The sequence below is a fragment of the Rutilus rutilus genome (genome assembly GCF_951802725.1).
Source record: "Rutilus rutilus genome assembly, chromosome: 21".
NCBI lineage: Eukaryota > Metazoa > Chordata > Actinopteri > Cypriniformes > Leuciscidae > Rutilus > Rutilus rutilus.
Window position 1 is genome coordinate 34,122,117 of NC_140226.1, and position 71,745 is coordinate 34,193,861.

Here is a 71,745-nt window from a genome sequence, read left to right on the forward strand (position 1 = left end):
CAAAAACTTTACTCCAATCTTGGTTAATCAGATCCTTCCTAAATGAGCTTATTTCCTTCTCTGTCCGAATCGAGTGTATTTAACTTTATCAACATCACTAATTTTCTTACCAGTTTTTAGGCCACAGACAATGAAAACTGGTAAGTGATCGCTGCTATCACATAATAGCAGACCACTATGGAAGGTAATGTCAATATTATTGATACAAATATTATCAATCAATGTTGAAGTTGTCCGTGTCACTCTACTGGGTTGTGATATCACTGGAAACAAACCTTTGCTGTACATTTCATTTAAAAAATCATGGGTTACTGTTTGGCCTTGTGGGTTCATTAAATCAACATTAACATCACCACATAACCACATGGTCTTGTTTAACATTGTACAATCTACAAGTTCAGTGAGTTTATCTTTAAATACTTCTACATTCGAGCCTTGTGCTCTGTACACACAAGCTATAATTATTTTTTGCTTTGTTTCCAACTCAATCTCCACCGCCACACATTCTAGAAGACCTTCAATAGCCACAGACATCCTTTCAACAATGTATGTTTCTTTGACACACAATGCCACACCTCCTCCTCGTTTTCCCGGTCTGTCAACATGATACAAACTATATCCATCAATTCCCAAATCATAACCTTTGACCGCATTTAACCATGTTTCAGAAAAAGATAATATCAAATTGACTTTTTAATGTAATTAAGTAATCTATAATTGTATTAAGGTTTGTATAAAGACTTCTACAGTTAAAATGGACAAGTGAAAAATTGTCTAATTTAACATTTCAGTTGAATTCGTCCTCACATTTCCCGTAATTCTCAGCCTAATTAATATACAAATGTGTAATTTCTTCCTATAAGTTTTAGAATATTTTATCTGACACTTAATGCTAACAAATTTGGCAAAACATTAACAGTAGTTAGTGAAAGGACACAACTGTATTTTAGTTTCCACTGTCTTTATATTTAAATAAATAGTTTTCCACGAATTCCTGAATTTAGCCATTCAATAATAGATAAATCAATATAATATGTAATTCAAGTTTATGTCCATATATCAATTCCCCACTCCTCGAGATGTATGTCAGGCAGTTCTCAATTCAGTTCAATTCATCATACCTGCATCTGATGCACTTGTTTCTGGTGCGAAGTCCAATCATTAGATTACTTAATTGCCAGGCAGCGTCGGTCCAATCACTTGATTGTAGTAGATGTCTCCCGATTTCTGATCTTGGAAGTATTTTGTGTCTCCATTAAATGTTATAATCAGTGTCGCCGGATAAATCAAACCATGTTTTATTCCTGCCTGATGTAGTTTCATTCTCAGATCTTTAAACTGCGCTCTTCTCTTGGACACTTCTGCTGTTAAATCCGGAAAGATTTTGACATTCATCACTTTGAAATGTAGGACTTTTTCTTGCTTTGCAATTTGTAAAATAGCCTCTTTCGCCGCATACCTCTGCATCCTGACAATCATCGGTCTCGAACCATGTTTTGTAACAGGCCCCACTCTGTGCGCAATTTCCACTTCAGGTTTATAAAGCAGTTTATCTTTAAATACCTCATTGAAAAGGGACTCCATGAATTCGGTGGGTTTTCCTTTTTCCATATCCTTGTCGAGGCCAAATACTCTGAGGTTAAATCGTACTCGGTTACTAACGTAACCTCGGTTCTCTCTAGAAGAGGGAACGAGTACTGCATAAGTATCTTACGCTAGGGGAAAATCCCTTTTCCGCAAGATATTGAAGCCAAAAAATTATCGTTAATTTTGTATTATTGTAAAACGCGTTGCGGCAGCATACAGACATAGGCAAGACGGCTCGTGTGCCTATTGGCTGTTCTGCGGCAACTGCAGCAACCTATCGAGCGAGGCCTAGCGTGATGTCAGACCCAATGAGGGTGCTTCACGCCCACTGCGTCACGTCCCGCCCAAACGGGCATGGCTTAGGCCTATAAATCCGGCTCGCAGGCAGCTGATATCTGGTTTTTCATCGCCGAAGCTAACCAGAGCGTGTGCATGCACGGCAAGATACGCAGTACTCGTTCCCTCTTCTAGAGAGAACCGAGGTTACGTTAGTAACCGAGTACGTTCTCTTACGAGAGGTCTCTCGTACTGCGTAAGTATCTTACGCTAGGGGACCCAATGTAAAACGCCGTGCGTGCTGAGATCTGACACCAAAGACCCAAGGGCGAAAGCCCGGGGTTCATATAGTGCATAATCACCAGGGGGAACTCACAGGGAGTCCGGGAAGAGGGAGGGGCGGAGCCGCGCTCTTCCACATATAGCAGCGTCCCTCAGATGCAAATTACATCATACAGACAGGGCGGAGTACGGCCTGAACTGATGGAAAATTGTGGGTCTTATTCATTTGCCCATAAGCATTTTGTGGTCGATCAGCGAGCAGTGCTCATCGAGCAGTGGCTTTGAGAGTGGATATCTCTCTACTTTACTAAGTGGAAGTAAGACGTCTCATTCATTCTGAGGCCTTGTCCACACTCATACGTTTTTGTTTGAATACACATCTTTTCCTCTGCGTTTTGGCCTTCCGTCCACATTGAGACAGCATTTTTTTTGTTAATGAAAACAAACCCTTTTGAAAATGCTGTTTTCGTGTTGTAGTGTGGACTGTGAAACCAGAGGTATTTAAAAACGATGACGTAAGTTTAGTCATGTGACGCATATTGTACCAATAGATATTCATGTTTATTCCAGTATTGCGTAGGGCTGCACGATTAATTGCAATTTACATGTAATCAGACTTAAATCGATTAGGCGGTGGATTTTTTTTAATTTTTTTTTTATGCGCAGCTTGTCAGTGACGTACGGCTCAGTAAACGCTGCTTCATCTGAAAGCACTGTGAGTTTGAGTCACTTATAACGTGCATTTGAAAAAGCAACACGTGTCAAACATCTTTCCAAAACATGAGAAACATTTATGAACCTCTTGTCCAACAACAGTCAACATTTAATAACATGCATTTACTCCAAACTCACTTCATAATGACAGCTGAGCTCCTCCTTCTGTGAGATGATGTGATTCTGACACAGAAAAAGGCAGTCGTGTATTTATAAGTCATGTTTAAAGGACAAGTTCGGTATTTTACACTTAAAGCCCTGTTTTCAGATCGTTTCTGATGAAATAGAATGGTTAAGATTGAAATTTGGACACATGCTGCTGGCCCAAGAATTTTCGGTTTCTGTGGTAGCACCCCCCCACCCCCACAATGGCTGCATAGGTGCACTGGAACAATCCTTCCTAAAACGCATTAAACTTTAGTTTACAAAGACGTGAAACTCGCCGAGTGGTCAGGGGTGTTCACTGATATGCTCACACAAAAATCGCTGCAAAAGATGCTTTCCAACAGGTGTTTTACCATTCGTTGTAAAACTGTGGACATATTTAGCGTGTTTGCGTGAGAGCGCCCTCTGGCGCTCAGATGGAGCAGTATTTACTACCGATCAGCCGCACTCCACTGACAAGCTGCGCATAAAATAATCGCAGCCTTTGCCAAATCGCATGCGGTTTTATTGCGATTAATCGTGCAGCCCTAGTATTGTGCCTGTTATGTGCTGTTCACTTTCACACTGTTGCTCAAATATTCTACTTTGCACACTCTTCATATCACAGTGCTGCAAAGATGACAGAATTGACTCACATTTGCTAAACATGAGAGCAGTTTTAGCGTTTTAGACCAAACATATAATGGTGACTGAGTGGGTCCTGGACGCATCAGTGAATGAGGAGATATTTTGCTAAATAAAATCCTGTCAGAAGAGTTGCGCGATAACTTTATTATTTATTTTTTCTGTTTGTATCATCTCAGTGAGCTTTTGTGAGGTTTTACGCATGTGCTGTAAGGTGAATTTAGCGTTTTCAGGCGTTTTTTCAAAAGTTTCTCATCCACACTGAAACGTTGGAAATTCAAATGCATTAATGTAGATGTAGCCGGACTTCACATGTTTCCCCTCATGGTTTATGCTGAAATTGTATGATTTGCACTGTCCTGAAATTTGCAAGTAAAATTATTGGTATCCCTACCCCTAATTTATCAGAAAGTGCCTCTACAGAAAACATTTTACATTTGTTGAAAAAATACTCTTAAAAGAGTTTTTTTTTTTTTTTTTGTTGAACTCAAGAATGGTTTATAAATAATATATACACAGGTTTTACCTGATAGAGATGTCGGATTTACAGCTGGAAGAAAAACAGAAATGACCTCAATGAGTTTTTCAGTCGTCACAAGTGCTTTAAGACAATAAATATGTAATATTTACACAGTCTAATTGGATTTGTTGATGTCAAACGGACTTGAGATTGGAGTCGTCTGAGCTGGCTGCACAAATACAACATATAAGGCCACTATGTAATGATGTTGACATATTCATTTTTTAAAGCAACATACTTATCTGGCATGAAGCACAACAGACGATCATCAGCCACAGCAAATTCTGCTTTTGTCGAGACATAATTCTCCAAAACAGCCTGAGAGAGACACAAGAGTTGGATTTTCCTTTTCTGCCGATATTAGTAATAAATCTTAAAGTATTTTCTTATTAAATCTTGAGATGAAACGTCCACAGTCCAAGAGGAAAGAGAGTTTCATCCGTTCACATATGAAGCCGTATGATTATGATCCGCAGCTCAGAGCCGCTGGAACAGTTAATTGGAAAACATGCAAATCATGTTATTTTGGGCTTTAACTGTGAATTTCAGTATTTGTTTATATTCAGGTTCAATTTATCAAGTCACATTTGCTCACAGAGAACAATGTAAGGACAATTATATTTAATAATAGTAGAAAGAAGATTCCAATAAAAGCATACACTTTATTAGTGGTTATTAGACAATATTTAGATTATTTTGCTATATAATGTGACAGATTCAGAGTCCCATACATAAAATGTCAAGTTTTAACAGTAAAACAACTAAATCTTATATGTTGTTTATAAAGTTTGTGTCTTTCTTTCCTTTCAATAAATGGCACTTGCTGTAATATTTTGTCACTTAATGAATGAAATTCACATATTTACACGTTTGACTGATTTGAATAAATGTTTTTGGAGCCACTGAAAGTCCATCATGATTAATGAATTTTATTTACACATTGCATTATCTTCATTACAATCACATGAGAGGCTCAGAGATATAACACATTAAAACCACATTAAATAATGCAGAAGTCATTAGCTGATTTTGACAGAGTCTGCGTGGCAACATATTCAATAACCAAATATGTTTCACATCCGAGTATGTGAACAAGCAAATATCTGAATCCATAGGCGTGTGACTTTAGTTTCATCCTGAAGATGTAAATTTGTTTTGTAAAAGAGGTTCAGTAGTTTGTGTCTCTCTGACACGCATATGCTCAAACATGGATTATAACTCTCAATAAACCTAACATCACTAATATTCAGCACAATTCAATCCTCCCACAAATAACAGACGGTTTCAGTAACGATCATCACAGATATTTGACATTTGTTTTGAGTGATTTCAGTAAAGTTGCCCTTTTTAGGGTCATAATTTAATGTAGATACATCATTTTAAACAGTTCTCACTCATTACAGATTATAAACATATAACATCATATGAACATTTGTCTTTGGTGAGAATTTTATTTAAATTTAATTGTTTAGATTTTGGTTAAAATACAGTTTCACCTTAAACAGCAGCTCAGTTTAAGAAATTAGTCTAAGAGAGAAAGACTTAAACCTTAATTATGCTAATATTAAATATTTTCCACGACATTAATTCTGGATTGAACGATGGTTATGGTGGAGCTGGAGCTTTCTGGATCATCAGAGAAATTTCCCGCAACATCATTATGAATGTGGTAGTAATACAGGAAGAGGAAAAACCCTGTAAAAAACAAACACAAAAAACGGTAAGAGAAACATGGTATTTGGTATATGAAGTTTTATTGCATTTATTTCTGCAAAACAAAAGGCTGATTTGATAGGAAGATGGAGCTGATGTGCAAATAGTTCGGACTATGTGCCAATATGTAGTTCATGCAGTGATATTTGTGCATATTTTAAATGACAGACCTATAGGTTTGGATGTTTTGTCAATGGCATTTAATCCTGCAAAATAAAACGCTAATAACTTGCTCTTTTGTGATTAAGAAGATTGAGTGAATATAGATAATAGTTCCAGTGGATGAAGGGCCTCTCAAGGGCTAAAGCCCAGGGGCCCCTTATAGTCTTAATGTGGCTCTGAACACAAGTACTGTCTGAATGTTGAATTTACTTAGAATATTAATTCCTGCTAATAGCCTGGAGACATTAGCAAACTAACTATAGCAAATTACTTGCCTATCAAGGAGAAAATTAGCAAACTCAGCTTAAAACCCAGAAAGGTTTCAAAATGAAGTCTGTGTCCATCTCTCAAGCGCATCTCCAATATTTATACAGCTTTTATTATACTTGTGATCATGCAGCTTTTTAGATGGATGCCGAGGCTTTTTAGGACGGGTAGAAGGTTCGATTTCGGACCCTCAGCGTTTGCCGGCTTCCATGACTGAAATACGCTGTTTTCCGCGGTGCCGAAATATAATTGGGTAAACTGGCAGTGGCCGGAGTCACACAGACCAAAACAAAGACAGACAATGTATAGCATTGTTTTTCAGAGAAACAAGTATGTGAACTGATGTGAATGCATATTTCTTAAATATCTCCAAACATATTATGGTATTTTTAAGCTTTAGTACAGTCAAAAACTTACATACAGTACCTTTAAAGTCAAGTTGCATAATTTTTTTAATGTAACCAAAAATACACTTTAGGCCAAATTCTTATGGTCAAATTGATTGTTACAATATCTGCCACTATAAACCCTTATAATCAATAAAAATAATAAAATAAAATGAATAAATAAATACATAATTATATATAAAATAAACAATTATGTACGGATAAATAGAAGCATTCTATTAAACCAGATGTAATGATGTACGTGATTGTTTCTTACCCTGAAACGAGTTCAACACGGTGAAGATGTAATATAAGGGAATGAGCATCGGTCCATAACTGAAGAACGCCACAGCCCACGTCAGGCCGAAGAGCAGGAACAAACTCAACACCATCATGAGCTGCTTTCTGAATGTGTTTCTCTTGCCGTCAGGCGCTCTTACGTGTTGGGTTTGGACAATCTTAGTGACGATCATGATGAAGATTCCAGTCGTGAAGATGAAGACTAAAGCGTAGTAGCCAATGTTTAATTTGTATTGAATGAAAGGATCTGTAATCCAGCACCTATAATTAGAAGAGAAGAGAAAATGTTGATTTAAAAGCTTCATTATTATTTCATGCATTTGTGACATCAGAACAACTTACATTCGTGTGTTTTTTCTAGATGTTGCGTTTACAATCACTTCTTTATATCCTCCTAATGAAACAACAGCTACGACTATTGGAGCCGAAAAAGCTGAAAGCACACGGAGACCAGGGTTATTATAGGTAACTAAAAAAATATTAATAAAATACTAAAATAACACTGATGGAGACAAATAATTTAGTTGAGTGCTCAGATGCTCTTTAAAGGAACGGCTCAAGAAAAGGACAAAAACACCATAAAAGTATCATGACAGTAGTTCATATGTCTCGGGCACAATAGATTTTCTTAAAGGATTAGTTCACCTCAGAATGAAAATTTCCTGATAATTTACTCACCCCAATGCCATCCAAGATGTTCATGTCTTTCTTTTTTCAGTGGAAAATAAATTAAGTATTTTGAGGAAAACATTTCAGGATTTTTCTCCACACAATGGACTTCAATGGCAACCAGAATGTTGAAGTTCAAATCAATGCCGTTTCAAAGGGCTCTGCACAATCCCAGCTGAGGAATAGGGTCTTATCTGGCAAAACGATCGGCCATTTTCTAAAAAATAAATAAAAATGTATATACTTTTTAACCACAATTGTTTGTCTTGTCCTGGTCTGCAACGTGCCATGTATTACGTCATCACGTTGGAGAGGTCATAAAAAAAAAAGAAAATAATAATAATAAATGAAAACAAAGATGTCGGACGATTTTGAAGTTGGAAGAGAAAATGAGATGTTTTTTTCGCCCTTCCCTACCTTTTTGAACCGGAGTACACAGACAAATAACTTAGAAAGATGACGTGACTCGTGACCTTTCCAACGTGATGACGCAATGCATGGTGCGTCGCAGACCAACACAAGACGAACAATTGTGGTTAAAAAGTATATACATTTTAATTTTTTTTGAAAATGACCGATCGTTTCGCCAGATAAGACCCCATTCCTCAGCTGGGATCGTGCAGAGCCCTTTGAAACAGCATTGATTTGAACTTCAACATTCTGGTTGCCATTGAAGTCCATTGTGTGGAGAAAAATCCTGAAATATTTTCCTCAAAAAAATTAATTTCTTTTCCACTGAAGAAAGAAAGACATGGACATCTTGGATGGCAAATTATCAGGAAACTTTCATTTTGAGGTGAACTAATCCTTTAAGTGAGCACTATAACAGGTGTTTTGTTCATAAAACTCACTCCAGCCGAACACTGTGATCTTCCTCATGTAGTTTGTGATGGTGACGTTCTGTCTGATGAGCCATAAGTACATATGAAGAGCTTGAATGAAGAACCAGGTGAATGTAGTCAGCATGGAGTAATGCATGAGCAGCGCTATGAAGACACACGCAGCCTTGTCTTCTGTGTTGGCGACGCTCTCGTTTGACAAAAAGGATAAATTCAGGAGAAACAAAGCCACAAACATGTTCATCAAGATCTTCGTGGCGTGGTTTGATTTGGCTTTCCTGTTCAAATATAAAAATAACCTGTATTTCTAACATGCATTTATGCATTTTGCAGACGCTTTAATCCAAAAGAGGAGCAAAAGCAATTGGTCAAAGAACTTAAAGTAGCTATATGTTATATTTTAGAGACTCTACCGTAATAGGAAATGCATTAAAAGAGCGACGGACAGAAAAAACATGGAGATGCCGCAGCCGATAGAAGAGATGAAGCTCAATGAATCCACATATTGTGCTCTGATGTTTGCATTTACATCTGGAGGAGACTGAGAGATCAGAGAAATATATTTGAACTAAAAGACTCTGATATTGATTTCATGGGGTCTTTAAATGAAACACTGAGAAGCTTCTCACCATCAGCACTGCAAAGAACGTCAGATGTGAACACGAGCACTTTATGGTGTTACTGTTGACTTTTACTGTCTCACAGCCGGACGTCGACCATGTAAGATTTCCTTCAAAGAAAAGAGAGCGAGGAATGAAATATTTAAAATAAATTAGTTTTTTGATTTTACCTGATCAGAACAGCCATAAATAGATTTACCTTTGCCATCCCAAGAACTGCAGGACGCCTCACCGACCTGTAAGAACATTTTTATTTTGCTTTTACGGTGTCTGGTCATTATATAAAAAAATGTTTGACAACAAAACCTTCATTACCAGATCTTTCTGTGTAAAGAACATTTCTATGTTGTTGGTGAGGTCGGAGATATTGGCCTTCATTGTTATTCCATAAACCTCATTGTTCAAAACAGTGTAATTTTTTGTTTCATCCTAAATAAGAAATAGAGCAAATCACATATGAATGAACATGTATGAACACAATAGATCAAGAAACATTTGTCAAAAGAAAAGTACACCCAAAAATGTCTCTTATGCTGTTATATTTTCACTAGAACACAATTTAGAATTTTTATCTCTTTTCAAACAACAATTAAAAAATTGCAAAAAGGATTTAAAAAAAAAAAAACACCACAGAAGCATTATAACAGTAGTGAACATGACAGTGTACTAATATCCAGCTCTTCTGAAGTCAAGAGATTTGTGTCATGATGGAGCAGAGATGAGTGACAATTTATTTGGTGAATTATTCCATAAACTCCATAAATTCCAAAAAAAGTAAAAAAAATTATTCCATAAATTCCATAAAAACATGGACAAACATGTTAAAACGTGGATTTTTAAAATGTTTTAATTGTGAGTACCTTTCCCATGTTTTTGAACCGTAGAACTCCAAGTAACGCACATCCATGGTTTTCCAGTCGTGATTTATTAAAGGCCTCAGTGGGAATCTTTACAGACCAGGGGATGTCTGTCTTAATGTCACTTTGACAATCAGCAACCTGTAAAAAAAGAATTAGGTAACACTTTATTTTAGTGTCCTTGTTACATATGTTACATGTACCTACCATAGTAATAACAGTAAATGATGCATAATTACATGCAACTAACCCTAAACCAAATCCTAATCTTACCCTAACCCAATAGTAAGTACATGTATTTGCTTAATGTTACTCAGTACTTAAATATATAATTACACTGCAACAATGACACCTTAAAATAAAGTGTAACCAAGAATTATAATAAGTAAGGAATTGAAAGACTTGAGAACTTAGAAAATGCCGGGCAGTCTGGTTGAGGAACGACCACTCCCCGAGAAGTAAAAGGACCTTTCTGGAAATTAACATTTGAACTCTCTCTTGTGAAGTTAGCATCACCATTTGAGACGCAAGTCTCATCTCAGAATACATCTCTTTCCCCCTTCCCCCCCTCCCTTTCTCTCTCATGCTGAGATCACCTGAAATTCACCCAAAAATGTATATGGTTTAAATCTGAATAATTATTATACAGTTTTATACATGTTTGGTATCATTTGAAATGTCTCAGTGTGACTGGTACAAATGTCTCAATCCCAAAGATAAGGAAAAACCATAAGGCAAATAAAGTTTTTAAAAGTTAGGGATAACCTGCACACCAGGTCTGTGTATATAATGAATTGCAACAAGAGGCTCAGGGCGATTCTGTAACTCAGATCAGCCCATAATGTTAAAGGATCTCAAAGACTTCAGCATTATGTATTTTTCAAAATGTTGGGTTTCACCTATCTTTTAATCTTTATCTCTGAGCATTTGGTGTTATTGTATTGATTATCTTTGAACTGATTATGAAATTGTCATGATTGGCGGAAACCCCCATTTGGACCGATTAATGGGCTTACAGAATCATACCATGTTTTATTGTTTCTCAAGTCTTACTTTTATCCTGTTCGGATATGAAGAGTAACATATGTCTCTGGTTTCTGTGTTCTCATCTTGTATGTGAAGAAGACCAAAAACATCCCCCGTCACAATGTCTGCATTGCTTATATTTTTGTGTTCCATTTCTTCCATCTTAGACTCCAGATTGTCCAAGGCGTCTCTGCAAAATTGAATAATCACTCTGTATTCTGTGATAAAAATGTAAATTTTACAAAACACTGGTAACCACACACTTACGCTGCTTTTGAGGGATTAATAAATCCATCCTTGCCTTTTAGATCATCTGTAGTTAGATTGTAAGTTATCTTTGTTGTTGGATTGTTAGTTGTCTCAGATGGTTTAAAAATGGTAGCTGGCTTGTTAATGGATTTGTATGACATTGATGTGAAAGTAGTTGATCTTTCATCAACACAGATGACACACATCCATTCACTCCCATTAAAATTCAGAACATATGTACATCCTTCATTCCCTTAAATACAAAGTAATATATAAGAGATGGATTTTAATGATATAGGCTATCTGTGCTTTTGGATCTCAAATATTAAAGTGATTAGGCTAAATATATTGTGTTGTTTATTTATAAACCTATACATGTATTGTAATTTAAGCATGCATATTCAGTTGACATAAGCCCTTTCAAGGGAACTAGCGCTGCGTCAAAAACGCTGCGGGAGCGCCCCTGCATGATTGCATCGTGAAGCACATATGGAATCAGTCTAATGGTGTGGCGGAACTTTCCTGAAATGTTGTTTGCTCGCCATAAAAATGTTTTTTATTTTATTTACTGTATATAGATGAAAACTCCCGCCTTGCAACTTGTAATGACAGACAAAAAACACCAGGGACACAGATTCACACACAGAGCGCTTGCTAAAGACACAGAAGCTGACATTGATTTGTCTCTCGCCCGGAGTGGCCCGCACTGAGGGACCCGCATTAATGAGACGGCCAAGTCAGTGAGCCGTTTTATGGCAGCCCTGGTGGCCACGAAGAAGCATCTCTGCCTGAACCTCGCAGGAATGAAGGAGAATGAGAAAAGCTTCCCTCTGGACGCCCGCTCTCTCCTGCTGGCCTCTTCGGTGACGCAGTTAATTCTGTCACCAAGAGGTTTCAGGAAGAAGCAGTCTGCGGCGTTCCAGAAATTCCTGCCTCGCCGAGCTTATGTCTCGGGGGCTGCTGGGCGGGAAAGCAGCCCCAGCCGTCATCCAGCTCCTCACATAAGTGCAACAAAACAGTTGCGTCTCGCGCTCAAACCACAAAAAGACTGGAAGGCGGTGCAACTCTCTCAGGCTAAGTCCTTGAAGGGCAAGGCAGATCTGAGGACCGTTATTGTGTCTAAGAGAGCTTCATCTTAGAAGTCCAGACTGCACCAGCGCCAGGCTACTGAGGGTGCACCCCTCCGGGGAAAGACTGATTCCACCTCATATGGTGCCCATCTCCCCTCAGTGCCCTCAGGGAGCCGTTCTGCCCAACCCCGCCTTCATGCCGGGACACAGAGGTACCCAGTGAGCGTTTACCTGAGGGTCGCTCGCTTACTCCTTCCGAGGATGGTTCTATAGCGCCACTTCAGGTTGCTTGCTGTTCGAGATACACCAGAGGCCAGTCTCGAGAGACTGGTACACTTAGTAGATTTTCTGGCAGAGTGGATACGTCAATCAGATGATTGAAAAAGGCTATACCATTCAGTTCAGGTCTTGCAGGCTGAGCAGGCTCTGTTTATGAAACCAAAAATAAAAGCTCTTCTGTAAGAAGAGTCCAATTTTTGTGTCCAATTTTAGATCTGCACCTGTTGCTCAAATTCAAAATGCTTACTCTGAAGCTTTCGGGGGCGAAGTGTACCAAAATTGAGTTCTTCCTGTCACCTCGCACTTTCATAAAGTGTTTGGATACAGCTATGGCTTCACTGGGAGTCCAGGGCATCCGCATACTAAACTATATCGACAATTGGTTGATTCTAGCTCAATCTGAGCATCTGACTTTTCGACATTAAGATGTTGTTCTTGCCCACATGAGAAAGTTGGGGTTGAGGTTGAATGCCAAGAAGAGTGTGCTTTCTCCACAGAGGACCATTATTCTGGGCATGGTTTGGAACCCAAAAAACCTTGGTTTCTTTTCCGAGGGCCTTTGTTGGGAGCTCCTTGTTGTCGCATCACGCTAACGACGGACGCATCCCTCACGGTTTGGGGAGTGACCATGAGTGGTCGCTCAGCTCGAGGCCTGTGGCGGGACCATCATCTCTCGTGGCACATAAACTGCCGGGAAATGCTGGCCGTGTTTCAAGCTTTGAAATACTTCCTCCCAGACCTGAGGGATCAACATTGCTTGTTTGTACCGACAAACCATCAGGGATGTGCAGTCGTGTCCCTTATTTAAGCTGGCTCACCAGATCCTCCTATGGGCCCAAGGGAAACTGCTCTCTCTGAGGGCAGCATATATTTAAAATCAGGGAGCATTTAAATCAGTGAGTAGACATCCTGTTGAGGAAGGGGCCGAGGCCCGGGGAATAGAGACTCTTATGAAAGAACTTGATGTAGATCTGTACGCATCCCAAGAGACGACACACTGTCCACTTTGGCTCTCCCTTACTCAGCTATGGTACAAATGTGGCCGAGGCTACGTCGGTACGCTTTTCTTCCGATCGCTCTGCTCCGGAGAGTTCTGGAGAGAGTTCACCAGGACGAGGCCCATCTTCTGTTAGTAGCCCCGTTCTGGCCTGACAGAGTATGGTTCTCGGACCTAGTGTCTCTTCTCGACGGCTCTCCTCTGGAGATTCCTTCTCTCTCAGGCGAGCGGGTTGACCCTTCACCCCCGGCCAGAATTGTGGAAACTGTGGGCTTGGCCTCAGAGGGGTCCCAGCTCATAAGTTCAGGTCTCTCATCTGAGGTTTTTGAGATGATCCTCCACTCCACGAGGAAACTCTACGCCTTGAAGTGGAGACTATTCACTTCCTGGTGCGGAGAGCACCAGCCTGACCCAGTTAACTGCCCAGTGGGTGCAGTGCTGGAGTTCCTGCTGGAGCGTTTCTCCCGAGGGTTATCCCCCTCCACACTAAAGCTGTACGTGGCTCTCAAAAGAATCTGAGACATTCACTCCCTTTCGGTATCTCATCTCCCTCATGCCTGGAATTTGCGCCCGCGATGGTAAAGTCTTTTCTTCACCCTAGACCGGGTTCTACTAATATTGTAAGACTTATAGCTCTGCAGGCCTTCTGTCCTCCGCCCTTGGATGTCAGATCAGGAGAAACTAAATCTGATCTGCCCAGTTAGGGTCCAAGATGCTAATGTCCACAGAGCTGCCCTGTGGAGGAAATCTGAACAGTTGTTAATTTGCTTTGGGTCACCCAGAAAGTGGTGCCCAGCATCTAAGCATAGGATAAGCAAGTGGGTGGCGAGGCTCTCTCACTTGTTTATGAGTCGGCCGGTCAGCCTTCACCTTTGATTGTGCGGGCCAACTCTAATAGGAGTATGGTTGCTTCCCAAGCATTACTGTCAGGAGTTTCTCTTCTAGATGTTTGTGATGCAGCAGGCTGGTCCTCACCACACAGATTTGTGAGGTTCTACGACCTTGGGTGCAGGTGCTTTTGTCTGAATGTGTGCACTGACTTCACACAGGACAGACACTTGCTCTTATGACGGCATGGGTAATTTGTTCCTGCAAATTCCCTTGAAAGGGAACGTCTCGGTTACGTATGTAACCTTAGTTCCCTGAAGAGGGAACGAGACGCTGCATCACCCTGCCATACTCCCGGCATGCCAATGATCGACTTTGCTTCAGCCTATCAGAAGCTTACATTGTTGGTTCAGGTAGCTTAAGTTGTGGAGATCATACATTCTAATTTATTTTAATTCTAATTTAACAAAACATAATTAAATTCGAATATAACATCTTGACTGTTACTGGTTAATGACGGGCGTCGGTTAGGGAAAAAACTAAATGAACATTACTAACGTTTGTTTGACCAAGTATAGTGTAAATGCAGATATCGGATATAGGTCCCCTAAAAGAAGATGCAAGCTGGTCGTCAAGAAAATCGGATATAGAAACCGGAAATGCCTGAGCTGTAATAAGTAGAACGCGGAAGTCATTGTGCAAGTAGTCCATTATGCGATGTACACCTCTCTCAAGCTCTGAATATGAATATGATTGTGGAAAGTAAATGTATTTGTGTATGAATGCAGTTGTTCTAATTTATATACTGTTTGGGAAGATCTGGTGTACTTCCAACAACAGATACCTAATATAATATAACAAATACCAGTTTGCAGTACCAAGCAGCTTTACAGGCTGTTTTTGTACAGCTAAAAGAACTGGAAGCAGATGATGCAAATCTTGCGTGAAAAATATGGTAGTTAGTTTAGCTGTTTAGCTTAAAAATCTGAGACAAAGAGCAGTGGCATGAAAAAATAAAAGCAATATGAAACTATCTGGTCTAGTTGTCATAGTTGTTACAATTTTCAGCTCGCCTTGTCTTGAATCTTTAGTGAAAACTTGCAATCTTATATTGAAGTGTTCGGTATTAAAGCTGCACATTCATCAATGCAACCTTCGTTCTTCCCTTTCTTATTTACTGTGAGGAGTACAGAAATATAAAGAATGCAAGCAAGCACAGGCTCATTCCCATAGTGGCCTGTTACACCTGTCATTTTAAATAACCAACTGTTCTGCCATAATTAAACACAAACTAAAATTAAAGACAAAATAATGTGGATAAAATCATACCTGATGGTGATTTAGTCTGGCAGCTTACATTATTAAAAATTCCTGTAAAAGGGAAGAGATGGAATTATTACAAGTCTCACTAAATATAAATAATCCAAAATAGCCTGTGGTTGAACCATGATCTGCTCTTTCTCAGAAACACATTGCAGCGTAGGTACAATTAATATTCAGACTTCATTTAAACAGCTTCTTTGGTTGAGTATGTTAGCCTTAAGTGTGTTTGGATCTGTTTATGGTTTGCATCGACAACAGTGATCAATCATAGTGGACAGTGAAAACTTCTGTGGAAAGTACATTTAAATGGAAAAAGAACAATAACACCAAAAACTCACAACCTTCAACACTGTCACTGTGTCTATTGTAGGACGACACGCACCTGTGAAATTCAAGGTTAGTGGGGGACAGACAGCAGAATGAACATCTGGCAATAACCACAGCTTTATGCCTTCAAACGTCTCATTCATTCTGACTTCACACTGCCCCTCATGGTTTATGCTGAAACTATATGATTTGCACTGTCCTAAAACCAGAGAGAATATTTTACATTTGTTGCAAAAAAATGTTTTAAGATCTTTGAACTCAAGAATGGTCTATAAATAAAATATACACAGGTTTTACCTAGAGAAGAGATGTTTAGTGTGACATTGGTTCTGTGAAAATTCCCTTGATTTATCTCCTGGCTGGGATTTACAGCTGGAAGAAAAACAGAAACGACCTCAATGAGTTTTGTCAGTCGTCACAAGTGCTTTTAGACATTAAATATGTAACATTTAGGCTACACAGTATACCTGGATTTGTTGATGTCAAACAGACTTGGAGTTTTGGGTCTTCTGAGCTGGCTGCACAAATACAACATATAAGGCCACTGTGTAATGATGTTTACATTTAAAAAAAAATTATTAACATACTTATCTGGCATGAAGCACAACAGACGGTCATCAGCCACAGCAAATTCTGCTTTTGTCGAGACATAATTCCCCAAAAAAGTCTGATAGAGACACAAGAGTTGAATTTTCTTTTCAACAGATATTAATAATTAATCTTAAAGCATTTCCTTCTTTCATTCTTGAGATGAAACGTCCACAGTCCAAGAGGAGAGAGAGTTTCATCCGTTCACAAATGAAGCCGTATTATTATGACCCGCAGCTCAGAGCCGCTGTAACAATGACATAGTTAATTTGCAAACATGAAAATTTGGGTTTCAACTGAATTTCAGTATTTTCGGTGTCTTGCATTTTCCATAACCAAATATGTTATCCATGTGTTTGATCATGCAAATATCTGAATCCACAGGCGTGTGACTTTAGTTTCATCCTGAAGATGTAAATTTGTTTTCTAAAAGAGGTTCAGTAGTTTGTGTCTCTGACACGCATATGCATAAACATGGATTATAACACTCAATAAATCTAACATCAGTAATATTCAGCACAATTCAATCCTCCCACAAATAACAGACGGTTTCAGTAACGATCATCACAGATATCTTTTATTTTGAGTGATTTCATTTACATTACATTTACATTTATTCATTTAGCAGATGCTGTTATCCAAAGCAACTTACAAATGAGAACAATTGATGCAGTTAAACTACAGTAGGAAAACAATATGCAAGTGCTATGACCCTTCCCAGTTTAATCTAACTCAGTACGTGCATGTTTTTTTTTTTTTTTTTGAATAGAATAGAATAGAATAGAAATTTCAGTAAAGTTGCCCTTTTTCGGGTCATAATTTAATGTATACATCATTTTAAACAGTTCTCACTCATTAAAGATTATAAACATATAACATCATATAAACATTTGTCTTCATTTGACTGAAATCAGTCTAAGAGAGAAAGACACCTTAAACCTTAATTATGCTAATTTTAAGTATTTTCCACAGTATTAATTCTGGATTGAACGATGGTTATGGTGGAGCTGGAGCTTTCTGGATCATCAGAGAAATTTCCCGCAACATCATTGTGAATGTGGTAGTAATACAGGAAGAGAAAAAACCCTGAAAAACAAAACAAAAAAAACCCCACTAAAAACGGTAAGAGAAACATAGTATTTGGTATATGAAGTTTTATTGCATTTATTTCTGCAAAACAAAAGGCTGATTTGATAGTAAGATGGAGCTGATTTGCAAATAGTTTGGACTATGTGCCAATATGTAGTTCATGCAGTGATATTTGTGTATATTTTGAATGACAGACCTATAGGTTTGGATGTTTTGTCAATGGCATTTATTCCTGCAAAACAAAAGGCTGATAACTTGCTCTTTGTGATTAATAAGATTGAGTGAATGTAGATAATAGTTCCATTGGATGAAGGGCCTCTCAAGAGCTAAAGCCCAGGGGCCCCTTATAGTCTTAATGTGGCTCTGAACGCGAGTACTGTCTGAATGTTGAATTTACTTAGAATATTAATTCCTGCTAATAGCCTGGAGACATTAGCAAACTAACTATAGCAAATTACTTGCCTATCAAGGAGAAAATTTGCAAACTCAGCTTAAAATCCAGAAAGGTTTCAAAATGAATGCTGTGTCCATCTCTCAAGCGCATCTCCAATATTTATACAGCTTTTATTATACTTGTGATCATGCAGCTTTTTAGATGGATGCCGAGGCTTTTTAGGACGGGTAGAAGGTTCGATTTCGGACCCCTTTCGTTTGCCGGCTTCCATGACTGAAATGCGCTGTTTTCCGCCGTGCCGAAATATAATTGGGTAAAGTGGCAGTGGCCGGAGTCACACAGACCAAATTAGGGCTGCACAATTTGGGGATAATGTCATATTGCGATAATTGAGGTCAATATTGTGATTGCGATATGCGATATAATAAACAAATGGTTTCATGAGTCAACTTGATTGGTTCTCAAGGAAAATAAATGCACACACAGATTAGTGATAATCTGCCTAAAGAAAAAAGTTCTTTAGTCAAGAGCAGTGAGTGTTTTTCTCTGTTCCCTTTGTTCTTTGATTAACTTTAGCGACAGATATAATTAGTGGCTACTGTGTACTGTCCCTTTAAGTGCAGCCGCTGCTGTCAGAGACGCGGATCTCACACGCGCCTCATTCTCTCACGAGTCACAACTCTTCACGTTCATCATAAGACTACTCTTATGTTATGAAGATACTTGACAAAAAGACATTTTGGCATAATTGTGTGTGTTATTGTTCGTTCAAGCTCGAAAGAGAACTGTATTCTGGCATGCTGTTTTGTGCGCACGTACGATATTAGCGTGAGTCTTTCTGTGTGTCACAGTCAGGACATTCACAGGCAGCGTGTTAATTTTTTGTCTTATCGTGCATGAATGGTTTAAAAGCATTTGCATGAATATGAGCGGGATCATGTAACACTAGCCAAAGGATGCCAAAAATTAACAGATGCTGTGTTAATTGCGTTAACAGCGCTAATTTGTTTATTTAATATAAAATCGCAGCATTTTGTGTCATATAATCGCGCAGGCTTGACATCGCGATTGCGATTGCGATATGATTAATCGTGCAGCACTAGACCAAATAGTTTTTCAGAGAAACAAGTATGTGAACTGATGTGAACGCATGTTTCGTAAATATCTCCAAACGTATTATGGTATTTTTATGCTTTAGTACAGTCAAAAACTTACATACAGTACCTTTAAAGTCATTTGCATAATTTTTTTTAATGTAACCAAAGATAAACTTTGGGCCAAATACTTTTTGTCAGATTGATTGTTACAATAGCTGCAATTATAAACCCTAATAATCAATAAAAATAATAAAATAAAATGAATGAATAAATAAATAAATGAACAAATAATATTTTAAAAAGAATAAAACATCAATTTAATAAAATAATAATTATATATAAAATAAACAATTATGTACGGATAAATAGAAGCATTCTATTAAACCAAATGTAATGATGTATGTGATTGTTTCTCACCCTGAAACGAGTTCAACGCAGTGAAGATGTAATATGAGGGAATGAGCATCGGTCCATAACTGAAGAACGCCACAGCCCACGTCAGGCCGAAGAGCAGGAACAAACTCAACACCATCATGAGCTGCTTTCTGAACATCTTTCTCTTGCCGTTAGGCGCTCTAATGCGTCGGGCTTGGACAACCCTAGTAAAGATAGTGATGAAGATTCCTATCGTGAAGATGAAGACTAAGATGTAGTAGCCAGTGTTCACTATGTAGTGAATGAAAGGATCTGTAATCCAGCACCTATAATTAGAAGAAAAGAGGCAATGTCGACATGTTAAAAGCTTCATTATTATTTCATGCATTTGTGACATCAGAACAACTTACATTTGTGTGGTTTTTCCAGATGTTGCGTTTATAATCACTTCTTTATATCCTCCTAATGAAACAACAGCTACGACTATTGGAGCCGAAAAAGCTGAAAGCACACGGAGACCAGGGTTATTATAGGTAACTAAAAAAATATTAATAAAAACTAAAATAACACTGATGGAGACAAATTATTTTGTTGAGTGCTCAGATGTTCTTTAAAGGAACTGCTCAAGAAAAGGACAAAAACACAAAAGTATCATGACAGTAGTTAATGTCTCGTGCACAATATATTTTCTTAAGTGAACACTATAACAGATGGTTTCTCCATATAACTCACTCCAGCCGAACACGGTGATCTTCCTCATGTAGTTTGTGATGGTGATGTTCTGTCTGATGAGCCATAAGTACATATGAAGAGCTTGAATGAAGAACCAGGTGAATGTAGTCAGCATGGAGTAATGCATGAGCAGCGCTATGAAGACACACGCAGCCTTGTCTCCTGTGTTGGCGACGCTCTCGTTTGACAAAAAGGATAAATTCAGGAGAAACAAAGCCACAAACATATTCATCAAGATCTTCGTGGCATGATTTGATTTGGCTTTCCTGTTCAAATATAAAAACAATCTATATTTGTACATTCATGTATTTATGTATTTAGAAAAGGCTTTTATCCAAAGAAGAACAAAAGCAGTTGGTCAAAAAAACCTAAGTAACTTTATGTTATATTTTAAGATACTCTACCGTAACAGGAAATGCATGAACAGAGCGATGGCCTGAAAAAACATGGAGATGCCACAGCCGATAGAAGAGATGAAGCTCAATGATTCTACATATGGCGCTGTGATGTTTGGATTTACATCTGGAGGAGACTAAAAGAACAGAGAAAACAATGGAAACAACCCTTTTAAAACCCTATTAGCAAGTAATCAAATGGTTTTAAAAAACACTGTTAAAATACATCATATAAACAATTATCTTATGTACATTATGTATTATAACAAATGCCTGCTGAAGGGCGCAGAGAACAGACACTACAATTAAAAACTGAATGTGTCTGCTCAATTCAGCACGAGAGTCACTGATCAGCAGCAGAAGTCAGATTTCATTTATCTCGAGAGTGAGGAGCTGACTGACAAGATGATAGCGGTGTTTCAAAGTGTTGGGAGACCTCCTGAGAAAATCAGGTTGCTGCTGGAAGAGGTCTTAGTGAGGCCAGCAGGGGCTGCTCACCCTGTGGTCTGTGTGGGTCCTAACGCCCCCAGTGTAGTGACCGGGACACTATACTGTCGAAGAGCACCGTCCTTCGGATGAGACGTTAAACCGAGGTCCTGACTCTCTGTGGTCATTAAAAACCCAGGATGTCCTTCGAAAAAGAGTAGGGGTGTTATAACCCCGGCATCCTGGCCATCCATCAATCTGTCGGATACACGAGATGACCGAGGAAAGTAGCAAGACGTTAGCATCACAAAGTAATGCTGCCAGTGTGAATGCAGTTAAGTTAGTTCCAAATAGAATGCAGTGGCCAAAGCCCCAGCCCCCCTCACAGACTATCACGAGGCAGCCAAAATAGGCAGCATCCTAGACAGAAAACTGGCAGACAGACAAATAAATGAAGAACTGGCAAAAAGAGGAACATGTGAAGATGAAACGTTTTATGTATATGGTGTTGAAGTTGACAGTCATGTTGATTGTGTGAATCTAAAAGCCATTGAAAAGGATGAAGGATTTGTCACAATGCATATAAACGGCAAGCCCACTGAGATGAAAGTGGACACAGGAGCAAAATGCAGTGATGTCATTTGACACCTTCAGAAGACTTAATAGCGGCTAACAACTTGTAAAGTAGAAGAAAGCAGCTAGCCTTGTTGCTTATGGAGGTACCAGAATTGAGACCAGTGGCATCGCCACACTGTCGTGCTGCTTAAAGGAGCAGAACCACTCATTGCCGTTTTTCATTGTGGACAGAGCAGTGCAACCACTGCTAGGATTTCGTGCATGTATGGACATGGGGGTTTTGAAAATGAGTCCAGATGTCCACCAGGTCAGCGTGGAGAGCAGCACGGACTTCAGCTCACAGACATTTACACAGTATAAAGACCTGTTCAGCGACAAGTTAGGAGAACTTCCGGTTACATACTCCATGATTTTGGATGCCAACATACAGCCTGTGGTCCGCCCAGCTCACTGTATCCCTGTTGCAATGCAAGAAAGAGTTAAAGCTGAACTTGAACGCATGCAAAGCATAGGTGTCATAACACCAGTCACAGAACCAACCGACTGGGTGTCGTCAATGGTTGCAGCACATAAGGATAAGCGAGAAATCAGACTATGTATCAACCCCAAAGACCTCAACACGCACTGAAAAGACCCCATCACCCAATGCGCAGCGTCGAAGAAGTGGGGCAACAGTGTTTTCTGTCCTGGATGCAAAGAATTTGTTCTGGCAGATATAGGGTTAGGGTTAGGGTTAATACGTCTCGACAAGAAATCGTCACTGCTGATGACATTCAGCACTCCATTTGGGCACTACAGATTTCTAAAGATGCCCTTCGGCATAAATTCCACAAGTGAAGTATTTTAGCGCTCCATGGAACAACTGTATGCGGGTTACCCCTGCTCAGTCATAGTCGATGACATCATTATAGGAGGCCGTGGAGTAGTGGTTGAACATGACACCAACTAGAGAAAGGTGCTCGAAAGGGCACGGTTAGTCAATCTCAGGTTAAAAACCCGAACAAGTGTAAATTTCGCCTGGACCAGGTAGCGTACGACCCGTCTAAAACTGCAGCGATCTATGACATGCCAGTCCCCACGGATGTGACCGCACTACAACTCTTTCTGGGCATGGTACCTTAGCGAGTACATCCCAAATCTCAGTGACATCGCAGTGCCCCTTAGGAAACTCACCCGCAAAAAGACAGCATGGTGCTGGTTTCAACAGCATCAAGAGGCTTTCGAGCGTCTCAAATCATGCCTCTCCAGCCCACCAGTACTGGCATACTACAATGTCAAAGACCCAGTTACACTGCATTATGTTATGGACTAGGAGCAGCATGCTTACAGAACGGCAGACCAGTAGCCTTCGCGTTATGCTCAAATAGAAAAGGAGCTTCTAGCTGTTATGTTTGCTTGCACAAAATTCAAAGACTATGTCTACGGAAAACCCATAATTGTAGAAACCGACTACCAGCCTTTAGTGACCATCATGAAAAAGCCCATCCATGCCGCTCCTGCCCGTCTCCAGAGAATGTTGCTTCGCCTGCAAAGCTACGACATCAGCCTGGTCTACAAAAAGAGCAAGTACATGTACCTGGCAGACACCCTCTCAAGAGCTCCCAGCTCACAAGCACCACAGAGCCCTGTGGAAAACGGGTCATGAGCGCGAGCTACATCTCCTCAGCACGCCTGGAGGAACTCTGCAGACACACAGCAGAGGATGAGGTGTTACAAACTCTTACCACTATCATTCGACGCGGATGGCCCACCAGAGAAAGCCAGCTCCAGCCTGCCATCAGCCATTTTTTTCCATACAGAGATAAGCTGTATGGCATCATCATGAAAGGCCATAAAATCCATCATCCCCCGATCCCTGCACAAGGAGTACATCATCATTGTACACAAAGGCCACCCAGGAATTGAGGCAACCAAGCGTAGAACTATAGGTGTAATCTTTTGGCCTACAATGTCAAAGAACATCACAGAAGAGTTGCTCTCATGTGCATTATGCAATAGCACAAAGTCGCATCAGCGGAAAGAGCCCCTCCAGCTCCACCCTGTTCCAGATCTGCCATGGTCCACAGTGGCCGCAGACATTCTTGATTGGCATTATCAAGTTCTCGTGGATTGGTATTCCGGCTGGTTCAAAGTCGACCTCCTCAGAGACTTGACCTCATCAGCCGTCATATCCAAATTAAAAAGACACTTTTCGGTACATGGTACACCTCACATACTCATCACTGACAATGCTAGACAATACACCAGTCAGCAGTTCAAGGATTTTGCTGAGCAATGGGATTTTACTCATACCACAAGCAGCCCAGAGTTTCCCCAGTCAAACGGACTCACGGAAAGAGCAGTCCACAATGCCATGCAGCTCATGGTGATATCGCACAGGGATGGGTCTGATGTGTTTCTCAATATCCTGAACCTCAGAAACATTCCCTGTGACCCAACATTAGGCTTTCCTGCTGAGCGCCTTATGTCTCGCCAAACTTGTGCAGCCATTCCAGTGAGCACTAAACTGCTGGAGCCTACCACGAGGAATGTCAAGCAAGTCACCGCCCAACTCCTGAACAAAAGGCTCACCCTGAAGCGCTGCAATGACGAGTCGAGTCACCCACTACAGCCGCTGGCAGAGGGACAAGTGATCTGCATGCAGACAGCGAAAGGCTACGACAAACTTGGAACGGTGAAGGAGATGAGGAGGGAACCACGGTCCTACATGGTTCAAGCAGATGGAAAGACTTATAGGAGAAATCACAGCCACATACTTCTTGTGGCTGAGCCGCCATCACCGCAGCTCCTTGACGACCCAGACCCTCAGGACACCAGCCCCCCTACAGTGGACAGTTTTCCTTCACCACAAATGCCGACACCAAACACTGTGCAACCACAACACCCATCCTCCCCCCAGCCCAAGTCCACAGCGCACTCACCCAGTGAGAATCACAACAAACAATACACCACACGTTCAGGTCGCATCTGCAGACCAAATCCCAAATACATGTGAAAAAAAACCTCTTTGTGTAATTTCATGTCCCTTATGTATAACCGGGCATAATTCGGGAGCCAAGCCGAGTTAAGGCATGAGATTCCGGGCATGGAGAGGTCTCAGAGGGACCCTACATTCCCCATAGTGCTGAGCCCCTGGGACCGTCCAGCTCCGAGATATCGCCACTTCCTTTCCAGCTTTGACTGGGCAAAACTTGGGACCCATGCTGAGTTGGGGCTCTGGACTCTGGGCATGGAGGGGTCACCCAGTGGTCCCCCTATGCCGGGAGTATTGAGCCCTAACTCGGCTTTCTTCCCGAGATATGGTCACTTCCTGTGGAAATTTGATCGGGCATAACTCTGGAACCAAACCGACTTAAGGCTTCATACTCCAGGCATGGGGGACCAACTATAGGGGACCCCCTAACCCCAGAGTCTGGAGCCCAAACTTGACTTCCTTCTCGAGATACACCCAGTCAAACTTCCACCTTTGACCGGGCATAACTCCAGAGTCAAGCCAACCTAAGGCTGTATACTCCCGGTGTGGGGGGCCCACTAGGAGACCCCCCGAAACCCTAGAGTATGGAGCCCCAACTCAGCTTCCTTCCCGATATACACCTGGTCAAACTTCCAGCTTAACTCCAGCTACAACTCCAGTCAAGCAAACTTAAGGCTTCAGACCAATGGCAACTAACACCTACCCATCCCACCCAGGGCTCTAATCAAACATTAGCTAAAGGGATATGTTTTAATACTTAACTGTCACTGAATAAATGTATTGATGTTTTACTTCTTTAAAATCAACACATTTTTATATTTTGTGAATCAATGATGATGTGGGCATATTTGGAACACAAGCAGGCTTAAATGGTGCCAAATTACCAATTTAAGCCCATGCCAGACTTCTGACTTTATTCCTAAAATATCTTAATTTTATATTCTAAAATGTAAATAAACTAATTAATACATTTTCAAATGAGAGATAAATCTTGCATTTTAACAAATTATTTTTCTTATAAACCATGTGTCAATAGCTGTGAAAAAAAAAATAGACTTAGATTTTGGTGGACTTAATAGGTACACTTATCCTACTCTAATTTAATGAGTAATCATGACAGCCCTAATCAGATCTTTACATTTTAAATATCTATATCTGTTAAGTTTCTTTAGTCATCTTTTACAAGTTCTGTAGCTAATAGACTCTGATATTGATTTCATGGGGTCTTTAAATTAAAACTCTGAGAAGCTTCTCACCATCAGCACTGCAAAGAACGTCAGATGTGAACACGAGCACTTTATGGTGTTACTGTTGACTTTTACTGTCTTGCAGCCGAACGTTGTCCATGTAAGATTTCCTTCAAAGAAAAGAGAGCAGAAAATGAAATTAATTATATAAAATAAATTAGTTTTGTTGATGGGAACTGATCAATAGGTGCCAGCCATAGGTGAATTTACCTTTGCCATCCCAAGAACTGCAGGATGCATTACCGACCTGTAAGAACATGTTTGATTTTTATTTTGCTTTCACAGTGTCTGATTATTATAACAAAAGAAGTTTCACAACAAAACCTTTATTACCAGATCTTTTTGTGTAAAGAACATTTCTATATTGTTGGTAAGGTTGGAGATATTGGCCTTCATCGTTATTCCATAAACCTCATTGTTCAAAACTGTGTAATTTTTTGTTTCATCCTAAATAAGAAATAGAGCAAATCAAATATAAACATGTTTGAATACAATAGATCAGGAAACGAATAGAATAGTTTTAACACAAGAATAGTTTTAACACAAAAATATATCTTATGCTGTTACATTTTCACTGGAACACAAAAGTAGAATTTTTAACTCTTTTCGAACAACAATTCATAGTCGCAAAGAGGATAAAAAACACCATAGAAGCATCATAACAGGTAATAGTAATGACATAATGTACTAATGTGTACAAAATGTACTAATATCCAGCTCATCTGAGGTCAAGAGATTTAAGTCATAATGGAAAAGAGATTAGTGTAAATGTATTCGGTAAACTTGGGCGTACATTTTTGGGTGAACTTTCCCATAAATATTTTTTCCCATAAACAATAAAAAAAAAATTCAAACATGGATTTTTATTTATTTATTGTGAGTACCTTTTCCATGTTTTTGAACCGTAGAACTCCAAGTAACGCACATCCATGGTTTTTCAGTCTCGATTTATTAAAGGCCTCGGTGGGAATATTTACAGACCAGGGAATGTCTGTCTTCAGGTTTCTTTGACAATCAGTAACCTGTGAAAAAATAATTATAATAATAAATAAGGAATCATGCCATGTTTTATTGTTTCTCAAGTCTTACATTTATGCTGTCCGGATCTGAAGAGTAACATGTGTCTCTGGTTTCTGTATTCTCGTCTTGTATGTGAATAAGGCCAATAACATCCCCCATGACAATCCGTGCGTTGCTTATATTGTTGTGTTCCATCTCTTCCATCTTAGACTCCAGATTGTCCAAGGCGTCTCTGCAAAATTGAAAAATCACCCTGTATTCTGTCATTTTAATTTTAAAAGTCACTGGTAACCATACACTTACGATGCTTTTGAGGGATTAATAAATCCATTCTTGTCTTTTAGATCATCTGTAGTTGGATTTTTAGTTGTCTCAGATGGTGTGATACTGGTTGTTGGATTGTTACTTGTTTCAGGTGGTTTGAAACTAACAATCCAACAACCAGTTGTCTCAGATGGTTTGAAACAGGTTGTTGGATTGTTAGTTGCCTCAGATGATGTGAAACTGGTAGGTGGATTGTTAGTTGCCTCAGATGATGTGAAACTGGTAGTTGGATTGTTAGTTGTCACAGATGATGTGAAGCTGGTAGTTGGATTGTAAATTGTCTCAGATGATGTGAAACTGGTAGTTGGATCGTTAGTTGTCACAGATGATGTGAAGCTGGTAGTTGGATTGTTAGTTGTCTCAGATGGTTTGAAACTGGTAGTTGGGTTGTTAGTTGTCTCGGATTGTGTGAAACTTGTAGTTGGATTGTTAGTTGTCTCAGATGATGTGAAACTGGTAGTTGGATTGTTACATTTTTCAGGTAGTGTGAAACTTACAATCCAACAACCAATTGTCTCAGATGATGTGAAACTGGTAGTTGGATTGTTAATTGTCTCAGATGGTGTGAAACTGGTTTTTGGATTGTTAATTGTCTCAGATGGTGTGAAACTGGTTTTTGGATTGTTAGTTGTCTCAGATGTTGTGAAACTTGTTTTTGGTTTTTTAGTTGTCGCAGATGGTGTGAAACTAACAATCCAACAACCAGTTATCTCAGATGGTTTGAAACTGGTAGTTGGATTGTTAATTGTCTCAGATGTTGTGAAACTTGTTGTTGGTTTGTTAGTTGTCTCAGATGATGTGAAACTGGTAGTTGGATTGTTAGTTGTCTCAGATGGTGTGAAACTTGTTGTTGGTTTGTTAGTTGTCTCAGATGGTGTGAAACTGGTAGCTGGCTTTTTAGTGGTATTGTATGACAATGGTGTGAAAGTAGTTGATCTTTCATCAACGCAGATGACACACATCCATTCACTCCCATTAAAATGCAGAATGTATTTACTTCCTCCTTTTCCTTTGACACAAAGAAATATATAAGAGATTGATTTTAATGATATATCTGTGCATTTGGATCTCAAAGATCAAAGTGATCCAATATATTGTCTTTAATTTATAAACCTATACATGTATTGTAATTTCATCATGCATATTCATCACAGTTGACATAGGCCTATTCATTATTAACAATGAATAATGAGTCCTATAATAATGATGACAACTGAGAAGAATAAGAAGTTCCCTTGCTGTGTCAAAACGCTGTGGGAATGCCCCTGCATGATTGTGCTGTGAAGCACGTATGGAATCAGTCCTATGGCATGACGGAACAAATGGGGTGACGTCATCGACCAGGAAACTATAAAACACACCTAAATCCAAACAATGTCAGCTTCTGTGACTTCCGCAAGCGCTCTGTGTGTGAATTTGTGTCCCTGATTTTTTTAAGTTGCTAGGCAGATGTTATATATATATATATATATATATATATATATATATATATATATATATGTATGTATATGTGTATATGTATATGTATATGTATATATAAACAATGGCAAGCGAACAACATTTCAGGAAATGTTACACATACACATGTACTGTGTGTTGTTTATTTGGGAGTGCAGCATGTTCAGTCAGCTTTCGAGGGAGATGAATGTGAGCATTGTGAGCGCGCTGAGAACGCTGCGGTTCGTGTACCTGGCATCTTGGGTCCCGCTTCTGCCGAGGCAGAGGGGCGGCTCCAGTCGTGGGGTTTGCATTTGGATCTGGCAGACGGGTTAGAGATGGGCCAGGTCCAGTGCCTCAGTTCAGTCTCCTGCATGTGAGGAGCTCATGGAGGTGATCACTCGTGCGGTCGCTTAATTAAGCATTTAGTGGCCCGCTGATAAACAGGAGACCAGGCAGAGAAGCAAGCTAGATGAATGCTTCCTGCCTTCACGTGTTCAGCCTCCATGCCGGTGCTTACCCTTTTTTTTTTTTTTTGACCTCCACACTGAGGTGTCAAGTCGTGGAAGAAACCAGTTTCATACCGTGTGTTAAATCCACATACATCTACCTATTCAAATATTTATGGGCTCAAACATTACGGTTATGGGGCGATGCCCAGAGCTGAAGAGATGCTGGCGAGCCAACTCTCCCCTGAGTCAGCATCTTCCCCCAAAAAACAAGCATTACCCTCCAAGCCTCTCAGAGCTACTTCGGCTTTGGTGGGTAAAGCATATTCAGTGGCAGGTCAGGCTGCTCAAAGACATGAGTGAAAGCGAGGAGGTCAGCACTTGAATTACAGATTTGTCTCTCCGGGCCACAAAGGAGACGGCCAAGTCAGTGAGCCGTTCTATGGCAGTCCTGGCAGTCACGGAGAGGCATGTCTAGCTGAACCTCGCAGGAATGAAGGAGAAACAGAAAAGCTTCCTTCTGGACGCCCTGCTCTCTCCTGCTGGCCTCTTCGGTGACGCAGTTAATTCTGTCATTGAGAGGTTTCAGGAAGAAGCAGGCGACGGCGTTCCAGAATGTCTCATGTCTCGAGGGCTGTTGAGCGGGAGCAGCCCCAGCCATCATCCAGCTCCTCACATATCATGAGTGGTCGCTTAGCTCAAGGCCTGTGGTTCTCATGGCACATAAACTGCCTGAAAATGCTGGTCATGTTTCAAGCTTTGAAATACTTCCTCCCAGACCTGAGGGGCCAACATGTGTTTGATCATACCTACAACACATCAGTCGTCTCCTTCTTAAGCCATCAGGGGGGTCTGCGGTCGCACCCCTTATTCTAGCTGGCTCACCAGATCCTCCTATGGGCCCAAGGGAAACTGCTCTCTCTGAGGGCAGCATATATTCCGAGGTATTCTTTCTTTCTTTATTTTTTCTCTCGTGCCTCATCAGTCCAGCAAGCAACTGTGGTGAGTAGGATCAGTCAACAAACACGGTGAGTCATGTCATCTTCTCCTCTTATTGTCACTCGCACTTCGTGTCACATGCATAGCATAGCCTTCTCTGCCAGCACAGGATTTACATGTGATAAATGCAGGGAGATAGTCAGGCTGATGGAGACGATTTCAGAACTAGAGACAAGCATCCAAACTTTAATTGAGGATAGTAAGAGTGCAAGGACTTTAGATACTGCTTTGGATGTGACTAGCTTAGTGAACTCTGTACATTGTTTGGTCCATGCAACATGGCAACTGGGTCACCGTGAGACGCTGTAGTCGCGGGACAAAACACTGCTCTTACTTTCCGATAACGACATTAAACAGGTTCTCCCCACTCAGTGAAGCACCCACTGAGAATCCTGTTGAATGTGAATGTAGTTATTGGCGATTCTATTACACAGAACGTGAAATAGAGACACCAGCCACCATAGTCACGTGTATGCTGGGAGCCAGAGCGCCTGACATCAAAGTAAATTTAAAAGTGCTGGCTAATGCTAATCATAAATTCTCTAAGATTATTCACTTTGGTACTAATGATGTTCGACTTCGCCAGTCGGAGATCACTAAAATGAACGTTAAAGAGGTGTGTGAACTCGCAAGTACGATGTCAGGCACAGTAATTTTCTCTGGCCCCCTTCCTGTTTGCAGGAGTGATTAGATACTGAGATGTGCTGTGTTTGACAGAAACCTGGCTAAAACCAAACGATTACACCCCCCAAGATTATGGTTTATAAACATGAACCTCATCTGAAAGGCAAAGGGGGGAGGTGTTGCTGTAATTCATAGTAATGTCTTCAGAATTACTAAGAAGTCTAGTTTCAAAAATAATTATTTTGAAGTGTTGGTGCTTAATGTAACACTATCTAGTGTAAATGATAAATCACGTTTGAGATTTGTGCTGGCTACTGTATACAGGCCACCAGGGCACCATACAGACTTTATCAAAGAATTTGCTGACGTTCTATCAGAGTTAGTCCTGGCTGCAGATAAAGTCCTAATTGTTGGTGATTTTAACATACATGTAGATGTCACCCTTTTTTTGCCTTTTTTTTTTTTTTTTTACAGCTGTGATTTTACCACTGGATTTCATAGCTTTGTACGGTAAAATCCTTCTTTGCTAGACCTAATAATTATTTTGGAATATAATCATATCAATTTCAAAAAGTAGAATTAAAAAAGTATCATTAAAAAGTTTATTTGACCTAATAGTCTAATTTTCTACCATATACAATTGAATACAATTAGCAGCTAGCTAACAACAGCTTGCTTTGCACTTTTTTTTCTCTTTTCACCTCACTCCAGTCTAAACTAAAAGTTTGTTTTGGTAATTGTTCTACACGTTGTTATATAAATAACCTGAAAATACAGTAGTTTATTAAGGTTAAATCTTGCTAACCACTCTTACTAAAAAAATTGGGTACTCTTACATTCTCATTTTAAGAGGTGTTAAATGTGGTTTGATTTGTTAACATTAGTTAATGTATTACGCTAACTAACATGAACCATGAGCAATACATTTGTTACTGTATTTATTAATCTTTGTTAATCTTAGTTGAACAAACAATGAACAGCTGTATTTTTATGATGTTACTTCACACAGTGCATTAGGCTAACTCATTTTAACAAATACAACTTTTGATTTAAATAATGTATGCTACTAGTAAATGGTGAAATTAACTTTAATAAAGATGAATAAATGCTGTATAAGTGCAGTTTATTAATAGTTAATGTTAACTAATGTAGTTAACTAGAGTTTAATAAATGGAACCTTATTGTAAAGTGTTACCGATTTGTGAGCGAGAGAGAGCAAGACAGTTTGAAGACGTTGAGAGTGCGTGTGCGCGACCGGGGGTCTCTCTCTCTCGCCGCTCGTTCTTTCAGTAACATGCGCCCTATCGCAAGCGGTGACGCATCTACATCACTCACCGATCAAAAAAGGCTTTGGCGAGACAAAAATTAGCTTAGAAAAATTTCAAAGCTGGAAAAACCCTGACCAAAAAGGCCACGCTTCCAGGGATGATCTTGTTTTCATGGAGACAGACGCACGCGGTGTGCACGGAGGGGAGGGGCTGTGCGTGTATGTGTGTGTGTGTGTGAAGCCTTGTTCATACTTTCGCCTGGCTCCGCAGCGCGAGTCTCCGCAGACTGCGCACGCACCTCCCCAAACGGACGAGGCGTTTGAGAGAGAGACGCGTGAGTGACAGAGAGACGGAGGGAGAGCAGAGAAAGGATATGCAGCTGAACGAATACGCTGCGTGTTTTAAATAGCGGGAAAAATATATATATAACGAAACGCAATATGTGGCAGCCGGTGTTGATTCTGTGGCGCACTGCCACGAATTAGTCTATGTGTGGGAAACACTGGCCTATCAGAAGCTTACATTGTTGATACAGGTGTACTTTAAAGTTTCCTGGTCGATGACGTCACCCGCCTATGACGTTCCGTCAAGCCATTGGACTGATTCCATATGTGCTTCATGACGCAATCACGTAGGGGCGTTCCCATAGTGTTTCGACGCAGCGTCTCATTCCCTCTTCAGCGAACTAATATGTTGATAACCGAGACGATTTGTATTCACTTTTCTATTTATTTGGTATATGATCAAGAAATAAATGTACATTAAGCCAGTGCTTCTCAAACCTGTCCTGGTAACACCCAGCACTGATCTCCCTCATCAAACACACATGATTCAACTCATCAGCTCATTAGTAGAGACTGCAAGACTTGTGTTGGGTGTGTCTGATGACGGAAGCATCCAGAATCTGCAGTGCTGGGGACAGGACAGATCTGACAGGCACGGGCGGCTGGCACACACTAAAAAGGTTTGGATGTTTTGAAGTTGTGGAGATTGTTATGCATTCTAATTTATTTTAATTCTAATTTAACAAAACATAATTCAATTCTAATATAACATCTTGCCGGTTACTGGTTAATGACGGGCGTCGGTTAGGAAAAAAACTAAATTAACATTTCTAACGGTTGTTTCACCAAGTACAGTGTAAATGCAGATATCGTATATGGGTCCCTTTTAAAAGAAGATGCAGTCTAAAACCGGAAATGCCTGAGCTGTAATAAGTAAAACGTGGAAGTCGTTGTGCTAGTAGTCCATTTTGCGATGTACACCTTTCTCAGATTGAGAATATGAATATGATTGTGGAAAGTAAATGTATTTGTGTATGTATGCAATTGTTCTACTTTATATACTGTTCGATGAGCTCTGGTGTATCTCCAATAACAGATACTGTACCTAATATAATATGATAACAAATACCAGTTTGCAGTATTAAGCAGCTTAACAGGCTGTTTTTGTACAGCTAATAAAAATGGAAGCAGATGACGCAAATCTTAAGTGAAAAATAAGGTGGGTAGTTTAGCTGTTTAGCTTAAAAATCCGAGATAAAGAGCAGTGGAATGAAAAAACGCAACCGATGTAAAGTGATTGTAACAAATAAATATGTAATATTTACACAGTCTACCTGGATTTGTTGATGTCACACAGACTTGGAGTTTTGGGTCTTCTGAGCTGGCTGCACAAATACAATATATAAGGCCACTATGTAATGATGTTAACATTTGAATTTTTTAAAGCAACATACTTATCTGGCGTGAAGCACAACAGACGATCATCAGCCACAGCAAATTCTGCTTTTGTCGAGACATAATTCCCCAAAACAGCCTCAGAGAGACACAAGTTAAATTTTCTTTTCAACAGATACAAGTTATAAATCTTAAAGCATTTTCTTATTACATTCTTGAGATGAAAAGTCCACAGTCCAAGAGAAGAGAGAGTTTCATCCGTTCACATATGAAGCCGTATGATTATGATCCGCAGCTCAGAGCCGCTGAAACACTGGCTTATGGTTTGTTTGCAGACATGCAAATCATGAATTTTGGGGTTTTAGCTGAATTTCTCTATTTTCAGTGTCTTGCATTTTCCATAACCAAATTTGTTCCACATCTGAGTGTGTGATCAAGGAAAATATCTGACTCCACAGGCATGTGACTTTAGTTTCATCCTGAAGATGTAAATTAGTTTTCTAACTATTCACTAATATTCAGCAAAATTCAATCCTCCCACAATAACAGACGGTTTCAGTAACGATCACCACAGATATTTGTCTTTTATTTTGAGTGATTTCAGTAAAGTTTGCCCTTTTTAGGGTCATAATTTAATGTACATACATCATTTTAAACATTTCTCACTTATTCAAGTGACATTTGTCTTTGGTGAAAATTTGATTATTTTGGTTACAATACAGTTTCCCCTTAAACAGCAGCCCAGTTAAAGAAATCAGTCTAAGAAAGTCTAAGAGAGAAAGACTTAAACCTTAATTATTCTAATTTTAAACATTTTCCACAACATTAATTCTGGATTAAACGATGGTTGTGGTGGAGCTGGAGCTTTCTGGATCATCAGAGAAATTCCCCGCAACATCATTATGAATGTGGTGGTAATACAGGAAGAGGAAAAACCCTGAAAAAACATACAAACATAAAACTAGTAAGAAAAACATGTTTTATCTCATTTAAATACATTCAATATATCATTAAAGGTGCAGTATGCAACATTGACAGCTAGTGGGGGAACTGAGTATTGCAGTCCAAATTCAAAATATTGGAGAGGGTCTATATTATAGCTCTCTATAGAAAGCATAGGCTACTTTATTTAAAATGGCGCAGCAGGATTTTGAACAGTAGCTGGACGGCGCGGACAGACGCTGAGTGGCGTTGCCGGTATGTGTACACTCATAGAAAACAATGTGTTTGAAAACATGGCGTGGCGCTGCTCTTCTCGTCTGGTGTGTGTGACGGTGTTCAGTCAAACCCTGTCAGAAGGCGGTCGCACACCGGACAAGGGAGTCACGCAGCTAGATAACCTGACACGTATCGCACACAAGACGCGTCGTGTTCAGTTTAAGACAGAATCTGATCACAAAACATGCAAAAATTCATTTCAAGAAGTGGCGTTGATAAGTTTGGTGTTAAAAAAAAAAAAAAAACAGAACAAATGGAAAGAGAAAGCGTGATCTAGGCTTATATTATCTCTCTATATGAAGCATAACTTTATTCAAGCCAGAGAAAGACAAATGTTTTGCAAAAAGATACACAATACAATATATTCTTTTCAAGGTTGTCCCCATGATCTGATTACATTTTCAACATTATAAAAAACAAAATATAATCATGAAGTAAAATATTTTTTGTAGGCAATATTTTCATATGAAATTATAAATGAAATCTGGTATAAAAAGTTTTATTGCATTTATTTCTGCAAAACAAAAGGCTGATTTAATAGCAAGATAGAGCTGATTTTGCAGAGTACTTCTGTGCAAATAGTTCAGAGAATGTGCCAATATGTAGTTCATGCAATAATATTTGTATAATAATATATACACAGGAGAAAATTAGCCAACTCAGCATTCGTTTTGAAACCTTTCTGGATTTTAAGCTGTCACCCTCTCTCAAGCGCATCTCCAATATTTATACGGCTTTAGTATACTTTTGATCATACAGCTTTTTAGGATGGGTAGAAGGTTTGATTTCGGACCCCTTTAGTTTGCCGGCTTTCATGACTGAAATACGCGTTGTTTTCCACCAACTGGCAACCCAGGGTGCTAAAATATGATTGGGTAAACTGGCTGTGGGCGGAGTCACACAGTCCACAACAAAGACAGACATTCTGACACGGAACGCATATTTTCAAAGGAGAATAATTAAATATATAGCATTGTTTTTTTTGTTAGAGAAACAAGTATATGGACTGATGTGAACTCATGTTTCTTAAATATCTCCAAACATATTAAGGTATTTTTATGCTTTAGTACAGTCAGAAACTTACATACAGTACCTTTAAAGTCATTTGCATATTTTTTTTAATGTAACCAAAACTAAACTTTGGGCCAAATACTTTTGGTCAGATTGATTGTTACAATAGCTGCAATTATAAACCCTTATAATCAATAAAAAGAATAAAATAAAATGAATGAATAAATAAATGAATAAATAATATTTTAAAAAGAATAAAATATCAATATAATAAAATAATAATTATATATAAAATAAACAATTATGTACGGATAAATAGAAGCATTCTACTAAACCAAATGTAATTATGCATGTGATTGTTTCTCACCCTGAAACGAGTTAAACACGGTGAAGATGTAATATGAGGGAATGAGCATCGGTCCATAACTGAAGAACGCCACAGCCCACGTCAGGCCGAAGAGCAGGAACAAACTCAACACCATCATGAGCTGCTTTCTGAACGTCTTTCTCTTGCCGTCAGCCGCTTTTACGTGTCGGGCTTGGACAATCTTAGTGACGATCATGATGAAGATTCCAGTCGTGAAGATGAAGACTAAAGCGTAGTAGCCAATGTTCACTATGTAGTGAATTAAAGGATCTGTAATCCAGCACCTATAATTAGAAGAGAAGAGATGTCGATGTTAAAAGCTTCATTATTATTTCATGCATTTGTGACATCAGAACAACTTACATTCGTGTGGTTTTTCCAGATGTTGTGTTTATAATCACTTCTTTATATCCTCCTAATGAAACAACAGCTACGACTATTGGAGCCGGAAACGCTGAAAGCACACGGAGACCAGGGTTATTATAGGTAACTAAAAAATAGTAATAAAAAAATAAATAAAATCCTAAATTAACACTGATGGAGACAAATTATTTTGTTGAGTGCTCAGATGCTTTTTAAATGAACGGCTCAAGAAAAGGACAAAAACACCATAAAAGTATCATGACAGTAGTTAGTATGTATCGTGCACAATATATTTTCTTAAGTGAACACTATAACAGATGGTTTCTCCATATAACTCACTCCAGCCGAACACGGTGATCTTCCTTATGTAGTTTGTGATGGTGACGTTCTGTCTGATGAGCCATAAGTACATATGAAGAGCTTGAATGAAGAACCAGGTGAATGTAGTCAGCATGGAGTAATGCATGAGCAGCGCTATGAAGACACACGCAGCCTTGTCTCCTGTGTTGGCGACGCTCTCGTTTGACAAAAAGGATAAATTCAGGAGACACAAAGCCACAAACATGTTCATCAAGATCTTTGTGGCGTGGTTTGATCTGGCTTTCCTGTTCAAATATAAAAACAACCTGTATTTCTAACATGCATTTATGCATTTAGCAGACACTTTAATTCAAAAGAAGAGCAAAAGCGAATGGTCAAAGAACTTAAAGTAACTATATGTTATATTTAAGAGACTCTACCGTAATAGGAAATGCATGAACAGAGCGACGGACAGAAAAAACATGGAGATGCCGCAGCCGATAGAAGAGATGAAGCTCAGTGATTCCACATATTGCGCTGTGATGTTTGCATTTACATCTGCAGGAGAGATCTGAGAAAACAACAGAAACACACAGATGATTGATTTTTAAAAACCTATTGTTGCTTGTAAGCAAGAATCAGATCTTTACATTTTAAATGCATTTATCTGTTAAGTTTCTTTATTGAACTTGTACAAGCTCACTAGCATATACTGTTAGACATTTTATCGTATTTTTGCGGTAACTTACTGGCAGCACTATTGCCAGTAAGTTACTGTAAGTTCCCCTTTACAGTAGCTTACCTGTAAATGCGTTTTACGGTATGATGCCCTTACCGCAATTTAATTTTACAGTAAGATGCCCTTACCGCAATTTAATTTTACAGTATGATGCCCTTACCGCAATTAAATTTTACAGTATGATGCCCTTACTGCAATTTAATTTTACAGTATGATGTCCATACCGCAATTTCATTTTACAGTATTATGCCCATTTTACACTATTTTATTATTTATATTTTACATGAATGCTATTGAATTTAATAAATTCCAAAAAAGCGACTTGAGTCCATGTACATCAGCATATTCTTTATTCACTCTCACAATCAATCACATCCATTTTATTTATTTATTGTGATGCAACATTAGGCAAGGCAGTTTTATTTATATAGCACCTCATACACTTTGGCAATTAAAAGTGCTTTACACAGTAAGGAATTAAAATAATCACAAAATAAAAGCAAGGAAAATTAAAGTGCCCCTATTATGGATTTTTGAAAATGACCTTTCATGTAGTGTGTAACAGCTCTAAGGCCTCGTTTACAAGTGAAATGTAACCCAATTCAGATTTTTTGCTCATATGTGACACAGATCGGATGTGTTCTATGACAGTGTAAACAGGAAAAAAAACACATGAATTCAGATATTTCGAGATCGGTTTAAGGCCTCATTCATATGTGGAAATAAATCAGATATAAATCGGATATGTGCCAATGCGACTGTCATGTAAACAGGCTGATCGGATTTTCTGAGGCATTAGGCAACTTCTCCACGGTTTCATGACGAGGGAAACCCCGATGCACGTCTGCAAAGGGACGGATGGCCTGTCGAAACGTTGTGTCGTCGTACATTTACATTTTTTTACATTTATTCATTTAACTGACGCTTTTATCCAAAGCGACTTACAATTGCTATATATGTCAGAGGTCGCACGCCTCTGGAGCAACTAGGGGTTAAGTGTCTTGCTCAGGGACACATTGGTGTCTCACAGTGGATTCGAACCCGGGTCTCTCACACCAAAGGCATGTGTCTTATCCATTGCGCTACACCACCCCTCCACCACGTCGTAGAAGAGGAATGTGGACAAACGTTGACACAACATATCAAAGGTTGGCTTGCTCATCCTAAAATTTCGGACCCACTGCTTCTCGTTAAAGCCCGCCACAATATGCTCCCACCAGTCCTGATCTCTTTCACACACAATAACTGAAGCATATGCACAGGCTGCAATGATGGCACTTTTCATCCTCCTCGGCCTCATAATCATGGTGATGTTTGGCGAACTTCGCATATATCGCAGAACTAGCATCAAGCATATTTCGCGTTCGTCCATCTGTGTAAGATAATTTAACCCTATTATGCGCAATGTTTCAGATAGTATGGCACATGACTCGGATATGGGTCACAATTGAAAGAACGTAAACGGACGGTAAAAAAAAAAAATCAAATATAGCCAACAAATCAGAATTGGGCATCAAGACCTGCAGTGTAAATGAGGCCTCTGAGGCCTAATCGTTTTTCAAATGAGTCATAAGCCATTTAGTTGTGATGTTAAGACGAAACATTAGCATATTGCCGACACCAGGGAAAACTTGAAACCCCTCAAACACTACAGCTGATCCCTGTGGATGCTAGATAGCATCATGTTGAGAAGACGCTGTGCTCTACAATGTGACGGTAAAGCCAGTTGTATTTTCCCTACCCAAGGACGAGCATGTGAAGAATCAGTGGTTAAAGTTCATCTTTACCATGATATCACAGCAGTATAATCCTAAACTTTTGCTGTGTTCCCTTTATTTCACTGATGACAGCTTCTCAAATCTCGAAATTCAATGCAGGATTTGCAAACCGCTTGCTCTTGGAAGATGGAGTAGTTTTGAGTTTTATATTGTATAGGTCTCCTGCTAACTCACGTTATCACTGTCTTACTTAAATACCTATGCTAATCAGTTTGTGGGCCACGATTATCTATAACTGTGTCTATTAATGCAGTGTATCACTGAGAAACGTCCTGCTTGAGTCGTCCTTGTGATGGAGGTTGGGGTTGAATAACTAGTTCTTCCAGTGTTTCATTATTGGACTCACGTTCGGATTGATATGGTAAAATCGACGTCATTGTTCGTTACTGTTTAGTTTACGGTGTAGGAAGCCTCAGGACAGCTGATGTTGTTATGGCAATGGGTGTTTTTGTTTAAGACACACGTGCTGTACGCAGTAAACCGATCACAACAGACTGAGCTGTCTGGCCAGTAGCATGTGGAAAGGAGGGATTTAGAGAGATTGATTCATCTGACGAGCCGTTTAAGAATCTTTGAAAAATGTGGTGATGTGCAAATGTATATTATGAGAAAATTCAACAGTTTTTTTTTTACCTTTGATGCACGTAAACCTGTTGTAGGTAAGTGTTGTAGTAAATCACATAATAGGGGCACTTTAAAACAGTTATAAAAACAATGAAAAAAGATGTACAGTACAGTTATAAAATGAATTAAAAGAGATAAACTTAGATAAACATAGATAAACTTCTCATCTGGCAATACACCGGTGTATCAAATTTTTCATATCTCCCAGTTTTACTCTGAGATTTTCCCATGGTGATTACACTGTGTCCGTGGTGTTCTTGCGGCACGCCTAAGAAATAAAAAATAAAAAAACAGAAAATGTGTGAGAAATGGTCATGAGTTTATTTAATCTAAATTTGTTCATGGACAGACGAGGAATCAACTTGTGCAACAGCAGTTATTACCAGTCGAGTTTCAAACTTAAATCTGAAATAGAAAGCTTTTTTTAACATGTCATATTTCGCTCCTGTGCAGAGTGAATCCAGCATTTATGTATGTCGCTGTCACATCTCTTACATCTTGTCTACACTTTGTAAATGAGAGTTATCGCGAGCCTGCATAATTCGGCACTGAATAAAAACTCCTGCGTTCTCCAGAGCGCGAAAACAAATAAGCACAAATATGCACTGGAGCGTTTGGTTTGGCAAATCTGTTTCGCCAATATATTATAACAGTATCAATCGAGGCTGCTCTTGCTTGCGTTTGAGGGTGCATAGCAGCCCCATAGAACCGGGCCTGGGCCAGAGAGAGCGCGAGAGAATGCCTTTGAGAAAACGCGCTAGGCCTAACTTACTTCAAAACGCCACACATTTAACTGACGAGTCAAATATGCCATAAATGGTCGTAAAAAAGACAGACAACCTTTATTTGTGTAAATATTAGATTGGGTCCATCTACTGGAAAAGGCAGTCAGTCAATTCTATGGCATTTAATGGGATATTAAAGCGGCAGTTTCGAGGAAAATTAGACTGTCCTGTGAGCTGTTATTAAAAGCCTATTAGATTTTATTATTTACTTTCTTCATAAATTTAGCTATATTTAATTGATATTGGTAATGGTTTACTTTGTAAAAGTAACTTATAAAATAAATTTGTTCAGTAAAAAGTACTTACCTCAGAAAAAACCCCAGCTGGCGTCTAGCGATCCACTCTCAGCAGGGACGTCCGTTATGAGCGCGCACTCGACACGTGACGTCACACAAACCTCAGCTTACATTCTGCCAGGTTGTTGCGCGGGCTTTGCAACAATTTAAATTTTGTGAGGTGTAAGCAAAGTTTATATATATAAAGTTTATATTAATTTAAAATAAAATATATTTTTTTAATTATATCATTTATATTGCCTGTATGGGAACCAGTTGTGAATTTTTGTATATATATAAAAAAAATATATATTTATTTATTTTATTTAACTTTTAAACATCCAGTGTTTGCATAGCTTAAAAATGAGAATGCAGATTCATAATTTTCATCTGCAGAACAATATGGGGGGAAAAAATATAAAACATTATCATATGATATTTTAATATGCCTAAAACATAAATACAATATGCATATACAAACTTAAAAAAAATCTGTCTTCTTCATTTACAGTAGCACTACTGCTTTTGCATAAACAGTAAAGTACTGTAAATTCCATAAAAATACCCATAATGCAGTGCATATTACAGTAGTTAACCGTAAATAATATAAATGGTATTTTACTGGGCTTTTATGCGGTAAGTAACTGTAAAATTACGGCAAAGTCTAACAGTATAGTGGACTAAAAGACTCTGATATTGATTTCATGGGGTCTTTAAATGAAACTCTGAGAAGCTTCTCACCATCAGCACTGCAAAGAACGTCAGATGTGAACACGAGCACTTTATGGTGTTATTGTTGATTTTTTCTGTCTCACAGCCGGACGTCGTCCATGTAAGATTTCCTTCAAAGAAAAGAGAGCGAGGAATGAAATATATCAAATAAATTAGGTTTGCTGTTGGAAACTGATCAATACATCCATAAATAAATGTACCTTTGCCATCCCAAGAACTGCAGGACGCCTCACCGACCTGTAAGAACATTTTTATTTTGCTTTTACAGTGTCTGGTCATTATATATATAAAAAAAGTTTCACAACAAAACCTTTATTACCAGATCTTTCTGTGTAAAGAACATTTCTATGTTGTTGGTAAGGTTGGAGATATTGGCCCTCATTGTTATTCCATAAACCTCATTGTTCAAAACAGTGTAATTTTTTGTTTCATCCTAAATTAGAAATAGAGCAAATCAAATAGAAATGTGTGATGAATACAATAGATCAAGAAACATTTGTTAAAAGAATAGTTTTAATACATAAATGTATCTTATGCTGTTACATTTTCAATGGAACATAAAAGTAGAATTTTTAACTCTTTTCAAACAACAATTTAGAATCGCAAAGAGTATAAAAAACACAATAGAAGCATCATAACAGGAGTGGTTATGACATAATGTCCTAATATCCAGCCAGGTCAAGAGATTTGAGTCATTATGGAAAAAGATTAATGTAAATTTTATTGGGTGAACTGTCCCATAAACATTCCTTAATGTACCTTTCCCATGTTTTTGAACCGTAGAACTCCAAGTAACGCGCGTCCATGGTTTTCCAGTCGTGATTTATTAAAGGCCTCGCTGGGAATCTTTACAGACCAGGGAATGTCTGTCTGCAGGCCACTTTGACAATCAGTAACCTGTGAAAAAAAAATAGCATAATAAATAAGGAATCATACCATGTTTTATTGTTTCTCAAGTCTTACGTTTATCCTGTCCGGATCTGAAGAGTAACATGTGTCTCTGGCTTCTGTGTTCTCGTCTTGTATGTGAAGAAGACCAATAACATCCCCCATGACAATGTGTGTGTTGCTTATATTGTTGTTTTCCATCTCTTCCATCTTAGACTCCAGATTGTTCAAGGCGTCTCTGCAAAATTGAAAAATATCTCTGTATTCTGTGATAAGAGTTTTAATTTTGAAAGTCACTTGGTAACCATGCACTTACGATGCTTTTGAGGGATTAATATATCCATTATTGTCTTTTAGATAATCTGTAGTTGGATTGTTAGTTGTCTCAGATGATGTTAAACTGGTAGATGGATTGTTAGTTGGACTGTTAGTTGTCCCAGATGATGTGAAACTGGTAGTTGGACTGTTAGTTGTCTCAGATGATGTGAAACTGGTAGTTGGGTAGTTAGTTTTCTCAGATGATGTGAAACTGGTTGTTGGATTGTTAGTTGTCCCAGATGATGTGAAACTGGTTGTTGGTTTGTTAGTTGTCTCAGAATATGTTAAACTGGTTGTTGGATTGTTAGTTGGACTGTTAGTTGTCCCAGATGATGTGAAACTGGTAGTTGGATTGTTAGTTGTCCCAGATGATGTGAAACTGGTAGTTGGTTTGTTAGTTGTCTCAGAATATGTTAAACTGGTTGTTGGATTTTTAGTTGGATTGTTAGATGTCTCAGATGTTGTGAAACTGGTAGTTGGATTGTTAGTTGTCTCAGATGATGTTAAACTGGTAGTTGGGTAGTTAGTTGTCTCAGATGATGTTAAACTGGTAGTTGGATTGTTAGTTGTCTCAGATGATGTTAAACTGGTTGTTGGATTGTTAGTTGTCGCAGATAATGTGAAACTGGTAGTTGGATTGTTAGTTGGATTGTTAGATGTCTCAGATGTTGTGAAAATGGTAGTTGGATTGTTAGTTGGATTGTTAGATGTCTCAGATGGTGTGAAACTGGTTGTTGGATTGTTAGTTGTCTCAGATGTTGTGAAACTAGTAGTTGGATTGTTAGTTGTCTCAGATGTTGTGACACTAGTAGTTGGATTGTTAGTTGTCTGAGATTGTGTGAAACTGGTAGATGGATTGTTAGTTGGATTGTTAGTTGTCCCAGATGATGTTAAACTGGTAGTTGGGCAGTTAGTTGTCTCAGATGATGTTAAACTGGTAGTTGGATTGTTAGTTGTCGCAGATAATGTGAAACTGGTAGTTGGATTGTTAGTTGGATTGTTAGTTGTCTCAGATGATGTTAAACTGGTAGTTGGGTAGTTAGTTGTCTCAGATGATGTTAAACTGGTAGTTGGATTGTTAGTTGTCTCAGATGATGTTAAACTGGTTGTTGGATTGTTAGTTGTCGCAGATAATGTGAAACTGGTAGTTGGATTGTTAGTTGGATTGTTAGATGTCTCAGATGTTGTGAAAATGGTAGTTGGATTGTTAGTTGGATTGTTAGATGTCTCAGATGGTGTGAAACTGGTTGTTGGATTGTTAGTTGTCTCAGATGTTGTGAAACTAGTAGTTGGATTGTTAGTTGTCTCAGATGTTGTGACACTAGTAGTTGGATTGTTAGTTGTCTGAGATTGTGTGAAACTGGTAGATGGATTGTTAGTTGGATTGTTAGTTGTCCCAGATGATGTTAAACTGGTAGTTGGGCAGTTAGATGTCTCAGATGATGTGAAACTGGTAGTTGGATTGTTAGTTGTCTCAGGTGGTGTGAAACTGGTTGTTGGATTGTTAGTTGTCTCAGATGTTGTGAAACTGGTAGTTGGGTAGTTAGTTGTCTCAGATGTTGTGAAACTAGTAGTTGGATTGTTAGTTGTCTCAGTCGGTGTAAAACTGGTAGTTGTATTGTTAGTTGTATTGTTAGTTGTTTTAAATGGTGTGAAACTAGCTATTGGATTGTTAGTTGTCTCAAAAGATGTCAAACTTGTTATTGGTTTGTTAGCTGTCTCAGATGGTGTGAAACTGGTTGTTGGATTGTTAGATGTCTCAGATGTTGTGAAACTGGCTGTTGGATTGTTAGTTGTCTCAGATGATGTGACAATAGTAGTTGGATTGTTAGTTGTCTGAGATTGTGTGAAACTCATAGATGGATTGTTAGTTGTCTCAGATTGTGTGAAACTGGTAGATGGATTGTTGGTTGGATTGTTAGCTATCTCAGATGATGTGACACTAGTAGTTGGATTGTTAGTTGTCTGAGATTGTGTGAAACTGATAGATGGATTGTTAGTTGTCGCAGATGGTTTGAAACTGGTAGAAGGATTGTTAGTTGGATTGTTAGCTGTCTCAGATGATGTGAAACTGGTAGTTGGATTGTTAGTTGTCTCAGATTGTGTGAAACTTGTTGTTGGATTGTTAGTTGTCTCAGAATATGTTAAACTGGTTGTTGGATTTTTAGTTGGATTGTTAGTTGTCCCAGATGATGTGAAACTGGTAGTTGGACTGTTAGTTGTCTCAAATGATGTTAAACTGGTTGTTGGTTTGTTAGTTGTCTCAGATTGTGTGAAACTGGTAGTTGGATTGTTGGTTGTCGCAGATGATGTGAAACTGGTAGTTGGATTGTTAGTTGGATTGTTAGTTGGATTGTTAGTTGGATTGTTAGATGTCTCAGATGATGTGAAACTGGTAGTTGGATTGTTAGTTGTCTCAGTTGGTGTAAAACTGGTAGTTGGATTGTAAGTTGGATTGTTAGATGTCTCAGATGTTGTGAAACTGGTAGTTGGGTAGTTAGTTGTCTCAGATGGTGTGAAACTGGTTGTTGGATTGTTAGTTGTCTCAGATGTTGTGAAACTAGTAGTTGGATTGTTAGTGGTCTCAGAATATGTTAAACTAGTTGTTGGATTTTTAGTTGGATTGTTAGTTGTCCCAGATGATATGAAACTGGTAGTTGGGTAGTTAGTTGTCTCAGATGATGTGAAACTGGTAGTTGGATTGTTAGTTTTCTCAGATGATGTGAAACTGGTTGTTGGATTGTTAGTTGTCTCAGAATATGTTAAACTGGTTGTTGGATTTTTAATTGGATTGTTAGTTGCCCCAGATGATGTGAAACTGGTTGTTGGGTAGTTAGTTGTCTCAGATGATGTGAAACTGGTTGTTGGATTGTTAGTTGTCTCAGATGTTGTGAAACTAGTAGTTGGATTGTTAGTTTTCTCAGATGATGTGAAACTTGTTGTTGGATTGTTAGTTGTCTCAGAATATGTTAAACTGGTTGTTGGATTTTTAGTTGGATTGTTAGTTGTCTCAGATGATGTTAAACTGGTAGTTGGGTAGTTAGTTTTCTCAGATGATGTGAAACTGGTTGTTGGATTGTTAGTTGTCCCAGATGATGTGAAACTGGTTGTTGGTTTGTTAGTTGTCTCAGATTGTGTGAAACTAGTAGTTGGATTGTTAGTGGTCTCAGAATATGTTAAACTGGTTGTTGGATTTTTAGTTGGATTGTTAGTTGTCCCAGATGATGTGAAACTGGTAGTTGGACTGTTAGTTGTCTCAGATGATGTTAAACTGGTAGTTGGGTAGTTAGTTTTCTCAGATGATGTGAAACTGGTTGTTGGATTGTTAGTTGTCCCAGATGATGTGAAACTGGTGTTTGGTTTGTTAGTTGTCTCAGATTGTGTGAAACTGGTAGTTGCATTGTTGGTTGTCGCAGATGATGTGAAACTGGTTGTTGGATTGTTAGCTGGATTGTTAGTTGGATTGTTAGATGTCTCAGATGTTGTGAAACTGGTAGTTGGATTGTTAGATGTCTCAGATGATGTGAAACTAGTAGTTGGATTGTTAGTGGTCTCAGAATATGTTAAACTGGTTGTTGGATTGTTAGTTGTCTCAGAATATGTTAAACTGGTAGTTGGACTGTTAGTTGTCTCAGATGATGTTAAACTGGTAGTTGGGTAGTTAGTTTTCTCAGATGATGTGAAACTGGTTGTTGGATTGTTAGTTGTCCCAGATGATGTGAAACTGGTTGTTGGTTTGTTAGTTGTCTCAGATTGTGTGAAACTGGTAGTTGGATTGTTGGTTGTCGCAGATGATGTGAAACTGGTAGTTGGATTGTTAGTTGGATTGTTAGATGTCTCAGATGTTGTGAAACTGGTAGTTGGATTGTTAGTTGGATTGTTAGTTGTCCCAGATGATGTGAAACTGGTAGTTGGGTAGTTAGTTGTCTCAGATGATGTGAAACTGGTTGTTGGATTGTTAGTTGTCTCAGATGTTGTGAAACTAGTAGTTGGATTGTTAGTTTTCTCAGATGATGTGAAACTGGTTGTTGGATTGTTAGCTGGATTGTTAGTTGGATTGTTAGATGTCTCAGATGTTGTGAAACTGGTAGTTGGATTGTTAGATGTCTCAGATGATGTGAAACTGGTAGTTGGGTAGTTAGTTGTCTCAAATGTTGTGAAACTAGTAATTGGATTGTTAGTGGTCTCAGATTGTGTGAAACTTGTTGTTGGATTGTTAGTTGTCTCAGAATATGTTAAACTGGTTGTTGGATTTTTAGTTGGATTGTTAGTTGTCCCAGATGATGTGAAACTGGTAGTTGGACTGTTAGTTGTCTCAAATGATGTTAAACTGGTTGTTGGTTTGTTAGTTGTCTCAGATTGTGTGAAACTGGTAGTTGGATTGTTGGTTGTCGCAGATGATGTGAAACTGGTAGTTGGATTGTTAGTTGGATTGTTAGTTGGATTGTTAGTTGGATTGTTAGATGTCTCAGATGATGTGAAACTGGTAGTTGGGTAGTTAGTTGTCTCAGTTGGTGTAAAACTGGTAGTTGGATTGTTAGTTGGATTGTTAGATGTCTCAGATGTTGTGAAACTGGTAGTTGGGTAGTTAGTTGTCTCAGATGGTGTGAAACTGGTTGTTGGATTGTTAGTTGTCTCAGATGTTGTGAAACTAGTAGTTGGATTGTTAGTGGTCTCAGAATATGTTAAACTAGTTGTTGGATTTTTAGTTGGATTGTTAGTTGTCCCAGATGATATGAAACTGGTAGTTGGGTAGTTAGTTGTCTCAGATGATGTGAAACTGGTAGTTGGATTGTTAGTTTTCTCAGATGATGTGAAACTGGTTGTTGGATTGTTAGTTGTCTCAGAATATGTTAAACTGGTTGTTGGATTTTTAATTGGATTGTTAGTTGCCCCAGATGATGTGAAACTGGTTGTTGGGTAGTTAGTTGTCTCAGATGATGTGAAACTGGTTGTTGGATTGTTAGTTGTCTCAGATGTTGTGAAACTAGTAGTTGGATTGTTAGTTTTCTCAGATGATGTGAAACTTGTTGTTGGATTGTTAGTTGTCTCAGAATATGTTAAACTGGTTGTTGGATTTTTAGTTGGATTGTTAGTTGTCTCAGATGATGTTAAACTGGTAGTTGGGTAGTTAGTTTTCTCAGATGATGTGAAACTGGTTGTTGGATTGTTAGTTGTCCCAGATGATGTGAAACTGGTTGTTGGTTTGTTAGTTGTCTCAGATTGTGTGAAACTAGTAGTTGGATTGTTGGTTGTCGCAGATGATGTGAAACTGGTTGTTGGATTGTTAGCTGGATTGTTAGTTGGATTGTTAGATGTCTCAGATGTTGTGAAACTGGTAGTTGGATTGTTAGATGTCTCAGATGATGTGAAACTGGTAGTTGGGTAGTTAGTTGTCTCAAATGTTGTGAAACTAGTAGTTGGATTGTTAGTGGTCTCAGAATATGTTAAACTGGTTGTTGGATTTTTAGTTGGATTGTTAGTTGTCCCAGATGATGTGAAACTGGTAGTTGGACTGTTAGTTGTCTCAGATGATGTTAAACTGGTAGTTGGGTAGTTAGTTTTCTCAGATGATGTGAAACTGGTTGTTGGATTGTTAGTTGTCCCAGATGATGTGAAACTGGTGTTTGGTTTGTTAGTTGTCTCAGATTGTGTGAAACTGGTAGTTGCATTGTTGGTTGTCGCAGATGATGTGAAACTGGTTGTTGGATTGTTAGCTGGATTGTTAGTTGGATTGTTAGATGTCTCAGATGTTGTGAAACTGGTAGTTGGATTGTTAGATGTCTCAGATGATGTGAAACTAGTAGTTGGATTGTTAGTGGTCTCAGAATATGTTAAACTGGTTGTTGGATTGTTAGTTGTCTCAGAATATGTTAAACTGGTAGTTGGACTGTTAGTTGTCTCAGATGATGTTAAACTGGTAGTTGGGTAGTTAGTTTTCTCAGATGATGTGAAACTGGTTGTTGGATTGTTAGTTGTCCCAGATGATGTGAAACTGGTTGTTGGTTTGTTAGTTGTCTCAGATTGTGTGAAACTGGTAGTTGGATTGTTGGTTGTCGCAGATGATGTGAAACTGGTAGTTGGATTGTTAGTTGGATTGTTAGTTGGATTGTTAGATGTCTCAGATGTTGTGAAACTGGTAGTTGGATTGTTAGTTGGATTGTTAGTTGTCCCAGATGATGTGAAACTGGTAGTTGGGTAGTTAGTTGTCTCAGATGATGTGAAACTGGTTGTTGGATTGTTAGTTGTCTCAGATGTTGTGAAACTAGTAGTTGGATTGTTAGTTTTCTCAGATGATGTGAAACTGGTTGTTGGATTGTTAGCTGGATTGTTAGTTGGATTGTTAGATGTCTCAGATGTTGTGAAACTGGTAGTTGGATTGTTAGATGTCTCAGATGATGTGAAACTGGTAGTTGGGTAGTTAGTTGTCTCAAATGTTGTGAAACTAGTAGTTGGATTGTTAGTGGTCTCAGAATATGTTAAACTGGTTGTTGGATTTTTAGTTGGATTGTTAGTTGTCCCAGATGATGTGAAACTGGTAGTTGGACTGTTAGTTGTCTCAGATGATGTTAAACTGGTAGTTGGGTAGTTAGTTTTCTCAGATGATGTGAAACTGGTTGTTGGATTGTTAGTTGTCCCAGATGATGTGAAACTGGTTGTTGGTTTGTTAGTTGTCTCAGATTGTGTGAAACTGGTAGTTGGATTGTTGGTTGTCGCAGATGATGTGAAACTGGTTGTTGGATTGTTAGCTGGATTGTTAGTTGGATTGTTAGATGTCTCAGATGTTGTGAAACTGGTAGTTGGATTGTTAGATGTCTCAGATGATGTGAAACTAGTAGTTGGATTGTTAGTTGTCTCAGAATATGTTAAACTGGTTGTTGGATTGTTAGTTGTCTCAGAATATGTTAAACTGGTAGTTGGACTGTTAGTTGTCTCAGATGATGTTAAACTGGTAGTTGGGTAGTTAGTTTTCTCAGATGATGTGAAACTGGTTGTTGGATTGTTAGTTGTCCCAGATGATGTGAAACTGGTTGTTGGTTTGTTAGTTGTCTCAGATTGTGTGAAACTGGTAGTTGGATTGTTGGTTGTCGCAGATGATGTGAAACTGGTAGTTGGATTGTTAGTTGGATTGTTAGATGTCTCAGATGTTGTGAAACTGGTAGTTGGATTGTTAGTTGGATTGTTAGTTGTCCCAGATGATGTGAAACTGGTAGTTGGGTAGTTAGTTGTCTCAGATGATGTGAAACTGGTTGTTGGATTGTTAGTTGTCTCAGATGTTGTGAAACTAGTAGTTGGATTGTTAGTTTTCTCAGATGATGTGAAACTGGTTGTTGGATTGTTAGTTGTCTCAGAATATGTTAAACTGGTAGTTGGACTGTTAGTTGTCTCAGATGATGTTAAACTGGTAGTTGGGTAGTTAGTTTTCTCAGATGATGTGAAACTGGTTGTTGGATTGTTAGTTGTCCCAGATGATGTGAAACTGGTTGTTGGTTTGTTAGTTGTCTCAGATTGTGTGAAACTGGTAGTTGGATTGTTGGTTGTCGCAGATGATGTGAAACTGGTAGTTGGATTGTTAGTTGGATTGTTAGATGTCTCAGATGTTGTGAAACTGGTAGTTGGATTGTTAGATGTCTCAGATGATGTGAAACTGGTAGTTGGGTAGTTAGTTGTCTCAGTTGGTGTAAAACTGGTAGTTGGATTGTTAGTTGGATTGTTAGATGTCTCAGATGTTGTGAAACTGGTAGTTGGATTGTTAGTTGTCTCAGATGATGTGAAACTGGTAGTTGGGTAGTTAGTTGTCTCAGATGATGTGAAACTGGTTGTTGGATTGTTAGTTGTCTCAGAATATGTTAAACTGGTAGTTGGGTAGTTAGTTTTCTCAGATGATGTGAAACTGGTTGTTGGATTGTTAGTTGTCCCAGATGATGTGAAACTGGTTGTTGGTTTGTTAGTTGTCTCAGATTGTGTGAAACTGGTAGTTGGATTGTTGGTTGTCGCAGATGATGTGAAACTGGTAGTTGGATTGTTAGTTGTCTCAGATGGTGTGAAACTGGTTGTTGGATTGTTAGTTGTCTCAGATGTTGTGAAACTAGTAGTTGGATTGTTAGTTGTCTCAGAATATGTTAAACTGGTTGTTGGATTTTTAGTTGGATTGTTAGTTGTCCCAGATGATGTGAAACTGGTAGTTGGATTGTTAGTTGGATTGTTAGTTGGATTGTTAGATGTCTCAGATGTTGTGAAACTGGTAGTTGGATTGTTAGATGTCTCAGTTGATGTGAAACTGGTAGTTGGGTAGTTAGATGTCTCAGATGTTGTGAAACTGGTAGTTGGATTGTTAGATGTCTCAGATGGTGTGAAACTGGTAGTTGGATTGTTAGATGTCTCAGTTGGTGTAAAACTGGTAGTTGGATTGTTAGTTGGATTGTTAGATGTCTCAGATGTTGTGAAACTGGTAGTTGGATTGTTAGATGTCTCAGTTGATGTGAAACTGGTAGTTGGGTAGTTAGATGTCTCAGATGTTGTGAAACTGGTAGTTGGATTGTTAGATGTCTCAGATGTTGTGAAACTGGTAGTTGGATTGTTAGATGTCTCAGATGTTGTGAAACTGGAAGTTGGATTGTTAGATGTCTCAGATGATGTGAAACTGGTAGTTGGGTAGTTAGTTGTCTCAGATGGTGTGAAACTGGTTGTTGGATTGTTAGTTGTCTCAGATGTTGTGAAACTAGTAGTTGGATTGTTAGTTGTCTCAGAATATGTTAAACTGGTTGTTGGATTTTTAGTTGGATTGTTAGTTGTCCCAGATGATGTGAAACTAGTAGTTGGACTGTTAGTTGTCTCAGATGATGTTAAACTGGTAGTTGGGTAGTTAGTTTTCTCAGATGATGTGAAACTGGTTGTTGGATTGTTAGTTGTCCCAGATGATGTGAAACTGGTTGTTGGTTTGTTAGTTGTCTCAGATTGTGTGAAACTGGTCGTTGGATTGTTGGTTGTCGCAGAGGATGTGAAACTGGTTGTTGGATTGTTAGTTGGATTGTTAGATGTCTCAGATGTTGTGAAACTGGTAGTTGGATTGTTAGATGTCTCAGATGATGTGAAACTGGTAGTTGGGTAGTTAGTTGTCTCAGATGTTGTGAAACTAGTAGTTGGATTGTTAGTGGTCTCAGAATATGTTAAACTGGTTGTTGGATTTTTAGTTGGATTGTTAGTTCTCCCAGATGATGTGAAACTGGTAGTTGGGTAGTTAGTTGTCTCAGATGATGTGAAACTGGTTGTTGGATTGTTAGTTGTCTCAGATGTTGTGAAACTAGTAGTTGGATTGTTAGTTTTCTCAGATGATGTGAAACTGTTTTTTGGATTGTTAGTTGTCTCAGAATATGTTAAACTGGTAGTTGGACTGTTAGTTGTCTCAGATGATGTTAAACTGGTAGTTGGGTAGTTAGTTTTCTCAGATGATGTGAAACTGGTTGTTGGATTGTTAGTTGTCCCAGATGATGTGAAACTGGTTGTTGGTTTGTTAGTTGTCTCAGATTGTGTGAAACTGGTAGTTGGATTGTTGGTTGTCGCAGATGATGTGAAACTGGTAGATGGATTGTTAGTTGGATTGTTAGATGTCTCAGATGTTGTGAAACTGGTAGTTGGATTGTTAGATGTCTCAGATGATGTGAAACTGGTAGTTGGGTAGTTAGTTGTCTCAGATGTTGTGAAACTAGTAGTTGGATTGTTAGTGGTCTCAGAATATGTTAAACTGGTTGTTGGATTGTTAGTTGTCTCAGAATATGTTAAACTGGTAGTTGGACTGTTAGTTGTCTCAGATGATGTTAAACTGGTAGTTGGGTAGTTAGTTTTCTCAGATGATGTGAAACTGGTTGTTGGATTGTTAGTTGTCCCAGATGATGTGAAACTGGTTGTTGGTTTGTTAGTTGTCTCAGATTGTGTGAAACTGGTAGTTGGATTGTTGGTTGTCGCAGATGATGTGAAACTGGTAGTTGGATTGTTAGTTGGATTGTTAGATATCTCAGATGTTGTGAAACTGGTAGTTGGATTGTTAGTTGTCCCAGATGATGTGAAACTGGTAGTTGGATTGTTAGTTGTCTCAGATGTTGTGAAACTAGTAGTTGGATTGTTAGTTTTCTCAGATGATGTGAAACTGGTAGTTGGATTGTTAGTTGGATTGTTAGATGTCTCAGATGTTGTGAAACTGGTAGTTGGATTGTTAGTTGTCTCAGATGATGTGAAACTGGTAGTTGGGTAGTTAGTTGTCTCAGTTGGTGTAAAACTGGTAGTTGGATTGTTAGTTGGATTGTTAGATGTCTCAGATGTTGTGAAACTGGTAGTTGGATTGTTAGATGTCTCAGATGATGTGAAACTGGTAGTTGGGTAGTTAGTTGTCTCAGATGGTGTGAAACTGGTTGTTGGATTGTTAGTTTTCTCAGATGATGTGAAACTGGTTGTTGGATTGTTAGTTGTCTCAGAATATGTTAAACTGGTAGTTGGACTGTTAGTTGTCCCAGATGATGTGAAACTGGTTGTTGGTTTGTTAGTTGTCTCAGGGTGTGTGAAACTGGTAGTTGGGTAGTTAGTTTTCTCAGATGATGTGAAACTGGTTGTTGGATTGTTAGTTGTCCCAGATGATGTGAAACTGGTTGTTGGTTTGTTAGTTGTCTCAGATTGTGTGAAACTGGTAGTTGGATTGTTGGTTGTCGCAGATGATGTGAAACTGGTAGTTGGATTGTTAGTTGGATTGTTAGATGTCTCAGATGTTGTGAAACTGGTAGTTGGATTGTTAGATGTCTCAGATGATGTGAAACTGGTAGTTGGGTAGTTAGATGTCTCAGATGTTGTGAAACTGGTAGTTGGATTGTTAGATGTCTCAGATGTTGTGAAACTGGTAGTTGGATTGTTAGATGTCTCAGTTGGTGTAAAACTGGTAGTTGGATTGTTAGATGTCTCAGATGTTGTGAAACTGGAAGTTGGATTGTTAGATGTCTCAGATGATGTGAAACTGGTAGTTGGGTAGTTAGTTGTCTCAGATAGTGTGAAACTGTTTGTTGGATTGTTAGTTGTCTCAGATGTTGTGAAATTAGTAGTTGGTTTGTTAGTGGTCTCAGAGTATGTTAAACTGGTTGTTGGATTTTTAGTTGGATTGTTAGTTCTCCCAGATGATGTGAAACTGGTAGTTGGGTAGTTAGTTGTCTCAGATGATGTGAAACTGGTTGTTGGATTGTTAGTTGTCTCAGATGTTGTGAAACTAGTAGTTGGATTGTTAGTTTTCTCAGATGATGTGAAACTGTTTGTTGGATTGTTAGTTGTCCCAGATGATGTGAAACTGGTTGTTGGTTTGTTAGTTGTCTCAGGTTGTGTGAAACTGGTAGTTGGGTAGTTAGTTTTCTCAGATGATGTGAAACTGGTTGTTGGATTGTTAGTTGTCCCAGATGATGTGAAACTGGTTGTTGGTTTGTTAGTTGTCTCAGGTTGTGTGAAACTGGTAGTTGGATTGTTGGTTGTCGCAGATGATGTGAAACTGGTAGATGGATTGTTAGTTGGATTGTTAGATGTCTCAGATGTTGTGAAACTGGTAGTTGGATTGTTAGATGTCTCAGATGATGTGAAACTGGTAGTTGGGTAGTTAGTTGTCTCAGTTGGTGTAAAACTGGTAGTTGGATTGTTTGATGTCTCAGATGTTGTGAAACTGGTAGTTGGATTGTTAGATGTCTCAGATGATGTGAAACTGGTAGTTGGGTAGTTAGTTGTCTCAGATGGTGTGAAACTGGTTGTTGGATTGTTAGTTGTCTCAGATGTTGTGAAACTAGTAGTTGGATTGTTAGTGGTCTCAGAATATGTTAAACTGGTAGTTGGGTAGTTAGTTGTCTCAGATGATGTGAAACTAGTAGTTGGATTGTTAGTGGTCTCAGAATATGTTAAACTGGTTGTTGGATTTTTAGTTGGATGGTTAGTTGTCGCAGATGATGTTAAACTGGTAGTTGGGTAGTTAGTTTTCTCAGATGATGTTAAACTGGTAGTTGGATTGTTAGTTGTCTCAGATGATGTTAAACTGGTTGTTGGTTTGTTAGTTGTCTCAGATTGTGTGAAACTGGTAGTTGGATTGTTAGTTGTCGCAGATAATGTGAAACTGGTAGTTGGATTGTTAGTTGGATTGTTAGATGTCTCAGATGTTGTGAAACTGGTAGTTGGATTGTTAGTTGTCTCAGATGGTGTGAAACTGGTTGTTGGATTGTTAGTTGTCTCAGATGTTGTGAAACTGGTAGTTGGGTAGTTAGTTGTCTCAGATGGTGTGAAACTGGTTGTTGGATTGTTAGTTGTCTCAGATGTTGTGAAACTAGTAGTTGGATATTTAGTTGTCTCAGTCGGTGTAAAACTGGTAGTTGTATTGTTAGTTGTATTGTTAGTTGTCTTAAATGGTGTGAAACTAGCTATTGGATTGTTAGTTGTCTCAAATGATGTCAAACTTGTTATTGGTTTGTTAGTTGTCTCAGATGGTGTGAAACTGGTTGTTGGATTGTTAGATGTCTCAGATGTTTTGAAACTGGCTGTTGTATTGTTAGTTGTCTCAGATGATGTGACACTAGTAGTTGGATTGTTAGTTGTCTGAGATTGTGTGAAACTGGTTGTTGGATTGTTAGTTGTCTCAGATGTTGTGAAACTGGTAGTTGGGTAGTTAGTTGTCTCAGATGGTGTGAAACTGGTTGTTGGATTGTTAGTTGTCTCAGATGTTGTGAAACTAGTAGTTGGATTGTTAGTTGTCTCAGATGTTGTGACACTAGTAGTTGGATTGTTAGTTGTCTGAGATTGTGTGAAACTGGTAGATGGATTGTTAGTTGGATTGTTAGTTGTCCCAGATGATGTTAAACTGGTAGTTGGGTAGTTAGTTGTCTCAGATGATGTTAAACTGGTTGTTGGTTTGTTAGTTGTCTCAGATTGTGTGAAACTGGTAGTTGGATTGTTAGTTGGATTGTTAGTTGTCTCAGATGTTGTGAAACTGGTAGTTGGATTGTTAGTTGTCTCAGATGGTGTGAAACTGGTTGTTGGATTGTTAGTTGTCTCAGATGTTGTGAATCTGGTAGTTGGGTAGTTAGTTGTCTCAGATGTTGTGAAACTGGTAGTTGGATTGTTAGTTGTCTCAGATGGTGTGAAACTGGTTGTTGGATTGTTAGTTGTCTCAGATGTTGTGAATCTGGTAGTTGGGTAGTTAGTTGTCTCAGATGTTGTGAAACTGGTAGTTGGATTGTTAGTTGTCTCAGATGGTGTGAAACTGGTTGTTGGATTGTTAGTTGTCTCAGATGTTGTGAATCTGGTAGTTGGGTAGTTAGTTGTCTCAGATGTTGTGAAACTGGTAGTTGGATTGTTAGTTGTCTCAGATGGTGTGAAACTGGTAGTTGGATTGTTAGTTGTCTCAGATGTTGTGAAACTGGTAGTTGGATTGTTAGTTGTCTCTGATGTTGTGAAACTGGTAGATGGATTGTTGTTTGGATTGTTAGCTGTCTCAGATGATGTGACACTAGTAGTTGGATTGTTAGTTGTCTGAGATTGTGTGAAACTCATAGATGGATTGTTAGTTGTCTGAGATTGTGTGAAACTGGTAGATGGATTGTTAGTTGTATTGTTAGTTGTCTCAGATGAGGTGAAACTTGTTGTTGGATTGTTAGTTGTCTCGGATTGTGTGAAACTGGTAGATGGATTGTTAGTTGTCTCAGATGGTTTGAAACTGGTAGTTGGTTTGTTAGTTGTCTCAGATTGTGTGAAACTGGTAGATGGATTGTTAGTTGGATTGTTAGCTGTCTCAGATGATGTGAAACTGGTAGTTGGATTGTTAGTTGTCTCCGATAGTGTGAAACTGGTTGTTGGATTGTTAGTAGTGGTGTGTGACAGTGGTGTGACAGTAGTTGATCTTTCATCAACACAGATGACACAGATCCATTCTGTCCCTTTAAAATGCAGAACGCATTTGCTTTCTTCTTTTCCTTCAACACAAAGTATTAAATAAGAGATGAATTTTAATTATATGTCTGTGTATTTGGATCTCACAAATTAAAATGATCCTAATATATTGTTGTTTATTCATAAACCTACACTATGATGAATGCATGTTAATGAATGCATGAATAATGAATCCTTACCGCTGAATGTATCATTGTCAAATGTAGCTTTTTCACATGTCGTCTTTGGATCAACAGAAGGGAATTTCAGACAACCTCAAGAGACCATGACAACACAAAATTTAACATCAGCTGGACGAGTTTAAAGCAATAAGATTTCTGCATTGAATAGTCATCAGATACAATCAGGAATGTAATAAAAGAACAGCAGAGGAATAAACCAAAGAGACTTAAAGAGGCCATGTTATGCCCTTTTTTTGTTTTTGGGCTCAACTAGAACAAGTTTTCAAGCTTGAATGTTCATTATTATCCCCATATTTGACATTGTTGACATTTTGTTCCCACTCTGTCAGTAACGCTCTGTTTAGTTCCTGTCTCTATGAGGCCCCTCCTTCTGAAATGCATAATGTGCTCTGATTGGTTGGTGTTAATGACTGTTATATTGTCTGTTTTGAAATGTAAATAATATAGTCCTTAAATTTATTTATTTATTTTTGTATGGTATCTATTTATTTTTTTTATATTGGGTTTCATTTTTGTTATGGTAACGGAGGTCTTTTATTTTGACGTTCGCCCGCGTGAGCGGATATAATGCGCATATGGTCCAAACATTTCAGTATGGAACGAGACCCAGACGTACACATGGTTGTGGTATCAAAGGTTTACGGTTTGCAAGGAGTTTAAAAGGATTTAGCTCCTGGTTTAAATGGAGAACAAGGTACGGTTATAGACTTCCTGCTATCTTTTGTTTTGTTTTGATTTATTTTTTGTATTAAGATTAATTGTTGGTTGTTTTGTATAATGTTTAGGTATGTTTAAGTCATTTAATCTTTACTTATGTGGTTTTGATGTATGTTTATTTCAAGGTTTATTCATTTTGGTATTTTGTTTTCTTTTGTACAAGCTTTTACGTTGATTCTCAACGAGTCAATGATGTCCAACGGTGATCGTATGTGATGACGGACATTCAAATAAAGTGTGTGAGAATCATCAGTCGAAGAGTCCAACCTTTTTTAAACCAGGCAGCTACAGTAAAAGCTTGCCATCATCAAACCGCTGTGTTGCTTCAAGGAACGCCATGGTTGATGGAGGAACTTTAATGTCGGCGCGCTCGTCGTGGACTAGGTGATTGACTGTTTTCTAGATGGATCAAGTTTCAAGTGAAGTTCAAGCGGACGGCTCTACAAACCTACGGGCAGCAGTTGGAGCGATTTAATGAACTGATTAAGGGAAGTGAACTGTTCCAAATTGTTTGGTGGATCGCAGTGAGTACCAAAGACAAAGATATGAAATGAACTCTGAAGAGAAATCTTTTCTCATTTATCGTGTCTGATTTAAAGGTTGAATGGACATTGCCGCGTGTAGATCGTCTATTAATGGACTAAAGGACTAAAGTGTATCAAACGAGTTTCACTTTTAAGGGTTATGTTTCAGCACATGTGGTTAAAGTGAACTTGCTGAACATACTTTAACAAATTGATTTGAATTTTAAATGTGAATAATGTTATGTAATTTGGTGAACTGAAAATGTCAAAATCAGATGCAGGTGCAAAGGAGGCAGATAGGCAAGCTGATAGCCATCATGTAGAAACTCAAAGTGAGAGTACACGCCATTCAAAGCGCACGCATGTCCCTACTGAAAAAATGTTAGCGTATCAGCAAGAAGAGCTATCAAAGAAGGAGAAAAAGGTTGTATCTTTATATAATCAATGGAAAATAGAAGCTCGTAGTGCACGTGAGCATCTTAAATCAGACGCACTAGGGACTCAATTAGCTATTTTGATTGATACTTTGGAGGCGGCCAAAAACAAAGTTCTGAATGCTTACAAAGACTTTAGAGAGCGTGTATCACCTGCTATTGAAATGAGGAGAAAAATGGATGCTTGTGAAGCAGTTACAGCTGACATCATTAAAATCATTTATGAAAGAATAACAGGTTTAGATGGAGATTTTGATGGTGAAAGGGAGAGAAGTCGTCTTCGTACCTTATTAGACCATCAATATGCCCATTCAATCTTTGGTTCAACGGTTTCACGAGTTAGTCAGAAAACTAGTAATTACTCTCACTCTGTTGTATCAAGCTTAGAAGCCAAACGTATAGACGCTGCAGCAGAAGTGGCAGCTAAGCAAGCTGCATATAATGTTTTGCTAGAAGAATCAAAGCAAAAAGAAAAGATAAAGCAGTTAGAAGAACAACATAAAAGGGCTCTTGACGTCGAGTTGAAGGAACTAGAGCAGATTAAAGCACAAAAGGATCTGAAAGCAGCTCAAGCTAAACTAGAAGTCTATAATCAAGAGGTTGAGAAAGAAAAGACTAACTTGTCCAAAGATTGTAGCAGTATAAACGGATCAGAATCAGATTTCTCTCAAACAAATGTGAAAAGGCAAGAAACGTTTCAAAGAGTGTGTCATGAAACTAAAAGGGAGAGAGTTAAAGCATCAGCAACTGATATACCGCTTCTTGTTCAAGCATTTCAAGATGGCCTGACCATGAGTAAGTTGCCGGTGCCAGAGCCTCCTGTTTTTGTCGGTGACCCCATTCATTTCATTGAGTTTAAGCAATCCTTTATTGCACTTATTGACAAGAAAACTGTCTCTCCTGCTGATAAGATGTTTTACCTCAAGAAATATGTGAGTGGTCCTGCTAGGAAAGCTTTGGAAGGAACATTCTTCAGAACAGATGATGAAGCCTATAAAGATGCGTGGAGCAGATTGAACGATCGTTATGGCCAACCATTCGTGATACAAAAAGCGTTCAGAGAAAAGCTGGCAAGCTGGCCTAAAATTCATCAAAAGGATGCCATTGGTCTTCAAACCTTCTCTGACTTTTTAAATGCATGCCAAGGTGCCATGCCACATGTCAAAGGCCTTCAAATTTTAAATGACTACCAAGAAAATCAGAAACTTGTGCTGAAATTACCCGATTGGGCAATTAGCAGATGGAATCGTCGAGTTACGCAATCTCTCTCTGAAAGTCACGAGTATCCCAGTTTTAAAGAATTTGCTGCCTTTGTGTCTAATGAAGCAGAGATTGCATGCAACCCAGTTACCTCATTTCATGCCCTTCACGTTGCAGAACCTGTCACTGAAAAGGCAAATCTGAAAACAACTACAAGAAACAGAGTTAGAGTTTTCACTACTCACGCAAACATCGAGAGTCAAAAAGCTGTCAAACCAGTGAATAAAATGTTGTGTATGCTTTGCCAGAAAGATAACCATCAACTTGACAATTGTTTCAGCTTTCTCATTAAACCATTGGAGGAGCGACGGAAATTTATCCAAGAGAAGAGGCTTTGCTATGGATGCTTGAAGTCTGGTCACAGTGCAAAGGAGTGTCGTTATCGTCTCACTTGTAATACCTGTAAAAGGAAGCATCCAACTAGTTTACACAACGACAACTTTGTGAAAGTGGTAAAGACTTTATCTTCTGCTGTTCAGACTCAAAGTGACCCTGATGGTACAATGAATGCAGTGACTTTGAGTGTAAACGTGGAAGAGCGAAATACTTATACTTCAATGATTGTACCTGTCTGGGTATCTGTAAAACAAAATCCAAGTTGTGAGAAACTGATATATGCACTTTTGGATTCTCAGAGTGATACTACGTTTATTGACAGAGAAGTGAGCGATGCTCTACAGGCAACAACGTTTCCAGTAAAATTGAAGCTTACCACCATGCTTGGAAAAGATACCATCCTGCAGAGTGAGAGAGTATCAGGACTCCAAGTGAGAGCATACGAATCTGGTAATTATATTGATTTACCACCTGCTTACACCAAAGACTGCATACCAGCTAATCGTAGTCATGTTCCAACTTGTGAAGTCGCTAAAAACTGGAATCATCTCACCGTCATTGCGGACAGGATACCTCCATTCCAGAACTGTGATGTTGCTCTCTTAATAGGTTACAATTGTTCAAGGTCAATGATCCCCAGAGAAGTAATAGTGGGAGGAGATGATGAACCCTACGCCATTCGGACAGACTTAGGATGGAGCATAGTAGGTTGTTCTTCACCACACCTTGATCTACCTGAAATCAGTAGATTGTGTCACCGCATTGCGGTTAAGGAGCTCCCTTCTATCACACCAGGTGATGTCATTCGTGTCCTTGAGAGTGATTTTAAAGATACTGAAGAAGAGAGTGCAAAGGTTTCCCAGGACGATGTCCTTTTTCTCGAAAAATTAAAGGAAGGTATACAGAGGAATGTTCATGGCCATTACCAAATGCCACTTCCTTTTAAAGTGAGGCCTAACTTACCAAACAATAAACAAGGTGTCATTATCAGACTCAACCATCTCAAAAGAAAGATGACTAAAGATGAGACGTATAAAAAACATTATAATGAATTCATGAATGAAATCTTGCAGAGAGGAGATGCGGAGGAAGTACGTGACAACGGCAAGGAGGGAGAAACCTGGTACATACCGCACCACGGTGTCTTCCATCCAAAAAAGGCAGATAAATTGCGGGTAGTGTTTGATTGCTCTGCCAGGTATAAGGGGTATTCTTTGAATGATTTCCTGCTTCAAGGTCCCGACCTGATAAACAGTCTAATTGGCATCTTAATTCGATTTCGTCAACATCCCGTTGCACTCATGTGTGATGTAGAGAAAATGTACCACCAGTTTCATGTCAACGAATCTGATAGAGACTTCCTGCGCTTCCTATGGTGGAAAGATGGCAATCTCAACCAGCCCGCAAGGGAGTTTCATATGAAGGTTCATCTCTTTGGTGCCACCTCATCCTCAGGGTGTGCAAATTATGGCTTGAAACATCTTGCAACTGAAAACAGCGAGTTGTATCCACTAGGTTCACAGTTCGTGAGAAGAAATTTCTATGTGGATGATGGAGTGATCAGTGTTGAGAATGCTGAAGAAGCTGTTAAAGTTGCAGATGAGGCACGGCAGCTTTGTGCTATAGGTGGCCTGCGGCTCCACAAATTTGTGTCAAACAGTAAAGTAGTGCTGGATAGCATTCCCATCTCAGAAAGAATCTCTGATGTGAAGAATGTTGATCTTTCATTTGATGAGTTACCCCTGGAAAGAACTCTTGGCATACAATGGGAAAGAGAATCGGACTGTTTCAAGTTTAAAGTTCAGTTAAAAGATCAACCTGTTACTCGACGTGGCATCTTGTCTACTGTTGCTTCCGTTTATGATCCTCTGGGACTTATTGCACCCGTGCTGTTGAGTGGAAAAGGAATACTGCAGGATGTATGCAAGCGTGGCAGTGGATGGGATGACCCTCTATCAAATGAACTGAATTTAAGGTGGGAGCGATGGAGACGAGATTTAAACCATCTGCAGAAAATAGATGTACCACGAACGTATGCACCCTCTAGTTTCGGAAGAGCTATTCAAATTGAATTGCACCACTTTTCTGATGCTTGTGTCCATGGATATGGTCAATGTTCATATTTGAGACTTAAAAATGAGGATGGAGATATTCACTGTGCACTGGTTGTCGGGAAATCAAGAGTTGCACCTCTTAAAGTTACAACAATCCCCAGATTAGAGTTAACAGCTGCCGTTGTTTCTGTTAAAGTGAGCAGTATGCTTAAGAGAGAACTGGATTATGCTGTTGTCAAGGAGACATTTTGGACAGACTCTAAAGTAGTATTGGGATATATAAGTAATGAGGCACGCAGATTTCACACTTTTGTTGCCAATCGAGTGCAAAGAATACACCTCAGTACGACTCCCCAGCAGTGGAAATATGTTCCAACAGAGGAAAACCCTGCTGATCATGCATCCAGAGGTTTAACAGCGAAGGAGTTATTCACCTCAAACTGGTTCACTGGTCCTAAGTTCTTGTGGGATGAAGAAATGTCTGTACCAGAAGAACATGTTCCTGAACTTCTGCTTGGAGATCCGGAGGTAAAAATATGTTGTACTTTGAATACTGATTGCACAAGGAATCTGAGCTTGATAGACCTTCTTTCAAAGTTTTCTTCTTGGTCAAAAGCAATCAGAGCTGTAGCTCGTCTTCTAAGGAGAGCTAGCAAAGACAAATCTAATCATCTCAGTACTGTGTCCGAGCGACAAAAGGCAGAACTTCACATAATCAAATGTCTGCAAGATACTTCCTACAAGGATGATCTGAAAGTGATTAAGAGTGGAAGAAATATCTCATCTCGGAGTGCATTGTACTCTCTTGGCCCTTTCATGGATAAAGACGGTTTACTCAGGGTGGGAGGTAGACTTTGCCGCTCAACCTTTCCAGATTCTGTGACTAGTGACGACGGGCTTGTAAGAAGAGCCAAGATTTGTCTAGGCGACCCAAAGCTTAATGCAAAAGGCAAGCGTGTTAACAAACCGTCCATAATTGAAAGACCAGTGCAAAAATTAATTTTACTAATGGAGGGACATTAGTGTTCTTCATTCGAACATTTCCCATTGAGATATTGAAAGGTCAATGAGTATCATTTTAATTTAACTCATGGGTTAGAATTTTTAATGTTGGTTGAGTTGTAAAAAAAAAAAAAAAAAAAAAAAAAAAAAATAGAAAAAGGTGAAAAAAAAGAAAAAAAATGCATAAATGGGGATAAAAGGAAATTATTCGTGCTTGTACATTTTGGTATGAGATTTGCACTCATAATTTGGTGGGAGTGTTAATGACTGTTATATTGTCTGTTTTGAAATGTAAATAATATAGTCCTTAAATTTATTTATTTATTTTTGTATGGTATCTATTTATTTTTTTTATATTGGGTTTCATTTGTGTTATGGTAACGGAGGTCTTTTATTTTGACGTTCGCCCGCGTGAGCGGATATAATGCGCATATGGTCCAAACATTTCAGTATGGAACGAGACCCAGACGTACACATGGTTGTGGTATCAAAGGTTTACGGTTTGCAAGGAGTTTAAAAGGATTTAGCTCCTGGTTTAAATGGAGAACAAGGTACGGTTATAGACTTCCTGCTATCTTTTGTTTTGTTTTGATTTATTTTTTTGTATTAAGATTAATTGTTGGTTGTTTTGTATAATGTTTAGGTATGTTTAAGTCATTTAATCTTTACTTATGTGGTTTTGATGTATGTTTATTTCAAGGTTTATTCATTTTGGTATTTTGTTTTCTTTTGTACAAGCTTTTACGTTGATTCTCAACGAGTAAATGATGTCCAACGGTGATCGTATGTGATGACGGACATTCAAATAAAGTGTGTGAGAATCATCAGTCGAAGAGTCCAACCTTTTTTAAACCAGGCAGCTACAGTTGGCTGGAGCTGAATGGGGTAGGGAGTTAGTCCCGTCTCGGTCTCTTTGAAATGGAGCGCATCACAAAAAGGCTACTTGCCTCACAGACATGAGCAATATATCTTTAGAAAGCTTGAAATGTTTACTTTTAATAGTCTAGAAAATCCGAAAATTATTTGTTGCATAATGCTGAACACATTTACAATTTATAATTGATTTAGTTTATATAGAAGTCTATGTTTTGGATGAATATTTTAGTGGAGCTCTGCCCCACCTGCTAGGTTAGCTAGGGTAGCCTTGAAAGGTTAGCAAAAAAATAAAAAAATAATAACGTAATGCATGCCAACGTTATGGTCAAAGGGATGGAGACCAGAGGCCATTTTGTGAGGCTTATCATTTAATGAATCGACAGCCCATGGCTAATCTTCACCATGAATCTTCACTTCACATCTTCACTCTTAAACATAAATTTTGGATTGATCTATTTGTAGAGTTTACACCAAAAAAAAATGCTGTTTTATAAGAGAAGTCACAGACAATTGCGCAACAGATATGATTTAGTTTACGTCACTTCTCATTCTTTTCTATGGTATCCATAAACAGTGATTGACTGTCCTACAACTCTGAATGAAATTCAGTGACGTCAAGGCTGTAATGTGATTGGTTATCAAGGCACACGTGATCCAAGTTGACCATCATGCTTTCTCCAATGGCAGAACCAGGGACCCTGATATCTCCCAATAATAAGACAAGGTTAAACTTCTACTTGCTTCTTTTGTTTCATACTTATTGCCAGGAGAATATATAACACAGGAAAACGACATAAATGAAATAATGTACGTAAAAACATTATATAAATATTGCAGATATCAGCACAGACACATTCCCATAATGGTAAGTTACACCTGTCCTGTTAAATAACCACTGTTCTGCCATAATTGAAAATATAATACTGACATTAATAAACACTGTAAAAGTGGACAAAATCTTACCGGGTGGTGAGTTTCCATTAAGGGTGCAGACTGGTTTGCAGACGGGGGTGGTCACAGTCTGTGCTAATAAACCAGCTGAAGGGGAGAGAGTTTTTACAAAACTCACTAAATATAACTAGTCTAAAATAGTCTTTACCATAATCTGCTCTTCCAAACTCAAACACATTACAGTGATTAGAAGACTATTAACACAGACTCCATTCAAACAGTTTGTCTTAGGTGTGTTAGGATCTGTATTGGTTTTGCATTGATTGACCAACAGTGGTAACTTCATCATCACTGATATTAATGATCAATCATGGCAACATTACAATACATTTCCACTTGTGTGTTAAAACGTCATTAGATTTAGGATGACACATACCTGTATTTTGTTCTTGTGATTGCAGACAATTCAATTCATTTGGCAAAAACCACAGCTCTAGGTCTGCACTTGTTTTATCCATTCTTACTTCATATTTCCCTCCATAATTTGTTAAGTTGAAACTTTGTTTTTTGCAATCTTTTTCGCAGCGCCCTGGAAACCAGAGAGAACACTAAAACACATTTGCACTTATGAGTTGTGTGTTAAAACGTCATTAAATTTAGGATGACACTCACCTGTATTTTGTTCTTGTGATTGCAGACAATTCAATTCATTTGGCAAAAACCACAGCTCTATGTCTGCACTTATTTTATCCATTCTTACTTCATATTTCCCTCCATAATTTGTTATGTTGAAACTTTGTTTTTTGCCATCTGTTTCGCAGCGCAAGAGAACAGAGATAAGATTGTTTAATTGTTTAAACAAAATACTTTCTAAAGAGTTTAGATCTCAAGAACAGTTCAAATGAAATAAAATATATAAAATAAATAAATGTTTTTACCTAGACAAGATGTGTTTATTTTGACATTCATTGTGCAAACGTTCTTAATTTCTGTACCACAAGCTGGTTGAGATGGAAAAAATGAAGAACATTCAGATAATAAATGTACAATTAATCCTATGGTCACGATAGCAGTGTATATTTCACATCTACCTGTGTCACCTGAATCCCAGAAACATGCATCTGTTAAATTGTCACCAACTAGTATATTTTTGAGCAACTTGCACAAAGATAACATTAAGAACCAATTATGTAATGATTGTGACGTTCAGGTCAGGCAAGGAAGAGGAGTCGATGCAAGCGGATCTAGATGTGGTCGTATTCTTTAAAGGTGAACTAAGTAACTTTTTTACCTTAACTGAACAGCTTCGGAGTCATTGGAATGGTTATATTGCTTATTTCGGGTTGAATGGTGGTCGTTTTGCACCCCCCTGGTGCCCGTGAGCGGAAAATCCGCACTTGCAACTTTGAGCTGGCGGGCTGCCGGTCGCTGCGTCAGGAAGTATCGCGTGATATCAGGTCTCGCGATGTAAACAATTGTTTTACGGCCAAAATAAATCTGCTAAAATGCTGTCATTATTGCGCTCCCTCACGCTGTTCGAACCCGAATGAAGAAGACGTTTTAAAGAATGTCCCATCTGCTTTGATGTCGTTGATCTACTAGCCTCTGGTGTCTGAGAATCGCCAACGAGTTTTTACAACAGTGTTGTCAAATAGCTATTCCGAAGCTGTGGGGGGAGCTCTAGAGAGAAACCTGCGAGCAAAAAGCATGGCAAAAAGCGAGAATACAGCGAAGAAATCCCGAAACTACTGAACCCCGCTTTAAAGGAGAACTCCGGTCAATTTTAACATTGAGCTCATTTTTTTGTAAATTTGGAGTGCTGTCAGTACAGAGAACAATGACAAAAATCGGTGTTGCCTACACCGTGTTATCCTCTTTTTAAAATTTGCACCCAGTTGACTTAAATGGGTCAAGTTTTAAACCTGCTTTTAGCCTCTTAACATCCTTGATGTGTCATTACAAGTGCCCAGCCATGTGAGTGATTCCTTCAGAGTGAACACGGTGAATCTGACTGCAGTAGATGTGAAAGATATGAATAAAAGTGATGTTAATTCAGCCAGCGCACATACCTGTATTTACTTCCTGTTTTCGGTCGAAGTCCACAGTAGTCGATTGTCGAGTTAAAAAAACTCCTCCGTGTGTTCAACATCGGATTCGGATGAACTATCCATTTGAGCTGATATTCTCAGAACACCACACAGCACCGTCATCGGCTGACTGCTGACAGTCTGAGTCTCCACTGTCTCTTAGTTACCTATGATTACGTGCGTGAACTCGACAATCGACTACTGTGGACTTCGACCGACAATAGGAAGTAATTACAGGTATGTGCGCTGGCTGAATTAACATCACTTTTATTCATATCTTTCACATCTACTGCAGTCAGATTCACCGTGTTCACTCTGAAGGAATCACTCACATTGGCTGTGCACTTGTAATGACACATCAAGGATGTTAACAGGCTAAAAGCAGGTTTAAAACTTGACCCATTTAAGTCAACAGGGTGCAAATTTTAAAAAGAGGATAACACGGTGTAGGCAACACCGATTTTTGTCATTGTTCTCTGTACTGACAGCACTCCAAATTTACAAAAAAATTAGCTCAATGTTAAAATTGACCGGAGTTCTCCTTTAATAAACAAATCAAAACCAGGAAACAAGCAAGGATAAACACGGGATAAACGGGTCCTCTTCACATCAGCATAGTTTGCTTGAGTATAATGGATGCAAGATGAATATGGCTTTCTCCAGAATCTCTCCACTTCAGTGTGAAAGGGAAGGCTCATACGAAGTGGGCGGTGAGCGAATGGACAGAAGATCTTAACCTGTTCGTAGCGCCGGACATAACATTCAGCAGGTCGTCATATGCGGGGCAGGCGAGCTGAGAGTGCTCAGAAGCATCTTCAGCTCAACAACCTCCTCTGCTCATCTTGGCTCAAAACATCCTTGTCATCAAAATCTAGCAACTTGCCCTCGTCAGCCGCCGCCGAATTAGATTTACTCATACCTCTTTCAAATTCGAGCAAGCTCCACCTTTGAACCCCACAATATGTCTCCTACTTGCCTCATCCACAGCAGGTCCTGAAACGTGAGGCACAGATGGTTGTTCCACCTCCCTCAAGAAGATGGACAAATAAGAGCGAAGTTTCTTCATTGAGAAGCGTTCAAAATGCACACAAACAGCCCCCTCAAGGACTGAGTGTGCATGCTCCTCGCCCAGTCAAATAACGCACGTCACGTGTGTCATCGGGTGTCAGATAACGCTGACATGGATGAACACACCTGCGAAAGCTTTTCGAGCTAGTGCTTGCCATATTCGCCTTATTAGACACACGTTCAAACAAACGGTCTCCTGAAGACAAGAAAGAGGATGACGTATTTCACAGGTGCCCTTTTATACTCACGGTCACACCTGTAGTGACATCACAGGCTGTCGCCGGCCAATGTTACGCCGGCAGTTCATTGCCGTGTTTAGACTCAATTGCGTTTAGTGTGGTGTCGTGTGTAGGCATTCCCCAAAGTGTCCTCTAGGGGACACAGTGCGAGTTCCAATTCAAAAGGGAACAGACTGGAAACTATATAACTAATGAAACTAATCCACTAATCCAAACCAAACTAAAACTGAATGTGACAATGTTATAAAACAACAATATAACAAAATCATAGAATGTGATTTTTATTTTATTTTTTTACTTACTTTTTCAACAACAACAAAATTTGCTCACCATACAACAAATTCACTGGCATTATAGACTTTCTTTTGAAGTTGATAATTGCAATTTATTGTTTAAAGCAACATACTTATCTGTCTTGATCCACAACAAACGATCATCAGCCACAGCAAATTCTGCTTTTTCCAAGACATAATTCCCAAAAACAGCCTGATAGAGACAAAAAGTAGAATTTTCTTTTCTACAGATATTGGTGATAAATCTTAAAATTGCAAGCATTTTCTTATTTCATTCTTGAGATGTGAAGTCCACATTCTAAGAGGAGAGAGATTTTTATCTGTTCACATATGAAGTTCACCGTACGATTATGATCCGCAGCTCAGAGCCGCTGGAACAATGACATACAGTTCATTTGCAGACATGCAAAGCATGTTATTTTGGGCTTTACCTGTAAATTTCAGTGTTCCTTTACAGTCAGGTCCAGTTTATCAAGTCACATTTGTTCACAGAGAACTATATAAATATAGCAAGATGCCAATGAAAGCATAACCCTGTAACCCTGTTTGTTACACAATAGTTAGATTATTTTGCAATATACAGTATAGATTCATATTCCCATACAGAAAATCCCATTCACATGTTTATAAGATTGACAAAAGTCAGTAAATGTTTTTGGAGCCACTGAAAGTCCATCATGATGAAGAAATTGTATTATTTTCATTACAATCACATGAGAGGCTCTCAGAGATAACACATTGAGAACAAGTCATTAGCTGATTTTGTCAGTGTTTGCGTGTCTTGCATTTTCATCAACCAAATATGTTCCACATTAGTGTGTGTGAATTTTGTCAAGCTGTTATATCAGATGATCATGCAAATATCTGAATCCACAGGCTTGTGACTTTAGTTTCATTCTGAAGATGTAAATTTGTTTTCTAAACGAGGTTCAGTATAGTTTGTGTCTCTCTGACAGGCATTTGTTCAAACATGGATTATAACACTCGATTAACCTAACATCACTGATATTCAGCACAATTCGATCCTCCCACAATACGATCATCACAGATATTTGACATTTTTATGAGTGATTTTAGTAAAGTTGGCCCTTTTTAGGGTCATCATTTTATGTACATAATAGATCATTTTAAACAGCACTCACTCATTCATTCAGAAGTGAAGAACGTTTAGAAAACTTTATTAAACTTTGAGTTTAGAAAACTTTATGTAGTTCTCATTTAGGTGAAAATTTGATTTAGATTTTTTATTTAGACGAAAATACACGGTTTTCCCTTATAAATACCTTATACTGTATGAGTTGCAGGTTGCCATTTTTTGTCATGACGTAGATTTTCATACAGATTTGTGTCCAGAAATCGTCATCGGGAGTAATTTTAGAGTAATTTTGTATATTTTGGAGTAGTTTTTTAAAGAAAGGTATTTTAATTTGCTCTGAGATTGAAGCAGAGAGATATAGGTTAGTGATCCGAATGTCGATTTTTGATTTGACAGATGATTTGATTTATAGGTATTCCAAAAAAAAAAAAACATTTTTTACTCCCGATGCTGTTGGACCAAGTAGGAAAATGAGGCCAGGTTATTATTATGGAAGATGTTGACGTTGTGTGATGCCCTTCTTTGCCCACGTGTGGAAGTTAATTGGCTTCTTGTTAACTGTAAAATCTGGGTTATTCCAGATGGGGGTGTATTTAGATGACATTTCCACCAGGCTGTCAGAGCTGCTGCTATTGCTGGTGTTTTTTGATTGTCTGACTGTAGAAGGGTAAGTATGAAATGCAAATGTCCTAACAAATTGTTTGTTCAACATCCAACCATATGTTTTCTGATGGGTTAGGATGAGTTCAATTGTACATATTTTGAAGCTGTGTTTTTGGTTTCTGTTAGGTAGTCGTTTTAATTCCTGGGGTCTTATTTTTCCAGTAGAATTTGGTAATGGTTTAGTCTAGAGATTTAAACCAGATGATAGTGGGTTGTATTTGAATCATTGTGAATAAATTGTTTCATTTATGAAGTATTGTCATTTTGATGACTGATATTCTGTCCATAACGGATAGTAGTAAGTTCATCCAGTGTTGAAGATCATCGTCTCTTGTTTTGTATAACGGAGTAAAGTTCAAAAACTTTAAACTATCCGTTTAAGTAAAAAAAAAGTCTACGTGGGTTGGTGGAGGCAAGTCTACCTTTAATTAAACCGGTTTGATCTGGGTGGATAATAGATGGGGTGACTTTTTCCGTTCTATGGGCTAGTGCTTTGGCGAGGATTTTAATGTCTGCATTAATTAGAAAAATGGGACGGTAGCTTGACAGCAATGTTGGGTCTTTATTGGGTTTGAGGAGTGAAATTGTGGCTGTGTTTGTGTTAGCTGGAAGTGTTTTTTATTCTTATTCTTACTTATCATCCAGATGAAGAGTTTGCGATTAAATTGACCAGAAGTGTTTGTAGAACTCAGCAGGGAATCCATCAGGATTGTTCGGCATGAGTTTTAGGGCAGTGAAAAGTTCATGTTGTGTTATGGGTGATTCCAGGCTGTTTATTTGATGTTTTCTGAGTTGTGGTTGAGAAACGAATTGATGTTTTTCTGATTCAGGTCTTTTTCTGATTAGTATAATTTACTGTAAAAACTTCTAAAGAGTTGGTTTAGTTCTTCCGGTGA

At 38.7% G+C, this 71,745-nt stretch overlaps 3 protein-coding genes across 4 annotated transcripts; all 3 read right to left on the reverse strand.

The window, feature by feature from the left end:
* Nucleotides 1-5,072: 5,072 nt before the first annotated feature.
* On the reverse strand, nt 5,073-10,116 carry LOC311280345 (adhesion G-protein coupled receptor G6-like). The gene is made up of 9 exons (XM_084392446.1): nt 9,985-10,116; nt 9,440-9,553; nt 9,324-9,360; nt 9,134-9,234; nt 8,918-9,045; nt 8,517-8,782; nt 7,339-7,429; nt 6,974-7,257; nt 5,073-5,863 (listed from the first exon to the last, which is right to left on the reverse strand). The coding sequence occupies exons 1-9, from the start codon at nt 9,991-9,993 to the stop codon at nt 5,733-5,735; spliced, it is 1,161 nt and encodes a 386-aa protein (XP_084248572.1). The 5' UTR covers nt 9,994-10,116; the 3' UTR covers nt 5,073-5,732.
* Nucleotides 10,117-17,221: 7,105 nt separating this feature from the next.
* On the reverse strand, nt 17,222-34,069 carry LOC311281129 (adhesion G-protein coupled receptor G1-like). The gene is made up of 13 exons (XM_084393844.1): nt 33,833-34,069; nt 33,713-33,763; nt 27,297-28,326; nt 27,063-27,225; nt 26,858-26,995; nt 26,307-26,420; nt 26,184-26,220; nt 25,983-26,083; nt 20,760-20,887; nt 20,356-20,621; nt 20,034-20,124; nt 19,666-19,949; nt 17,222-17,754 (listed from the first exon to the last, which is right to left on the reverse strand). Exons 1-13 carry the CDS (start codon nt 33,894-33,896, stop codon nt 17,624-17,626), a joined length of 2,598 nt encoding a protein of 865 aa, XP_084249970.1. The 5' UTR covers nt 33,897-34,069; the 3' UTR covers nt 17,222-17,623.
* Nucleotides 34,070-34,329: 260 nt separating this feature from the next.
* Nucleotides 34,330-44,563, reverse strand: LOC311281130 (adhesion G-protein coupled receptor G2-like). Of its 2 annotated transcripts, XM_084393846.1 has the most exons (12): nt 43,318-44,428; nt 43,170-43,277; nt 42,929-43,091; nt 42,725-42,862; nt 42,285-42,398; nt 42,166-42,202; nt 41,975-42,075; nt 37,473-37,603; nt 37,072-37,337; nt 36,733-36,823; nt 36,370-36,653; nt 34,330-34,710 (listed from the first exon to the last, which is right to left on the reverse strand). In XM_084393846.1, exons 3-12 carry the CDS (start codon nt 43,061-43,063, stop codon nt 34,610-34,612), a joined length of 1,398 nt encoding a protein of 465 aa, XP_084249972.1. In that variant the 5' UTR covers nt 43,064-43,091; nt 43,170-43,277; nt 43,318-44,428; the 3' UTR covers nt 34,330-34,609. The 2 variants fall into 2 exon arrangements, with proteins under 2 accessions (XP_084249972.1, XP_084249971.1); XM_084393845.1 differs by having other exon boundaries at nt 43,170-44,563.
* Between the last annotated feature and the right edge of the window lie 27,182 nt (nt 44,564-71,745).

Coding starts and splice junctions, on each gene's coding strand:
- LOC311281129 (XM_084393844.1), bottom strand. CDS start 33,896: ATGTCTCGACAAAAGCAGAATTTGCTGTGGCTGATGATCGTCTGTTGT. Junction 26,421..26,857: donor GGTTCAAAAACATGGAAAAG/GTACTCACAATA, acceptor TTTCTTATTTAG/GATGAAACAAAAAATTACAC. Junction 26,221..26,306: donor TCTTTACACAAAAAGATCTG/GTAATAAAGGTT, acceptor ATGTTCTTACAG/GTCGGTAATGCATCCTGCAG.
- LOC311280345 (XM_084392446.1), bottom strand. Junction 9,235..9,323: donor CAGTTCTTGGGATGGCAAAG/GTAAATCTATTT, acceptor TTTTCTTTGAAG/GAAATCTTACATGGTCGACG. Junction 7,258..7,338: donor TCTAGAAAAAACACACGAAT/GTAAGTTGTTCT, acceptor TTCTAATTATAG/GTGCTGGATTACAGATCCTT.
- LOC311281130 (XM_084393845.1), bottom strand. CDS start 43,063: ATGGAAGAGATGGAAAACAACAATATAAGCAACACACACATTGTCATG. Junction 42,076..42,165: donor CAGTTCTTGGGATGGCAAAG/GTACATTTATTT, acceptor TTTTCTTTGAAG/GAAATCTTACATGGACGACG. Junction 36,654..36,732: donor TCTGGAAAAACCACACGAAT/GTAAGTTGTTCT, acceptor TTCTAATTATAG/GTGCTGGATTACAGATCCTT.